General features: G+C 42.7%; 1 protein-coding gene across 1 annotated transcript; it reads right to left on the minus strand.

The window, feature by feature from the left end:
* Positions 1-32,851: 32,851 nt before the first annotated feature.
* On the minus strand, positions 32,852-34,469 carry LOC122042291 (berberine bridge enzyme-like 18). The gene has a single exon (XM_042602329.1). The coding sequence runs from the start codon at positions 34,467-34,469 to the stop codon at positions 32,856-32,858; it is 1,614 nt and encodes a 537-aa protein (XP_042458263.1). The 3' UTR covers positions 32,852-32,855.
* Between the last annotated feature and the right edge of the window lie 37,620 nt (positions 34,470-72,089).

The raw sequence follows: 72,089 nt of genomic DNA on the forward strand, positions 1-72,089 counted from the left end.
CTGAAGTCACCATGGTTCCCTACATAAGGAGTTATGTACTTTGGTTTCGTCAAACGTCACCCGTAACTGGGTGGACTATAAAGGCGACTACTGGGTATGTAACAAATTATGCAGAGGGATGTGAGTGATGTAGATGGGATCTATCCCTCCTATATGACGGGAGAGACATCGGTATTCCTGATAGAGTGAGACCACGAAGTGCATGGTCATGCCCAAATGAGTCAATATGAGATATTGAGCTCATTTGATTTAGTGAGTCTACTTGGAGTTCAGGATTTAGATTGATCAGAGGATGACATGGTCTATGCCTCATATTGATAAATCTAGATGTCTAGGATAGAAGGACACTTGTCATATATTGTGAGGAGTCACAATTAGTAGTCACAAGGTGATGTTGGATCTCAACATTCTTGTAACTTGGGTAGTAATGATGTATTGCTAGATACCGCTCATTACTTATGCTTCTAAATGAGTTTAGGGGTATTTCCAACGTTACAAGAACCTATTGGGTCACACACAAAGAACAAGTGGATGGAGATTAGGTTCATATGATGAACCAAGAGGATTAGATTCATGTGATGAATCAAATTGGATTAAGAGTAATCCTAATTGGGCTAATTGAGTTGGACTCAAGTTGATTCATGTGTTCAATGAGTCTAATTTAGATTATGACTCATTGAATCAATTTAATTAAATGAATTAGATTCATTATATTAAATTAGCTTGAATTAAATGGTTGGATTAGATCAACCATGAGAGAGATTAAGTCAAGTTTGACTTGACTTGAGAGGAAGAGGAAGAGTCAAGTTTGACTTGACTTTATGCCACATCATTTGTGACTTGGCATTAGGAGAACTAATGATGATGTGCCACATCATCACATGTGCCACCTCATGGAGGTTACAACTATTCTCTTTAATGGCCTCCACATTAATTATGATTAATGTGAAGGGGGTTACACCACTTGATGGAAAAAGAGAAGTTTTCTTTTGGTGAGTAACTCTCATTCAAGTGATCTTCCTCCTCCTAAGCTCTCTTCTTGCTCCTTCTCTTCTCTTGGTCGTGGGTTTCAAGCAAGGGAGAAGAAAGGAGAGTGAATCTAATCCAAGAAGAAAGGTTAGTGAAAGTCACATAGAGATTTTAGAGGAGTGTGTTCTCTTCTTTTCCTTTCTTCTTCTTCCAATCCCATCCGAGAGCATCAAAAAGTGCTAGCACACTTGTGGTATTGTAGGATCGAAAATAATTTAGATATCTCCATAATAGCATGATATTGTCCACTTTGGGCCTAAGCTCTCATGGTTTTGCTCTTGGGCTCTCCCCAAAAGGCCTCATTCCAATGGAGATATCTTTTTTCTTATAAACTCATGGTCTTTTCCATGTGTTTCCAATATGGGACTATGTTTGCAACCTTGCAACCCCAACATCCGATCCTCGACCCACCAGGTCTTCCTGCCCCTCGGTCCACCCGACCGACTAGGACTTCCTTGCCTAGTCGCAACTAGGACTTCCTGCCTGGTGTCTGGTCCTCTTGATCCGAACATAAGAGCCCCCACTTTCTTTGTTCGAGATCAATATTGTACCCACATGGCTCAATCAGACCATAGCTCTTGTGCACAGTCGGCGGTTAAACCTTCTGACAGTCCGAGCTCTGATACCAATTGTAGGATCGAAAAGAATTTAGATATCTCCACAATAGCATGATATTGTCCACTTTGGCTCTAAGCCCTCATGGTTTTGCTCTTGGGCTCTCCCCAAAAGGCCTCATTACAATGGAGATATCTTTTTTCTTATAAACCCATGGTCTTTTCCATGTGTTTCCAATATGGGACTATGTTTGCAACCTTGCAACCCCAACAAACATTGCCCTACAAGCCGAAAAGGACGATCTCGACTCCGAAGCATCGATCGACGAAACCGAAGCGACGTTATTGGTAAAACATTTCAGTAAATTTCTTAAAACTAATAAATTTAAATCGTAGTCGAGGAAGCATCAATACAACAGAAGGACAGTCCGATGCTATAATTGCAATGAGGAAGGGCACATTAAGGATGACTGCCCCAAACTGAAGAGAAAGAACAAGGAGAAACCTAAAAAATCGACGTCCTCTACGCGCAAGAGCCTGAAGGCTACATGGGACGATTCTTCATCCTCCGAGTTAGAAGCCGAAACTTTCTCGGGACTAGCACTGGTGGCCAACCATCTCTTTGAAGATAACTCAGACTCAGAGATGAGCATAGAAGAAGGGGGAGGATCATCAGAAGAGGAAAGCTACGATGAAGGGGGAGCCTCACTAAGTAAGGTAAGTGAGGTACGTGCACTAAATCCTAAACAATCGTTTCAATTTATTATAACTCTTTCTAAAGACTTAGCTAAATTAGAAAAAGAAAATACTGAATTGAAATTGAACTTAGCAAAAGCATGCCCACTAGAAATGTATGATAACTTAAAATTAGAAAATTAAAAATTAAAAGTTGAAATTGAGAAATTGAAAAATCATGATGAATGCTTAAATAAATTTTCAAAATCAAAATTAAGAATTTATGGAAAATTAAACTGGTATATTAGAAAATATCAGGGACAACTTAGGAAAGTTCCTAGAAATTATATTCCCCATAAATTTTTGAGTAACCCAGTAGGAAGGAATCTATATTGGATTTCAAAATCTTTGCTAAATTAGAACTATATAAGTTAGAGCTTACAGCAAGTAAATTAAACAATAAATTTCTTTACAAAGCTTTGTCTAAGGAAGTGGTTGTTGCTCCAATAACCAAGAAGGTCTAGTGCCTCACCATGACCTGGAAGCCGAAATATCGAAATAAAATGTTTAATTAACTTTCTGGTAAAAGCATTAAAATTAGAATAAAATAATGCTTTAAAAGGTTACTTAATTTTTTTAAAATATTGCACATGAATTTTGAAAAATACTTAGAAATTTTTTTCAAATAGTATTTTTATCTAAGTTTAAATCTATTCTGAAAAATGACTTAGTAATATTTTCAACTATGAAAACGTTTTGAAATTTTTTTTTGAAAATGCACTTAGCATTTTTTTTTCAAAATGACTTAGAAATTTTTTTTTGGAATTTTGAAATCTCTTAAAAAACTGCTTTTACCCCCGTTTTTGCTGTGATCAAGGGGGTTCTAAGTAACAAGTTTAGGGGGAGTTAAGATAAATAAAATTTTTTATCTTTTTTTCCTAACTTATGTTGCAAATTTTATTATTGCAATTTTTGCGCCAAAAATGTTAGTTTAGTAAATTACTATGTGTTTATTTTAACTCTAACTTAAACTTGGGTTGATGCATATTAAAAAGGGGGAGATTGTTGGACCCCGTGGTTGTTTTGATGTGATTAACCAAGTTTAGGTTAGGTCCTGTTTGTCTGATCCCTGTGTCTAAGTGTGCAGGAGTTTAGGAGCGCAGGAAGTCGAGCGGAAGACGCAGCTAGCGAGAAGGACGACACGGGAAGGGAGCTGACGGTCTCGGTGCGTCCGAATGATGAGAAAGCTGCGGAAGAGTACACTGGTGGGTGTGAAGAACGTGTGCGGCGTTCGAGGGACATAAAGCCGGGAAGGAAGACTACTCGAGGAGAAGGCCGGGAATTGGGTTCGGGTGAGCCCTATTCCGGTTGGCCGAGATCACCCAAGCAAACGGAGCCGGAGCAGAAGAGACCCGGACCGAGGCGAGCTGAAACGGAGCAGAAGGCCCGGACTAAAAGTCAACCTGGTTGACTTCACAGTCCGGGCGCCCGAAATGCCTTCTTATCTTGATCGCGGTCAAACCGCGATTTATTCGTTGGGGGATAAAATTTTATCCCCGTAGGGCGCCTGGAACTCTTCGGGGCACCCCGACCAAGGCTATAAATATAGCCTTGGTCCAGATCTAATGATTAACTCAAGCAATCAACAGTGTAGTCATTTCTAGCAATAGTTCTATGCTTCCAAAGTGTAAAAGGCTTCTCTGCCATCAGAGAAGGAGATCTTCTAGTGCGCTTTTCATCGCCTTGGATTAATAACCTTCTTAGTTGTAACCAGGTTAACTGCTGAGTCTCTTTTTCGTTTCTGCTTTTAATTCTATTATTTTAATATTGCACTATTTGAGTTGAAAAATTCGAGGAGGGTATAGTTTTTATTTTTCAGGCAATTCACCCCCCTCTTGTCGGCTCCCGCTGCACCAACAGTTATGTACAGTCAGTAGCTAGATAGCTACTTTTCATGTCTATCCACTCTACCACTAGAAGTTGTAGTAGCTGGAGTTGCATGCAATTTTGTTATGTCTGCGCACTCAGCCACTCAGAGTAGTGATAGTTGGAGTTACGTGCAATCAATAGCTAGATAGCTACTTTTCATGACTCCCCACTTGGAGTAGTAGTAGTTGGATGATGTGCATCAATTACATATACTTTTATGTATTAATTGATGCATATTTATGATGGTATAGGGATCGCCAGATAATCAAACCTGTGTTTTGATTATGCCAAAGGGTTTAAAGTTAAGGTTACTTGTTATCAAACAAGTGTGATTGAGATTGTAGAAAGTTCCTAAGTGTTCTTAGGCAAAAAAGTCCTAGCGGATTCTAGGTAAATAGAAAATCCTAGGGGGAGGTTACCCTAGGTCCTAGAGGGTGGTAACCCTAGATTATGGAAAGTCCTAACTGCGATTATGCAATGAAGTCTTAGCAGATCGTTACTTTGGGCGAAAACCTAGAGTCAGGGATTTTAGGTGAAAATCCTGATGGTCGCGAACTAGATGGAAGTCTGGACGGGTCGTGGAGCGGATATTTATCATGAAGTCCTGAAGTCTCGGATGCTGAGCAAAAATTCAGTCGGTCTAGAGAACAGGTCTGGTGAAAGGTAATTTCTCCTGAGAGGAGTAGGTGAGGACGTGTTCCTCATTAAGGGAACAGTAGACGTTGGTTCGACCTAGGGTTTTTGAGAAATCCGAAAGTCAGAACTAGACAGTCCAGATGTTGTCAAATAATTTATAATTCATATTTTATTGTGCTAACTTTACCTTCCAGGGTATACTTTGTATATAGACTAATATGTCTTATAGGAAGTAAGATGCACAATGAAAAACTCGGAAGAACAGTATCCGAGGCACCTCCAGGGCTGTTGGAGGGGCCTCGGTTGCTTTGGCCGAAGGCCCGCGTGGAAGTGGCGTGGAGGCACCTTTGAAGTGCCTGAAGGCGCCTTGGATACTAGATGGAAGGCGCCTTCCATGTGCTTAAAGGCGCCTTCAAAGAGATAACTTTCGCAGATCGCAAAAGTTATCAGCTCCGACATTGTAGGGATAAACTTCCGAGTTGGAGGTGCCTTCAAGGAGGTTGAAGGCGCCTTTAACAGCTTATAATATGTCTTCTTCAAGTAGTGCATCAGACATAACTCATTCTTATGATTCTTCTCTTGCGTGCTGCTTTAAGGATGCCCCTGCGACTCCGTGACGCGACTCTGACGATCAAAAACATGACTCTTTGAATTCCAAAGTCGTCAGTATAATTTTTACAACATTTAAAGTATATGTTATTGTCATCATCTTTGTAATTGTGATTTATGAAGTAATAGTGAATTTTCTAAAGTAAACATTCAACGAGTATGGGCCTTGGAGTAGAAGTCGTCACATACTTCGAACCAAGTAAAAACAAACTGTGTTAGTGCTTGCTTTTTGTTTTGTTTTTTTTATTCCGATGCGTCTTACTCCGAGATTATTTTTAAACGAAAATAAAAGTCACAAGTGCTATTCACCCCCTCTAGCACACATCGATGGTACAATTTACTTGCATTTCTTTAGCATGATATATTATTACACCCTATTTTATTATTGTATCAATATAATTACTCTTTTTATTGGAGTTCCATTTTTTTGTATTTTCATCGATAGGATGCATTTTGGATCAAAAATGGAGTAAAATTGAACATTAGAACATCTTTGGAGAAAAAACAGTAAACGTGGTCATGCCCCTTGGCACGACTGTATTTTTCTAGCCAACATGGCCATGTCTCATGAGACATGGTCGTGTCTGTTGGTTGCTACACCTGGATTCCGTTCTGTTCGCCAGTATAAAAATTTTGTACCAGCACAAAACTTTTCCTAGCTACCCATGTGCTCTACTAAAGTCAAACTTGGATTGCAAACGATGCTTAACATTATTAATCCAAGTTGTCCTTCAGAAGTTAAACTTGGATTGGAAACGAAACTTAACATTCTTACTCCAAGTTTAACCGATGTGTTCTTCATAAGTTAAATCATATTACAGAAGTTGATTAAATATTTATTTCAAAGATCGGCTTCCAGGTTAAACATAGCGAGACACTAGGCCTTCTTGGGTATGGGATCATCCACCACTTCCTAGACAAAGCCTTTCAAAGAAATCAGATATTTAAACTTCTTACAGTAAACTAGGTTTAACTACAGAGACCTCAATAGAAGCACAATATCGAAACATGAAATCGAAACACAAACTCGATAACAAAAATGATAGCCTAAAATCGATAGCCTCTTGTGTTTGGTTTTTCAAGATCTATACAAAGAAGATGAACTAGTTATGATGCGGAAACAAATAACTAGTTATACCTTTCTTAGTAGCTTATAGACCTCTTGATCTTCTGTTGTATTCCTCTCCTCCTCTTGGACGTCGTGTGAGCGACGATCTACCAAGATGAAATCCACCCAAGCTTCTTCCTTTGCCTCCAAGTTTCGGCCACCAACTAACCTCCAAGGGATGCTAGACAAGAGAGCTTCCTTCTCTTCTTCTTCTCCTTCAACCAACCGGCCACCAAGAGAGAACCTAGCTTGATGCTGCCGGCCTCCAAGAAAGAAAACAAAAGGAGAAGAGAGAAGGAAGAGGGCCGGCCACCAAGGAAAAAGAAAGAGGAACAAAGGATGTTATTGTTGTACCATGAAGGCACCCTCTACCTCTCTTTTATAATCCTTTGTGAATGTAAAAAAGGAAAGTTTTAAAATAAAAAATTAAAACTTCCTTTTATTCCTCTACATGGCCGGCCACCTCATGTCCTAACAAGGAAAGATTTTAAACAAAAATTAAAATCTCTTTTTTAAAATCTCTTTTGTGGATAGCTATAAAAGACATGTTTTATAAAATTAAAATCTTCTCTTTTAAATCCTTTTGTGGATATCTATAAAAGAAAAGTTTTAAAATAAAACTCCTTTTAAATCATGGTTTCAAAAAAGGAAAGTTTTATCAAAAATTAAAATCTTTCTTTTAAACATTATAGATAACTACAAATAAGGAAAGATTTCAAATCTCTCTTTTAAATCTTTGTAGTAAGCTATAAATGGAAAGATTTTAAAATTTAAAATTCTCTTTTAAAAAAACATGTGGATAGCATCAAAATTTTATTTTAAATAAAATTTTCCTTTTCTCTTCTTATATGGCCGACCCCTTGCTTGGGCACCAAGCAAGGCTTGGCCGACCCCTTGCTTGGGCTCCAAGCAAGAATGTGGCCGACCCCTAAGCTTGGTTAAGAAGCTTGGCTTTGGGTAGATATAAGGTTTTATAAATAAGAGGCTACAACAGGGACCGAGAGGAGGAATTGGTTTTGGTCTCTCGATGAGCTTGAGCTCCCCATGTTCACCTCGAACACCTAACTCAAGTTCATCAATAATAACTCATACCACTAAAGTGTTATTATTGCACTACCGCACCAATCCCATATTACAATAGGAGCTCCTTTTTATCATGAGTGCGCTAATCTCTCTGTGTTTAAGATATCGAATATCCATTAATTAAATGAGTTACTAACAACTCACTTAATTAATATCTAGCTCCAAGAGTAGTACCACTCAACCTTATTATCATGTCAGACTAAGTCCACCTGCAGGATTTACATGATAATCCTTATGAGCTCCTCAAGGGGACATCTTCAACCTAGATCACTAGGATACAATTTCATTCTATAATCAACAATACACCATATAAATAATATCATTTCCCAACTTATCGGGCTTTTTGATTCAATTGAATAAATCTCACCCATTGATAAATTAAAGAAATAAATACTAAGTATACGTGCTTGTTATTATATCATGATTAAGAGTATGCACATCCATAATAATTGAGGCATTGTCCTTTTATGTACTCAGTATAAAAAGAAATAACCTCAAATGGTTCTGCTCAATACACACATAGTGTACTAATGTAATTTTATAGTTAAGATAAACTAATACCAAATTACACTACAACCATTCCAATGGTTTGTCCCATTCCATCTTGGTTGTGAGCTACTATTTATGATTTATAAGGAACTGATAACATGATCTTCTATGTGACACCACACACCATGTTATCTACAATATAAATTAAATGGACATCTGTATTATATAAACACAGACATTTGACTAATGTGATTCTTATTTCATAATAAATGTTTACAAAAAGCTAGGCTTTTAGTATACATCCTAATAGTGTCTTCCTAGGAACTAGCCAGAGCAATTCCTGATGTGTACACCGCACAACTGTGCCTAAAGGCAAGGCATGACCATGCCCAAAGGCATAGCTGTGTCTTGCTTCAGTAGGGCCAACATCGGGGCCATGTCTTCTTACATGACTCATGCCTCATTTCCAGAACTTCACATGGGCAGGTTGTGCCTCATTTCCCAGACGTTCCACGGCCCGGTCGTGCCCTATTTCCTGTGGATTCAATGCCACGGTCATGCCTTCAAGCATAGTCATGTGGCATGAAAGGTAGGGGAAGTACCCCTTGTCTATAAAAAGGGGTCTTCTTCGCCTTTTGAAGGGAAGAAGGTTTTCCAATTAGGGAGGTCTTCTTCGCTTCAAGTGTGTCGGATCGGAAGATGCCGAGTACATCCTGAAGGAGGTGCACCATGGCTCTTGTGGAAGTCATCTGGGCGGCCGAGCATTAACCCGAAAGATACTTTGGCTGGATATTTCTGGCTGACCCTCTAGGAGGATGTCACTCGAACGGTGGCCACCTGCTTTTCCTGCAAGAAGTATCACAATATGCTACATCAACCGACCGAGGAAATGAAGGCATCCACTGTATCATGCCCGTTCGACCAATGGGGCATTGACATCGTCGGGCCCTTCCCCATGGCGACCGGTTAGCGGAAGTTTCTACTTGTGGTGGCGGACTACTTCTCAAAGTGCGTACAGGCCGAGCCGCTGGCAAGGATCACCGAGCAGATGGTCACCAAATTTATCTGGCAAAATATTATTTGTCGGTTTGGAATCTCACGCTGACTCATGTCTAACAACTGAAGATAATTCATCGGTCGGGAGCTTAGAGAATAGTGTGAAGGTTATGACATCCAACAAGCCTTCACATCGGTAGCCTACCCTCAAGGCAACGGGCAAGCCAAAGTCGCCAATCGGGAGATCCTCAGAGTCGTACGCGCTCGGCTCGACCATATGGGAGGCAGTTGGTTCGACGAGCTCTCCAGTGTGCTATGGGCTCTCCACACGACTCTGAAGGAGGTGACCGGTGTAACCCCATTCCATTTGGTCTACGGTAGTGAAGCAATGGTCCCCATGAAGGTTAGAATGGAGTCTGATCGGGTGCAACTCTACGATGAAGGGAATGCCGAACGGAGGCATATGGAGCTCGACTTGGTGGATGAAGCGTGGGAAAAAGACGTAGTTCAGCTAGCGGTATACCGACAATGAATGAAACAGAACTACAACCAGAGAGTGATCCCAAGGTCATTCCAGGTCGGTGATCTCGTCTGGAAGAAAGTGAAGCCAGTCGACGACGTCGCAAGCTTGAGGCACCATGGGCCAGATCGTTCAAGGTCATGCAGAAGCTCCATTCGGGCACCTACTATCTGGAGGACAAAGAGGGAAGGCAGCTCGAGAGGTCATGGAGCGCAAACCATCTTCAACCCTACAGGGCTGGATGAGAGGTGCGCAAGTAATACTATGTACTGCATTTCTTGTATGTCTCTCGAGCGTAGGGTAAAATTTGAATAAAAAGGCAAAAGCCTCTTGAAGTACATATTTTTAAACGGTTGAGCGGCGACCTTAAAAATGTGTGTATATCAAGTTCATATCAATGGTCAAGCGGAGACCTTAAACCCGAGATCATATCAAGTTGTTGAGTGGCGACGTTAAACGCGAGTCTCCATCAAACCATCTAGCGGCGATATTAAACGCGAGTCTCCATTAAACCGTCGAGCGGCGATGTTAAACTCTTGTCTCCACTAGCCGTCGAGCGACGACGTTAAACACGAGTCTCTATCAAACTGTCGAGCGGTGACGTTAAACTATTGTCTTCACCAGCGGTCGAGCGGCGACCTTAAACGCGTGTCTCCATTAGTGGTCGAGCAGCGACCTTAAAACCGAGTCTACCTAAAATCGTCCAGTGGTGACGTTAAACATGGGTCTACATTAAATCATCGAGTGGCGATGTTAAACGCGGGTCTACATCAACGGTCGAGCGGCGACCTTAAACTGAAGTCTTCACAAATTCTTCAACAGCGGTCGAGCGGTAACCTTAAACCCAGGTCTTTATCCACACTCGAACGACGACTATAAACCCTTGAGTTAGAGACTCCTAGGCCGATCGGTCGGGTTTGAGTTACAATTGAGCCATGGACTCAACGTTAGAAACTCTCGAGATGACCAGTTGAGATCAAGCCGTACGGGTACGATCGTGATGTCTACTCAAAAGCTAAAGTCTGTGTAATATAGCAAATGTTCAGCACTATTCTTTAAAACACTCCTAGGGTTGAGCGGGAGATCGCGAAATCACAGACTCTAAATACCAGAGGGTGGATCAGCTGGTAGAATAATCATGAACGAGGCCAGGAGCTTTTGCAAAAGAAGAAGAAGAAGAAGAAGAAGAAGCATTCAAGGAAACAAAGCTCGTCCGAATGGATGAGCATTCATTAAAACTTTAGGATTACTGTCTACAGGGCTCCGCCTCACTCAAGATAATCCAGGGCGTCGTTGGGCAGCGCAGTTGTAAGCTTGTCCCGATTGATGACGTTGTCGGTCAGAGCAGCTGGTAAATGGCCTCCTTCTTGGAGCTGGCTGATCATCCCATCGATTGCCAGATCGAACAGCCAGAGTGCCTGGTTGGAGACTTTGTCGTAGAAGGCGTCCGAGCGGATATAGGCTTGCTTCCTGACCTCAAACCTACCCGACTCGGCCTCCTGATAGGTCTTCAGGGCCTCCCGGGAGGCCTCTAGCTCATCCTTGGCGGTGGCAATTTAGCCGTGAAGGGCCGTCTCTTTGGCCGAGCGGCACAGTCGCTCGACGACCAGGAAGTTTTCAGCTTCCTTCAGCTTCTGGGCAAGGGCCTGGGCCTCTTTATTCTTATCGTCGAGGTCGGCGATGGCCCGGTTCTTCCGCGCGTTCGCTGACTTGATCTTATTATCGAAGGTGGTAACTTGTTTATTCATCCACTCCAGCATGGTAGCCTGTCCAGCGCTCTTGGCCCGTTCGGCCTCAAGTAATTTGTCGCTCTTCTCCAGAGCGGCTTGAAGTCTGGCCACCTCGGCGGTCGTTTGTTCCTGAGCTGCGTAGGGTTGGCCGCTTTACAACTTCAGCTGCTTTATCTCCTCTTCCAAGAAGGTGAGCCTCTGGCACAAAGCCAGGCTCTCCACCCATTACTGTGGACAACAAGCAAACATAAGCGCTAATCGGGAGCGAATTATGCAAATGTAAGATGAAACTTACCCTAGTGGATATCTGTGTGTGGCTCTTCGAGAGCGCCCCTGGGAGGATCATCGACGCGTGTGCTTGAGCGTCCTCCCAGATCTTTGCGAGCGGCCCTTGGATGTAAATTTGGTTCTCAGGGGCCCATGACTCAGTGCTTGACTCGCAGTATTCTTCGATCGGAAGATGGAGAATCGTCGTGATATGTCGCTATCCGCTCGGGGCTGATTGCGCCGAGGTTGTTTGACCGGATGTGCGGGACGCGGACGCCGGACGGATGCCGAACTTCTTAACCTTCGAGGGCTTCGAAGGTGGTGGCATAAAAGCCACTAGCGGAGCAGCAAAAGTCCCCTGCGGCAGCTCGGCTAAAGAGGGTGTTTGATCGGATGATGTAGTCACCGCAATCTCTGGGAGGGTAGTCAGAGTCAAAGTCTTGACCCGCTCGGCATACTAAGCCCCCGAGGTCGTAGATCGTGGGGAGGGCTCTGCTCGGCACCTCTTGTGTTGGATCGAGATGCACTAGAGGGGGGGGTGAATAGCGCTCGCGGCTATTTCGTTCGTATCGGAATCGTAAAAACTATCGGAGAAGTAACGCAGCGGAAAGTAAACAAACACACACAGAGAGACACGAGAGATTTTACTTCGTTCGGAGCCTAAGGTGACTCCTACTCGAAGGCCCGCGATCCTTGATCGCTTTCCGTGGGCAACAACTATAAGCTCGTAAAATGTACAATAAGATATTACAATTGTAAGAACTAAAACAAATTATACCGACAACAATAAAGTAGCAGAATTTGAAGCTCCGGGATGTCAGGGGACTTGTAACAACACTTCTGGGCGTTTCTAGAGCAGCTTGTAGCGTAAGGATTTCTTGGAGTTCGTTGGTTTGAAGTGCTGGTCGAAACCCCCTTATAAAGGGTGTTCAAGGCGCCTTGAAGGCTGTTCAAGGCGCCTCTATGCTGCCTGGTCTTCCGCGTGGATCAAAACTGACCTGGTCGAATTTCATCCATTCAAGGCGCCTTATATCCCTCTCAAGGCGCCTTCCAAGGCGCCTTCCTCTGCACAGCTGGCTTCGGCTTGCACCCGAGGCACCTCCAAGCTCCATGGAGGCGCCTCGCTCATCCGAGGTTTTAGGTTGCTCCTTTGCTCCGCAAGATGCGTTAGTCCCAAACACTATCCCGCAACACAAAGTTAGCACAATAAACATTATAAAGAAGTATAGTCGGACTGTTCGAGTCTGACTGGGTTTCCAACCGAAACCCTAGGTCGACCCGACGCCACTGCTCCTCTACGGGAACGCGCCCTCACCTACTCCACTGTGAGATTTACTGCCACCGATCCTCCGATCGATTGGACTTTGCTCAGACTGATGCTTCCGGACTTTCTGGACATCCGCTTCCGGCTAGTCCAGACTTTCACCGGTTCGACACGGGACTTTCCACCTAGGGTTACCACCCCCTAGGACTTTTGCCTGAAGCCATCGACCTGCCAAGACTTTCCGCATAGGGTTACCACCCCCTATGACCTAGGGTTACCACCCCCTAGGGTTTTCCCTTTGCCTAACCGCAGCTAGGACTTTTCTCCACCTAGGGTTACCACCCCCTAGGACCTAGGGTTACCACCCCCTAGGGTTTTCACCTGCCTAACCGCAGTTAGGACTTTCCTGAAACACTCATTCAACATGTTAGATGACAGAGAATCTTAACTTTGAATCCCTTTGCCATTATCAAAACTTAGGTTCGATCGTCGGATGCTTCCTGCACTAACATCTTGCGCCTGTTCAATGGCACATCGGAGGAGGTAGAGCTCGATGGCTCCTCAATCGGGATGAGTGGGCATCGCTCGGAGGGAGGTTGGGCCTCCCCACTCGGTGCATGGCTGCCCTCACCTCCGCTCACTAGGATGGGAGTCGCGTCACTCTCATCCTGGGGTTCTTCATGTGAGCCGACCGGTTGCAGGTCGTGGCTCGCCAGTTCCTCCATGGCCGCCGCATTGATCACGACGTCCTTAAGCTTTGCACTGTCGGCCATATGTGCTTGCATCATGACTTCAGCTACAAAAGAGAAAAAGAAATTAGTTAGCATCAAAGAAAAAGTTAAAAGAAGCTTCATACCTAGGCTGGTCGGCAGCCAGGTGCGGATCGGACTCAGGTTGAAGACATACAAGATGCCCTCCAGCAGCAGCTTATGAATTCTGACCGGCTAGCATGGAGGTTGTGTTCAGGTAGTCCGATTGGCTCTTGTAGCTTTTCATAGAAGGCTGAGGCGCCACTTCGAATTTCCAGCTGGTCGAGAAGTCTTGCCACTCGGGAAGACGCATAAAGAAAAAAAAAATACTCATTCCAGTGCTTGTTGGAGGTCGTCATCTTGTCGAAGAATACCAACCCAACTTGCGATTGGAAGAGGAAGCTCCCCAGATTGGACAGTTTAGGGTAATAAAAATAATGAAAGATCTGGGGGATAAGAGCAATGTCGTGCAGACAAAATAGGATGATGACTCCGCACAACAGCCGAAAGGAGTTCGGCACAAGTTGAGTAAGGGGAATGTGAAAATATTTATAAACTGCTGGAATAAAAGGATAAAGGGGAAACCACAGACCGATAACAAATTGGTCTCGGAAGAAACAAAGGCAGTCGATCGGTGGGGAATTGGGCTGATCGGACGAAGAAGGCAGAATGATCTGATGATCAGAAGGAATTTCAAAAGCATCGCGCAGGCTCTCAGCGTTGCTCCCATCAAACCTAAATTTCATGGATGTGTACTAGAGTCCAAGGACAGAGGCAGACGGCTGTGAAGAGCTTTCCATCACAAAAATAGACGAGAAGGGGAAGAAATGCGATCGAAAAGGGGAAGAGCTACTAGAAGGTCGTCAGAACAAGAATAAATACCGAAAAAGAGTGAAGGCAAAAGCGATGGGGAGAAGGCTTACAGGAAAAAGGGGGTCACCGTGAAAGCAGAAGTTATCGGAGAAGAGGCCCGGAGGATCGCTGGAGAGGAACGTACAGGAGCACTAAGAGACGACCGCTAGAGAACTCGAACGCGAAGTGTGCGAAGGCAGCAACGCAGCGGGCTTGTAAGGCCCGGGCTTGGTCGACCGGGGACGTCTGATCTAGGTCGTGAAAACCCAGGCCAAGATCTCACCGTTGAATTCAAACCGCCAAACATCACATCACGCCTGTCACGTCAGGCATACAGCGGCAGCGAGCGTGACACATGGTGCACCACCACGGGTCGGCATTTAATGATGGCATGGAAGTCCATTCAGCCTTAATGTTCAGGTATTTGCATGATTTCCAAGAAATCTGGGTGATGTTAGCCGAATCACACTCACCTAGTGAAGTCCCAGAAAATAAGCTCAAGTGCGAAGGCCGGTTAGGCCGATCGGCATAAGGGAACTCACCTACAACCGACGACAAACTGCAACATGCCGATTGGTGAGGATAGGTCTTATCCCGATCGGAGGTCGCACAATGACGAGGGCCGATTGGGAGGGAATCTATTCACATAATTGTCCAATCAGTCGGACTACAACCTCCTTTGACTAGACTTCGGGGGAGGCTTATGATGCAGTGTGTTGGTTTCCCAAGGTTATTTTGATATGATCAAACAAGTTAAGTTAGGTCCTGTTATGTTTAACCTTGTGTTTAAGTGTGCAGGAGCTTAGGATCATAGAAAGTCGAGCGAAAGACGCGGCTAGCTAGAAGGACGACACGGGAGAGAGCTGACGGGATCAGTGCGTCCGAGGGAAAAGGTGTCGTGGAAGAGTACACCGGCGGACGAGAAGAATGTATGTGACGTTCGACGGACGAGAAGCACCGAGGAGGAAGGCTGCTTAAGGAGAAGGCCAGAAATTGAGTTCGGGTGAGCCATATTTCAGATGGCCGAAATCACCCAAGCGAGCAGAGCCAGTGCGGAAGACCCAGACCGAGGTGAGCAGAACAAGAGCAGAGGGCCCAGACCAAAAAAGTCAATAGTGTTGACTTTGGTGGTCCGGGCACCCGGAGTCCGGGCGCCCAGAATCCTTCCGGGTGCCTGAAACCCAACTTTATCATCATCGATGTGGACATTGACCATTGCGTCGAGGATAGAAATCTATCCCACTCTAGGCACTTGGAACCCTTCCAAGCGCCCCGACCAAGGCTATAAATACAGCCTTGGTCCAGAAGCTTAACAACAACAAGCAATTTGAGTTCCAACACTTGTGCGCTTCACTTTATTAGTTTAGCTTCATCTTTCTGTGCTTTCATTGCTGTAAGAGGCTTCTCCGCCTGAAGGAGATAGTTAGTGCAATTCATTTCCTTTGATTAACAACCTCCCGGGTTATAACCAAGTAAAATTTGTGAGCCTCTTCTTTTAGTTTATTTCTTTATGTTATTTTATGCAAGTGTTATTTTAAGTCTGAGAAGGGTTGTTTATTTTACTTATACTGGGCTATTCAACCCCCCTTCTAACCGGCCAACGAACCCAATAAGTGGTATTAGAGCCAGGACGCTTCCGGAGGACTAATCGCCGATCGAAGCACCGAATCATTGACCAGACCGACTATATACCCACTGAAGTTCGAGGGGGAGTTCGCTAGCTGGAAGAAGTGAATGCATGTATTCTTTAAAATTGACTTTGAATTACTTTTAATATTGAAGTTCAGTTTTGTAGCACCCAAGGGTAAGGAAGAATACCAATGGACGAAGAAGGAGTAGGCCGACTATGTGGCAAACGGCAAAATAGAGTTTCATCTGTTGAGCGTACTTCCGCCACAAGAAGTCAACTGGATCGGAACCTACAACTCAGCAAAGAAGCTTTGGGAGAAGTTCCTTGAGCTATATGAAGGGATGTCTGAAGCCAAGCTCGTGAGACAGGACTTACTTCGCAACCAACTCACCAATCTACGATTTGAAGAAGACGAGACGATTGCATAACTTCACTCAAGGATTAAGGAGATCATCACCGAACTATCAAATCTCGGAGAAAAGGTAAGCAACCGAGATTCTCTAAGGCACGCTCTTAATGCCTTCCCTAGAAATACAAAATGGGCATCACTAGTAGATGTCTTCTATATATCTAAAGACTTAGAATCAATTACCTTTGAAGAATTATTTTTAACTTTTGAAGTGCATGAATCGAGATGTGCAGGTATGAAGGAGCCGACACACAACATCGCCTTCAAGGCAACGAGAGACGAACATGAGTCAGAATCCTCTCTCGACGATGAAGAAATGGTAATGATGGTAAGACGCTTTAAAAAATTATTTAAATCAAGAAAAACTAACCATCCGTAGGGTAGAAAGAAAAGGACAATCAGTTGCTACCGCCGTGAGATATCGAAAAAATTAATATATAGGGTTATTTCAGAAAATAGCCTTATAAAAATTTTTTGGAATTTTTAGGAATTTCTGGGAATTTTTCGGAACTCGTACGATAGGTTTTGAGGGGACGAAATTACGAGTCTGGATAAAGCCTATTTGGGATACCCATTTAAGTGAGGAAATGTGTTATTTATATAATTCCTTTATTTTTCTTCCCCAAACCCCATCGTCGATCCTTTCCCAGACCCGACCTCCTCCTTCCACTCTTCCCCGATCTTTTCTCCTCGCCATCGATTCTCTCTCGCGAACGACTTGGCGCCGGGACCGGAGGAGCACCTTCGGGGATTGTCGGTGTTGCCTGAGGAGGAAGTCACCGGAGCTCGACGGAATCCAAGCTGTATTCGATCGAGGGGTCGCTGCTTCGGTGATTCCTGTGGCCGAGTGTCGACGATCAGTGGCTAGGGCACGGTGAGAGCTAGATCTTGCATCGTCTCCTATCGGTAGACCTTCCCTCTCCTCCCTCGCGCCGACTGCCGACACCACTGGAATCGAGTCAGATTTGATCGCCGGCATGAAGGGGCGATTAGGGCTTCAAGGGTAAGCAATCCGAACCTTATTCCTTCTCCTTTCCTTGATGCTCTCCATCGATGTTCCCTAATGCAATGTCCGATCCTTCTTTCTGTTCATCGACAAGAATTTCACCGTGCCTAACTATGATCTTGAAGGTGAGGCATTGTATTATGTAAATGGCCATTGTTTGATCCATGATCTCCAATCTTGATCTCTGTTCTTGATCGGATCAGTGATCTTCCTGTTGATGTTGTCTTAATCCGATCAAGTGAGGAGGAATTCCAGTATCTTGCTTGATTGGTGATCTCCATCGCTTGACCTCCTGTTGATTCGATTGATATCGGTGGAGGTAAGGTTAGGTTACTAATTAGGTTGTTGTTTGGATTTGGGATCTTCAATCTTGATCTCACCTTGAACCGAACAGCAGGGTTGTGTGCTGTGGATCAAAAATCAAGGCTGTGAAGGTGATCTTGGTTTCCAGCAGTGTTCCTATTCTAGCAGCAACCCCTTCAAGCCTCAATAGTAGCTGGGAATTGAGGTATGGTGTAGGGATTTGATTACATGATCATGTGTAGATTTAAATTAGGATTATGTGTAGGTATTTGATCTTGGTTGTAGATCATAGTATAATTTTGATTTCATGATCATCTGTAGGTTTGACTAGAGGTTGTAATTAGTGGTTGATTGTGATTAGATTTGTTTGCTTAGATTAAACTAATGGAATGATTAGGGTTAAGACAATTAACCCTAGTCAACTATTGGATTTAATCTAAGTTTAGATTTCTAATCTAATTGGTGATTAGGGGTTAGGTAACTAACCTTAATTGACCGTTAGATTTAACTAGGTAGGGTGTGATTGTGGTGATTAGGGGTTTGCCCTAATTTACTTTAGTGATTTTGTTTAGCTATTCATTTGGATTTAGCTAAATAAAATATATATATTGTTTGACACAGGACTCTGATTCGAGACAGGCGTCTCGACGTTGGATTTGGCGTGATACTGCCTGCTATTTGAGGCGGGTACCCTTTGACTTATCTTTTTGATAATGTCTTATGATATGTGTAGTTTATATATAATTACTAGTGGTGGATGGTAGATTATCTCTTCCCTGGTCTTGTCTTAGTTGATACCTATCACATGCTTCTTCTGTTAGTTGCTTTACTTTAGAATTGGATGCCTTTATCTTTTGTCATGTGTATATATGTTCATAGAGATGGATATTTATAATGCTTATCTACACTTGATTAGTTGCTGGGGATACTTGTTATATGTTGTTGGATTTGCGTTGCTTATATCATTGTTATACACATGCATTTGTTTTATTGGCACCTACTCATGTGGAGGAGGATATGTTCAGGTATGACATATTGTAGCCGCACGCACCATATTGCATGATTGCATGCTGGGCGATTGACGACTCCATTGTTGTTGAGCTCGTCGGCCGGCTACATGAGGGCCTGCACACAGCGTAACCACTGCATGGGTAGTGGCACAGCACTCAGGGTGTGTATGGCAGGTTGCTCGGTGGTGCACCGCCGGGGTGCTCATGGGTAGCACGATGCAGCGGGGTAGCACGCCGGTGTCCCTCCCTGTCATTGCGTACCGGGAGATGAGAGTGTTACGCTCCCTCACTCTGATTTGAGGTAGGAGGATAGGTGTACTCCGACAGCATCCCGTCCACTCGGTTACTCTTCAGGGGTAGTGACGGCAGAGTGCACGGTGTCACAGCCCTACCCACTCGGTCTCACCATCGCGTGTGAGATGACTGACTGGCGTCAGGGGTGACCATGTCATATTGCATCATATGCACGGATTGCATTCTTTATGGTTGATGCATTTTGGTGATTGTATATGATTGACATGCATACAGGATACATGCTTTTGCTCTGACTATTTTTATTTGTGTATGTTCACAATCAGTTACATAAGCCTCGCAGGTGAGTACAGTTTATTTTAGTTATGCATTTTCTTATTATTATTGCTATAGACTGTACTTTATGCCTATTGTTGGTTATTACAGTTTATTTCAGCTATGCATATCTGTTATACTGTTAGGAGACTGTACCGTAGGTTGTATGGTTAGAAACTGTACTATAGATTCTATGGTTTAGGAGACTGTACCCTAGGATATTGCTGGTGGTTATATGTTGATGTACATATCTATTAGATTACCTGCTGAGTTCTTTGAACTCACCCCGTTGTTACTATTTTTTAGGTTGAGGCTGTCAGGAGAGATTCCAGTCGCTAGCCCCTTCGTTATGAGGATTTCTTATTTTAGATTTCTGTTATTGTTTCTATGCATATACTGATGATGTGGGTTTGTATTATGGACATTGAACATTCGGGTTTGCTACTTTTGTTTTCCGTTGCGGATTTTCTCATTACTTCGTGGAATTGTTTTCTTCGTTGTAGTGGAGTAGGATGTTTACATATATCTTTGAGGATTCTATATCGTCCTTCCTTATTAAACTGCGTGGATTGATTATATGTTGAACTGTGTGGAATGTTGATATAAACCGTGTGGGTCGATGTATAGATATATGTATTCTGGATTCATATTGTCACCCGAACAGGGGAGATGCTGCCGAAATTTCTTCGAACAGGGACTACCTGGGGCGTGACAACCACTACAATGAAGAAGGACACGTTAAGGACAACTGCCTTAAGCTAAGGAACAAGGATAAGGACAAAGGAAAGAAGCATGTCCAAACGAACAAGTACAAGACTTTAAAAGCGACATGGGATGAAACGTCGTCTGAATCGGAAGTTGAGGCTTTCTCCTGGCTTGCGTTGATGGCAAGTCATCAAGATGAATATGAAGAAAACTCTTCCGAAATGAGCATCGAGAGCATCGATGAAGGGGGAGCGACATCGGAAGAAAGCAGCAGTTCAGGGGAGTCACGGATAACAAGATTGACAAGGTAAGTCAGGTACGATCTCTTCCACCCGATAAAATGTTTAAATTCATAAAATTATTATCTAAAGATTGTTGTAAATTAAAAAAAAGAAATTAAAGAACTAAAAGTAATTCTAGCAAAATCCTAACTCTTAGAAGATTTTGATAAATTAAAGCTAGAAAACGATAATCTACAAAAAGAAATAAAAGACTTGTAAAATTATACATGCACATATAGTACAAATATTAGAAGATATAATTTAAAATGGTATTTAAATATCATAAAGGACAAATTACAAATATTTTAAAGAAATATGTCCCTAAGAAATTTCTAATTAACCCAGTTGGAAGGAACCTTTATTGAGTCCCAAAGTCTTGCCTTAATTAAAAGTTTAATTGGACTTAGGGCTTTTAGAGAGTACATTAAACGTCTAATTTCCTTATGTGGCATTGTCTAGAAGTGGTTGATGATCTAATAACCAAAAAGGCCTAGTGCCTCGCCATAACCTGGAAGCCAAATATTGAAATAAAATGTTTAATTGACTAACTGATAGAGTATTAAAATTGAAATTAGATAATGCTTTGAATAGTTATTCAATTTTTTTTAGAAAATTCTAAAAATTTTCTATGCAAATCTGTTTAATTTAAAAACAAAATTTTCTTATTTTTTTAACTTAAAGTTTTTTTAAGTTATTTTATAAACTTGTGCTTGAGCAAAATGTATTTTATATGTTGCACAAATTTTTTAAAAAAAACTTAGAATTTTTTTTTAATTCTTTCTTACTTAGAAATTTTTACTTAAAGTTTTTTTAAATATCAAATTTACTTTACCAAAATTTCTACAAAAATTAATTCTTGAAAATTTGTTTAGCTCAGGAAATCTTTTTACTTAGAAAATGTTTCAAAAATTATTGTATTATTAGCGCTATCAAAATTATTATCAATATTTCTAAAATCAGAGTTTACTTAGAAATTTTTTTTCTTACTTGAATTTTTTAAAATTTATTAGAAATTTAGGATTTTATAAAAGTTACCCTTAGATTTTTTCGGTACCCCATTTTTTATGTGATCAAAGGGGGAGAAGGAAGAATTAAGTCTCGGGGGAGGTAGCTTAATTTCTTCTTTTTACTTTTTGCACTTAATTGCAAAATTATTGCTTTTATTTTAAGTTGTTTACCCTACCTTAACTTGGGTTGCTCACATCAAAAAGAGGAAGATTGTTAGTACCCCAAGTTTGTTTTGATGTGATCAAACAAGTTAAATTAGGTCTTGTTATGTTTAACCTTGTGTCTAAGTGTGCAGGAACTTAGGAGCATAGGAAGTCGAGCAGAAGATGCGGCTAGCGAGAAGGACGACACGGGAGAGAGTCTACGGGCTCGGTGCGTCCGAGGAATGAGGTGCCACAGAAGAGTACACTGGTGGACAAGAAGAATGTACGCGACGTTTGAGGGACGAGAAGCCAGGGAGGAAGGTTGCTCGAGGAGAAGACCGGAAATTGGGTTCATGTAAGCCCTATTCCGGATGACCGAAATTAGTCAAGCGAGCAGAGCCGGAATGGAAGACCCAAACTGAGGCGAGCGGAACCAGAGCAGAGGGATCAGATCGGAAAAGTCAAAAGTGTTGACTTTGGTGGTCCGGGCACTTGGATCCATTTCGGGCGCTAGGAACCCTTCCGGGCGCTCGGAACCCAACTTTTATCATCATCAACATGGACGTTCACCGTTGCATCGAGGATAGAAATCTATCCCACTCCAGGTGCCTGGAACCCCTCCAGGTGCCCTGACCAAGATTATAAATACACCCTTGGTCCAAAAGCTTAACAACAACAAGCAATTTGAGTTCCAACACTTGTGTGCTTCACTTTATTAGTTTAGTTTTATCTTTCTGTGCTTTCACTGCTGTAAGAAGGTTCTCCGCCTGAAGGAGATACTTAGTGCGATTCATTTCTTGGATTAACAACCTCCCCGATTGTAACCAAGTAAAATCTATGAGCCTCGTCTTTTAGTTTATTTCTTTATGTTATTTTATGCAAGTGTTCTTTTAAGTCCGAGAAGGGTTGTTTATTTTACAAATACAAGGCTATACAACCCTCTCTTCTAGCCGGCCAACGGTCCCAACACGGTGATGATGAGGGACCCCACCCCACTGCCATGGTGGAGGTCAAGGTCAAGATGGTCAATGGGGGGGGGACAGTATTGACCGATCGGGCGAATCATACTCCAATCGGAGATTAAAGCACCAACCCACCGTCTTCGAAAAATAATCAAACCAACGCTCAAGGGACGACGTGCAGAAGTCGAGCCGAGCGGCTCCTTCGCTCGGCCGAGCAGCAGACTCAACATCAGCCGAGCATGTGGACAGTGGACTTCCAGCCGAGCGGCTATCCTGCTCGGCCCGACGACAAACCACACTCGGACAGTGGCCTTCCGGTCGAATGGCCATCCCACTCGGCACTGCAATAGACAACATGGGCAGTGGACATCTAGCCGAGCGGCCATTTCGCTCTGCTCGACAACAGATATCATGTGGACAGTCGAATTTTGGCCGAGCAGTTATTCCGCTCGGCCAAGCAGCAGACATAGCGGGATATCTTTGGACATCCTTTTGGGAGCTAGTGTCACTGACAGGCGGCATGGTCAGACAGAGGATCGTACGATGGAAGCTTCCACTGTCACTTCAGAGATATGCTCGACCCGTTAAGGTACTGCATCAGGGACACTTTACTAACATGTCTTTTCAGAAAAAACTTTGAGATGCGTGCCCATCTTGAGAAACGTGCACACGCGCTACAGGAGCTCTATATAAAGGGGGGTCCAAGCATTGGTGGAGGTATGCGTGACATGTGATATTTACTATGGCGCTATAGTTCTCGTTTCTTCTTCTTCTTGCTTCGCTGGAGACTGACTTAAGCGTCGGAGGGTCATCGTCAGGACCCCTTCCCTGGCTCGGCACTGACGCTGCTTGTGTTTCTGGACAGGAGTGAAGTCCGCAGGTGGTCAACAGGAGCGCCACATCCCCAGCATCCATCCCATCGACTTTCGGACAGGATCAATTAATATTTTAATTAATATTAAAGTTGAGGTTTTAATTAAAGATATAGTTAAACTTTAATTAGATTATAAGTTATGTTAATTGATAAAACAATTTGATTGAATTAAATTAAATTAAATAAGATTAAAGTTTTAATTAGGTTAAATTAAATTTCATTAAATTAAGGTATTAATTAAAGTTAAATTAAAATTTCAATTAATGCTAACCTAAATTTTTAATTAATGTTAGATTATTAATTAAAGTTAAATTTATTTTACATTTTAATTAAATTGAGGTGAATTTAGTTTAACATTGTCAATTGAGTTAATGTTATATTTTTAATTAAAGTAATGTTAAGAATTTAATTAATGTTAACAATAAAGTTGATTAGGTTAAATTTTAAAATTAAGTTTAATTAGGTTTAGTTAAGTTTAATTTATTTAATTTTAAAGTTAAGTTTAATCTATAAAATTTAAAGTTTAATTAATCCTTATTCATCTCACCTGATCTATGTTTTCAACCAAAGGTATCATATAATTTTATGAGATGATGAGTCATAAATTTTATTTTTTTAAGATCATTTGACTTTGTGTTATATTCAAGTTTAACTGTCATTAAATAAAATATACATTTTAAAATCGACTTCTAGGTTGTGGCGAGGCACATATGCCTTCTTGGGTATCAGAGCAATGACTACTTTTAGACAAAGCATTTTTAAGAAATTGGATATTTAATTTTCCTATTGTTAAACCTTGGTCTAAATAGTCTAGGATATGGCGAGGTAGCTTTAATTAGTTCCATTTGGCTAAGTAGACCAAGCATGATACACCTTACCCTACTTAACTCCCTAGACCAAGCTTTCCTAACATACTATTATCTCGCCCTACCCTAGTACCATGTTGGATAAAAGTCAAAATATCTTTTCAATCTAGTCCTAGCTAATTACCAGATAAGTAGACTATGTTTTTGAAGTGCTAACTAATTTGAAGCCTTCCCTGAATTACTAATATTATATTTAAGGTTTTTGTTTAAGTTTATATTGATTTATTTTGTAGTTAAAATATGCTTGATGGTAGCTTTGTTCATGAGATCTGTATATTTGACTTGACTTGGACTTGTAGCCCAAGTTTGGATTAATTGAATGTTTTGGTTTATTTAAGAAATTATCTTGTTTTGTTTTTATAAAGTGAATGTCATTTTTGGGTATATAGTATTTATTTGATCCGAGTTGCTTGATTAGACAAGCTTTCAGAATCCATACTTTAGTTGATTTTTTATTTTGAGTTATTAATGAAATAAACGTTTTGTTTGTCGAGTTTGACTTGTATCTGAGTTTGGATTTATTGTACATAGTTCGTTATGATCCAAGTATTATATCTAAATACTTGGATCTTGTTGTAAAGACCTCTAAAAGTTCTTTGAATTTCTTAATTTCACATTTCAAAATGGAATTTCTCTTCTTCAAGTTTTGCAATTTGATTTAAGTTTTCATCTTGATTTTGTTCAGTTGTAAAGGCTAAGTTAAGTTATTCCTTAAGATCTAGGTTTTCTTTAATAAGAGATTTAACTTGTTCGTTAGATTAAATTAACTTCTTATTCATGCATGCAATAATTTTAAAGATTTTAGCATTTAAATCAAAAGTTACCTCGTTGGAATCTTCGAAAACGAGTATAGACTCGTGGCTTGATACATATTTGGACTCATCTTCTGAGTCGCTTTCCATCTCGGGTCCGGTTGCCATCAGTGTGAGATAGTTCGATTGCTTTGGTTCTTTGGCGTCTGATTCTGTGGAGGAAGATTCATCCCAAGTCGCTTTAATGACCTTCTTCTTTTTTGACATTTTCGGTTTGTCTTCTTTGAGATTTGGGCACTTGTGCTTATAGTGCCCCTTTTTTTGTATCCAAATTAGGTAACGCTTGACTTGTTGGGTTTGACCATGTTCTAAAGGTTATTCTTGCTGAATTCTTTCTTCTTCCTAGTGAACATCTTTCTCACGATGTTCACGAGTTGATCTTCTTCATATGAGTCTAAGTCATACTCAGATTCTGGCTCAAGGTTAGTTTTGGTCTTTGCCTACTTTGTGGAACCTGCAAAGAAAGCTATACCCTTCTCAACCTGTTTGGCGTTAGTTTGTTCATGTAATTCTAGTTCAGAAAATAATTCGTCTAACTTTAACTTAAAGAGATTCTTCAAAATTTTAAAGGCATCTATTATAGATGCCTACAGTGCATTTCGAGGAAAGGAGTTGAGAGCATATCTTATCACATCATGGTTCTCAAGTTGATGCCTAAAGAGATGATGACTATTCAGGATGTTCTTTATTCTTGTGTGGAGCTGACTTGCATCTCACCATCTTGCATTTAATGTTAAATAAACTATTTAAAAGTAAGTCTCTCTTGGTTACATTTGAATCGGTCGTGCTCTCGTATATCGACCAGCTTGTCCCATAGCTCCTTTGCCGTGTCGAATGATCCGACCCGATTTAGCTCCTCCTTTGTCAGTCCACATTGAATGGTGTTCAAGGCCTTGTTGTCAGTCTGTGCCTTCTTCTTCATCTCTAGGTTCCAATCTTCTAAGAGGATGATTACATTGTTGTCGTCCTTAGGAGCCTTGTATCCTTATCGAATGCAGAACCACTACTCAATGTCGGTTTTCAAATAGACCTTCATCCTCTTCTTCCAATAGGGAAATCATCTCCATTAAATAGAGTTGGATGCACGGTGCTATAACCCTTGGTTTGTGCCATTAAGAAGATTCTTGCACACAAACAAAAACAACAAGAAAAATTCCAAGACTAGGTCTTGGATTAGTAGTGCGAAAAGAGAAAGAAAAATTAAAGCTCAAGTGGTGTTGCACTAATTTTGAAAAAAAAAAATAAATTAAAAAATAATGACAAACTTGTCAAAAGAGGTGATCGCACCAATTATGATTAATTGTAAAAATATAAATATGTCAAGTCAGAAAAATATACTATTTTATACTAAAAAATAGTGTGTGTGTGTATATGTATATATATATATATATATATTTCAAAAGAAACCCTTGTTCAATTGGTGGTTACACTAATTCAGAGCAAGACCGTTTTGATACCACTTGTTGGATCATGAGCACGTGAGGAGGGGAGGGGTGAATCACGTGATTTGAAAATATTTCTTTTCTTTTTGAAATCAAGTGTACAATGGAAATATATATAAAAAAAAAAGTGAGACAAAAAAAATAATCACTAACACAGGTTTATTTTACTTGGTTCGGAACCTTTGACGATTTCTACTTTAAGGCCTGCCTCATTGAGTGTTTTCATTGGGCAATCACTATAAGTTCGAAAAGATTACGAAAAGTTAAGTATAATGCAGGAATAATAAAAGAATATCGACAACAAAAGGAGAAGAATTTTGATTGCTAGTTGTCGGAGTAGTCTCTTGGTGTTGTAGGAGCCTTCTCGGAGCAGCGCACAAAAACGAAAGTCAGAGCGAATGTTGTGTTGAAGCTTCTAGTTGAAGACCTTTTTATAGGCCATTTTTGGGCACCCGGACCACCCCCGGGCGCCTCCAACAAGGTCTGGGACTTGGCTAACTTATCCACCTCCGGATGCCTTGACCATCCTGGGCGCCTGGATTGTTGACATGGTGACTCCTCGGCGAAACTCTATCTCTAAAACTTTATCCTTCTTCGGGCGCCCGGATCGATCTGGGCGCTCGAACTATGACATAGGCTGGCCAATCAGCATGCATCACCTCAGCCAAGCTAGTCGCCTGTTCGACCCCATTCTAGGTGTTTGCACTAACTCTGGGTGCTCGAACCTTCGAACGTCTGAACTGTGTCTAGACGCCTAGAGCATCTTTTTCAGCCACATGATTTCCTGCATAACAAGGTTAGCACAACAAACAATAATATGAAAAGAAGAGTAGTAATATTTGACAATCTTTGGACGATCTGGTCTTGACTTTAAGTTTCACTAAAACCCTAAGTCAGACTGACGCTTATTGTTCCCTCAACCAGGAATGTGTTCTCACTAGATCTCTCCTACGGTTACTTACCTTATTTCACCATTTGTGGACTTAATTGACCTTAATCTCTTGACCCATGAGGTCTTCTTGTTAGATGCCCCATTTGTACTTTCTACCAAATGGTCCTCGCTGATCCAATTGGACTTTCTACCAACTATCTAATCCTCTCTGACTCAGATGGACTTTCTGCCAATCGTCTGGTCCTTCTGACCCAATTGGACTTTATCCTGGCGTCTGATCCCTATCAAGTATTTCAGTCCTGCACACTTAGTAAGTAGGTTAGATAACACAACTGTAACGCCCGCCCTCCACCTGCTAGGTGGCGGGGTTACTTATGGGAAACATACATGCATATAAATCTATTTCTAAGCAGCGGAAGTATGTATTTGTATATTTTTAATTTCTTTTCTTTTAACCACAATAATTAATTATCTACACATTTATAGTCATGTGAGCATAATTTTCAACTTAAGAAGTCATGATATCAATTTCTAACATAAGCATGCATAAGTGCTAAGTAATCATGCAAAACATTAACATAAGTAAACATAGTTCATGTCAACATAAAATAACATAAGCAGGTTTCTTTTTTTTTTCTTAGCCGAGCCACCACCACACACATCTTTTGCCCCTTCTACTGCTCCTTTAGTTTATCCATCCTTTACCTTTATCTGTGGTACAAGGAAAGTAAGCTATAAGCACATAGGTTTAGTAAGATCCTTTCCTACTCACACAAAAATCATATATCATAGCATAATCACATAAGCATGTAGCATGGAGACATAATCATCTAAACATCATATCATGTAAAAGAGCAGCATAACATATCATTGACAAAAAAAAAAACATATATCATAGCATAATCACATAAGCATATAGCATGGAGACATAATCATCTAAACATCATATCATGTAAAAGAGCATCATAACATATCATATCATAAAATAAAAGAGTATCAGGTCATACCATATCATATCATAAAAGAGCATCATGTCATATCGTATCATAAAGGTATATGCAAATGTCTTTTGAAAACATGCGTCATGTCATGTGCAAGATGTCTTTTAAAAACATATCATATAATACTTAAACATAATCTCAACATGAGGAGGGCCCGGCTATGTACCACATAACATAAATGCGCGCAATCCCTAGGACGAGATAGCTAATCCCGAACCTACTAGGGATACTAGGTCCATACTACGTCCGTCGACCTAGGGGCGAACTAAGGAGCCCATCCCTTGGACACTAAGGTCCTGGAACAAGCCACATAAAAAGTAAAATAGCATGTCTTATTTACTTATCATATCATGAAGAGCGCTCTTAGTCCCAACAAGAAGGGAAGCAACTCTTAGACCTTTACTTGTCATATCATAAAGAGTGCTCTTAGTCCCAACTACTAGGGAAGCAACTCTTAGGCCTTTGCTTGTCATATCATAAAGCATGCATACTTGAGCATATAGCCCATCATAAGAGTCATTAGCATGCATGATTCATAAGCAAACATAAATGAGCATATTACTTGTCATATCATAAAGCATGCATACTTGAGCATATAACACATCATAAGGGTCATCATCATGCATGGTTCATAAGCATACATAAATGAGCATATTACTTGTCATATCATAAATCATGCATACTTGAGCATATAACACATCATAAGAGTCTTTATCATGCATGGTTTATAAGCATACATAAATGAGCATATAATATATCATAGGGAACATAATCATGCATGGAAAACATTAACTAGCATCTCCTAATTCATATCATAGCATGTGAGACACATAGTAAAATCATAATTGAGTCTCTAACCCTAATTCCATGGAGGGCTGAAACATACAAGATATTGTCCTAGGTTACAAGAAACATAAAATCATATGAATCCTAAACCAACTTCATAACACTTATCATAAAGGACCTCATGAGCATGTTTAGTTTATGTTCTAAGCTTCCTAGGTCTTTTAACCTTGTTATGGCCGAAACTTGCCTAGCATGTATCTAGGTTACAAGTAACATAAAAGCATATGAACCCTAAACTAATTCCATATCATATACCATAAAGAACATTATGAGCATATTTAGTTTAGGTTCTAAGCTTCCTAGGTCTTTTAACTTGGTTATGGCTGAAACTTGAGGAGCATGAAACTAAGTTCTAAACAACATACAAGCATAAAAATATCAAGCTAACTTCATATCATATCATAAGGAAAATCATGAGCATGTTAGACTTGATTTTAAGCTTTCTTAGACCCTAAAACTCATCATGGCCGAAACCCTTAAACCCTAAAGAGACATGTATCTAGATTACAAGCAACATTCAAGCATGAGAACCCTAAGTTAGCTTCATATCATATCATAAGGAAAGTCATGAGCATGTTAGACTAAGTTTTTAAGCTCTCCTAGGTCTTTAATCCCATCATGGCCGAAGCCCTAAGGTGGAATACATCTAGGTTCCAAGCAACATACAAGCATGAAACACTAAGAAATCTTCATACCATTTCATAAGGAAAGTCATGAGCATGATAGCTTAAATTTTAAACACTTCTAGGCCTTCATTTCTATCATGGCCGAAACCCTAATTCCCTAAGGTGGCATGCATTTAGGTTCCAATCAACATACAAGTATGAAAACACTAAGTACTCTTCGTACCATATCATAAAGCAAGTCATGAGCATGGTAGACTAAATTTTTAACCTCTCCTAGGCATTTATTTCCATCATGGCTGAAAGCTTTATGAACACAAATTTAAGTTCTAAGCAACATACAAGCATAAGAACACCAAACTAATCTCTTATCATAGGGTACATATCATAAGAACATAGTGAGCATGTTTAGGTTTGGTCTTAAACTTTCCTAGGTATTTTATTCATACCTTGGCCGAAAGTTCAATAACATGAATCTAAGTTTCAAGTAAGCATACAAGCATAAGAACATTAACTAACCTCCTATCCTAGGGTACATATCAAAAGAACATAGTGAGCATGCTTAGTTAGGTCGTAAACTTCTCTAAGTCTTTCATTCATGTCTTGGCCGAAAGTTTCAAAAAGTAACCCTAGGTTTTTAAGCAATCTAACCTCATGGAAGAACACATGAACTACTTGTACCACAGGTGAGGGGATACTTACAACTTCTTGCTTAGTTTTTCTTAAAAGCTAGTGCTCTTGTGAAGAGGAAGAAGAAGCTTCTCTTCCTAGTTCTCCCTTTTTCTTCTCTTGTTTGTAAGGAGTAGATCTTGGGGACTCCTTCTTGTGAATTAGTTTTCTTAGAAAGAAAACCTTAGCTTGGATTTCAGAAATGAGAGAGGGGAGAGCTTTAGGTCTCGGTGGAGGAAGAAGGAGGAGAAAGAAGGGGGATGAAGAAGAAGGAGGAAGAAGTAGCCAAACTTTCTTTCCCTTCTCTTCTCTCATTCCTATTTATTCTCAATGAGGATGAAAATATCCCAATTCATCCCCTTGACTCCTCTATTCTCTCACCCTCTTCATTCCCACGAAAATAGCAAGAAGGAAGGAGAAAAAGACAACTTGTCTTTGTCTTTTGCTTGCTTCTTCTCTTAACCAAGAGGAAGAGGAGGAAAGCTACTTGATTTTCTCTTGTTCCCTTGCTTAATCATACTCTTACTTTTATCTACAATTTCCATCCTTTGCTATTCATATATCATTCATGACTCTAGTGGTTATCATGCACCAATTTAGCTTTACCTATTATGAGGGGTTCATGGTTCAAGCCTTAACTTCTATTTCTTTTTATTTCTTTTTGGTTCTATTTCCATTTCCCTTTTATTCTAAAAAGAGAATACCCATATGTATAGCTTAAATATTTCGTGGGTGTTACAACAACATCTAACTTTAATCCATTTGTCCTTCATCAAAACCTAAGTTTGACCATTAATGTCAACTACACCAATAATGTTTACGCATGTGTGTTCTTATGTATGTGTATGATATATGCTGTAATAATTTAGAAAATTATTATTATGCTTCTGATGCATGTTTTATGAAAATAAAAATTTTAAAAAGCATATAGAGACACCCAATAGCAGTCGGGGGGTTGCGAGCAGCTTGGTCGGCCAACCAAGCTTGAGGCTAGGGGGCACGAGAAGCTTGGTCGTGGCCAGCTGAGATGGGATGGCAGAGGAGAAGGGATTACTTGGGTGTCGGAGAGAGAACACATTCATGCTGAAGAGTACGTTGGAAATCGGAGAAGATGCTGGAGAGCTGAGATCGGGAAGGGAAGAGAGGAAACTTGTTCACGTGGAGACCAAAATTAGGGTTTTGTTCTAATTTTGATCCCAATTTTAACGACAAAAACACACTTTCGTCATAAATAGCGATGACACAGGACTTCTGTCGCTAGTTCTTCCCCTGTTAATGATAGAAGAGTGTTTTCGTCACTAAGGGAGGAATCCTCTCTGCGTGAATGAATTTCCTCTTTACTTCCCGATTTTAGTGATTGAAACGTGTTTCTATCGTTAAGTGGCCAAGGAAGTCGTATTCCGTTGTTAATTTACTAAGCTGGAGAAGGATTAACGATATAAATCAAGCTTCCATTGTTAATCAGTGATGGAAAAGCATTTCTATCACTAATCCTTCCCGTTAACGATGAAATCACATGTTTGTCGTTAATTAATGACGGAAACTCGTTTCCATCGCAAAGCCCGTTGTTAATACTAGTTTTTTTAGTGTCTACGGGTGTCTCCACTTATGAAAGATCAAATATATACTCCGCGCAAGGGGGCTCAAGCTAACGGACACTTTCTTATTACTTTGATCTTTCTTTTATACTATCGGAGACACCCTAATGACTTAGACATTGGAGTGGTTTTGTTGGGAGAACTCTTGAAACCCCTTTGATGTTTGTTATTTTTCACAGGAATTGTCACATCATGAGAATAAAGCAAATAGAGCGCTTCGACGCCATCACTCTTGGGTGCGAGGTAGATTTCTATTGCCACATCACCGTGGTTAGATTTTCATACCACATCATATTTGATCTCGGACGGATCAAACATGATACTACTTTAACTTAAAAAATATGGAATTGTCACATCAGCGGTCCTCTAGAGCCGGTTTCACAGATGAGAATATTTTAACTTAGTTTATATTTAGTGTTGTTGTTGATATTATTATTGTTGTTGTTGTTATTTTCCTTGTAGAGATACTGAAGGGGGATTCCAGATGGAATTGCTTCCAACAGTTCTACTGGTGGTTAATTAATCAAGGAAGTTGATGATTTTAATGAAGAACTAAGCGCTGTATTAGTAATATGCAAAACTAAGCGATGTATTTCTTTGTGTACTCGTTGTTTGTCAGATTGCAACAGTCAATTCAGTTATTTGTAAATAGTACCTTTATTTAATGCATTCAAATACAAAGCAACCGTAATTATTTATCCTATATATCCTGTGAAATTCACCTAGCAGCAACAGCAAATGCAAAAGGAGGGATGCCTTGTTCATTCCAGAAGTAGTTCTCAGGGTCAACTCGAGCCTTGACTTTCGCAAGCTTCTCAAAGTTGTGCAGGAAGTATCTTCTTCCCCAAGCGCTTGCTTCCCTGTAACTCGTCCTCCCTTCCTCTGTGCTGCTACCCAAGTCGATATCCTTGAAGTTAAGATACGCAGCTCTCGGATTGCTGGACACGTGAGGTGCCATGTATTCGTAGAACTTTCTCATCCATGTCAAGTGCCTCTCCGTCACCGCCGCCTCTGTCTCGAACCACCTCATCCCGTATTGAATGATATATAAATTCCCCTTCCTGTGAGGGAAGGCAATGGCATCATCTTCTATCTCCCAAAGCCTTCCACCCCACGGCTCCATTGCCATTATCAGAGGCTCCTCCTCCCCCTCCATCATAGCCTCCCAAATCCCCTCCCATGTTTTCTCGGAGATGGGCTTCCTCACGAAGTCCGACTTGCTCTTGAAGGAGCTGTTGTACACCGGCCGCCGGTCCAACAGCACGCTGGTATCATTCAATGCATGGCCGTCGAGGGAGAGAGTCGTCTCCACCCAACTCAACTCGTTGCAGTCCTCGGCCCTCACGCCCAGCTCGGGGAAACTCTTATTGATGGCCGCGAGCATACCGCGACAGGGGCCCAGGAAGAGACCTCGGAATGTGACCTGGATCGTGCGGTTTAGCGGCGCCTCTCCCACAGCCAAAGCCACGGCCGCGATCCATAGGTCGTCGGCGAACCGCGGCGCTATGCTCTGCCATGAATGCAGCAACCTCGTCGCACCCTCCTCCAGCGTTCTGCTCACGGAGAACAGCGTCAGTTTGGGCGGCACCGGGACGAGTCGCAATTTGTAGGCCACGACGACGCCGAAGTTCGCCGCGCCGCCGCCTCTTATTGCCCAAAACAAGTCTTCCCCCATGGTCTCTCTGGTCAATAGCTCACCCTCGGCGTTGACCAACTCGGCATCCACGACATTGTCGGCGGAGACGCCGTACTTCCTCTGCAACGACCCGATGCCGCCGCCGCTGAACTGCCCTCCGACACCGGCAGTGGTGCAAACGCCGGCAGGGAACGCGGCTGTGGGGCTGGCTGCAGCCACTTGGTAGTACACCTCGCCGACGGTGGCTCCAGCGCCGACCCAGGCGGTGCGGGCTTCAGCGTCGACGTCGATGGTGCGGAGGCCAGAGAGGTCGAGGACGGCAAACGGACTGTCAGTACTGGAGAAGGAGACGTAGGAGAGGCCCTCGTAATCATGGCCGCCACTGCGGACGCGGAGGCGGACGCCGTGACGGCGGCCGCAGAGGACGGCTGCCTGCGCGTCGTGGGCGACGGAGGGGAGGATGAGGAAGGAGGGAGTCTCTGCGCCGGAGGAGAGGAAGCGGAGGTTTTGGATAGAGGAGCGGTAGAAGGTGGCGAAAGAGGTGTCGTTGGGAGTGTAAATCTTCGAAGAAAAAGAGGAAGATCCTCCAGTTTCTTCAAGAAAGCAACCGAGGAAGTTGGCATGCTGATGATATGCCGCGTGAGAAGTGCAGAGGAGGAAGAAGAGGAAACAGGAGAAAATGACGGCGGACGCCATTGCAAGGATGCACGTTGCACTGAGTAACGCGATCTAGGAGCCATGTGCCCATAAATAGATATCAAAACAGCTCCTTCAAGTTTCACAATTATTATTTTATCCCTTATTCTAGAAGTATTGACGACATGTGTGATACGGGTAGGTAAGTGTCCACGTGGCGAAGGAGATGGTGTTGAGAGTGTAAATCTTCAAGAGGAAGCTGCCTGAGAAGTGCAGAGGTGGAAGAGGAGTAAAAAGAAAATGACGGCCGACGCCATTGCAAAAAGACATCATATTTATCGTCATCTCCACGTAACTACTTTTTAAAAAAGCTCCTTCAAATTTCACAATTATTATTTTATCCCTTATTCTAGAAGTATTGTCGAAATGTTTTGATACGGGTTAAGGATCCCGCCCTTAATTGGGTCAATAATATAGAAGTCATTTGGGACCAAGTCAATATTCGGTCAATCTGGGAGTCATGTGGGAAGCTCAGCTTCGGTCAATGCCGAAGTCATATATCAAGGTCAGTTTTGGTCAACACAAGAGTCGCATGGTAGGTCTAGGACTCTTGACCCGCCAACATACCGGACCGACCGAGTTCCTGATTTTTCAAATTGTTGACCTCCCGACTTGCCGAGTTGATGACCTCCGGACCTATTGACCTCCCAACTTGAGCTCCCGGCTTGCCGACTTGCCAACCTCCGGACCTGCTGACATCCCGACATGCCAAACTCTCGGTACGTGATGATTACTAACATTAAAGGACACATTGAGGACATGACGATTGTAACATAACGTTTAATGATCATTTAATGAGGTGAGTCTTTTCACTTTTCATATGAAGGTAAAGGAGGGGAGACGGGGGAGGAGAAGATTATTGATGCAAGATCAATTATGATCTTTTAAATTTTAAAGGATTCAGAATCGAACTCTATTAGTGATCACTATATTTATTATAGGGAACTCATAATTATCAAATTTTATACCCAAAAAGTAACGTTTAGGTCTTCATCGGAGTCTTCGAATTTTTTTTTTGTTATTTTTAGTAATTTCTAATTTTAGAGTATTTAAGGTAATTTTGATCCTTTTGGTATTTATGGATTAGGGTTTATCTGTATTAGCGTCATGTTTTATTAATTTCAATTTATGTTAAGAATTTTTTTTTCTAAAATGATTTCTTTTTTATTTACAAGATAGGAATTGAAATCTATATATTGAGATTTCTTTTTATTTTTGTCTTGGGATCTAGGGTCTATATAAATACATATTTAGTTGTATAAGAATTCATCCCTCAAGGTTATTAATGTGATCTACACCTAGGTCATGATCGACATCGTGGCACGATCTCATACATTCAATATTCTATACTGTCATCTATTTTACTACTGATATAGTTTTACTACTGATATAGTGATAAAGATAGACTCCTCGAAAAGCGAGTCAAAGTATTGAGAACTAGCTTACATAGAGGTTGATCCTGTCCGAACGCTGAGTCGATGGACACTGGGCACGTGGCGCTCTTCCAGATGATGACGTGGATCTCTGACCGGCCGTATGGATCTCCGGCGAACCTGCAAAGAAGTCGGGCCGGGAAGGGGTTCCCGACGACGACCCTCCGACGCTCAAGTCAGGCAAGAAGAAAACGATGAAGTGGCTCCGAATATGAGAGATTACGTACCTCCGGCGAAGTCTGAAGGCTCTTATATAGAGCTGTGGGGAGGCTTATGCATACCTACCGAGGTGTACATGTGTCCTTTACCATACCTTAGTATGGACTTGCCAGAGGAGCATGCCTGACATCATACTGCTACAGTCTGAGCACCTCCCTGATGGGACGACAGAACCTTCTGTCGTAAGATTCTGCGCATGGCTTGGTCGTTGAACATACCTGTTGTCAAAAAATGTTCCCCAATGTCCCCTTGTCCTTTTGCCTCTTCTCCCCCCGAGCCGAGCGTCCAGCCGCTCGGAAGGCACCTCTCCGTCCGACCGGGAAAATTCCCGGTCGCGTGTTCGGCTGAGTTTGTTCTTTCACAGCATTACTGCTTTATACCTTGGCCGTGTGGACTGCCCGCTCGGCCCGGCGACCCTGTTCACTATGAGCATCGGAGACCCGACTCCCCGTCGGGTTGTCTTTGATTCCGATCGGACTTGTTCGGCCGGTCGACCCACCCCTTATCCGATCGGCCGGACCTCATGCTGACCCTTTTGACTTTTAACCTCCACGTGGCGTTGACTCCCCTCAAAGGGGGTCCTCCGTCCTTGCCGCCGGATCACTTGCCTCCCCTTCAAGTCTAGTCGAAGGAGGCAATCAGTCCGACTGACTGGACCGCCAGTCACGCCGAGCGGCGTCTCTGTGAAACTATCCTCAGCTCGACCCCCACGGGGGTAGCTATAACATCAGTCAACGCCAACATTCCTTGGATCTCTTCGAGATTTGCGCCAATCTCCGTTATTAAGGCCGAGCACGCGCTCATTAAATGCACTCCAGTGGCCGAATGCAACGTGTCACAGCTGCCGTCATCGTACGGCGGCGGCGTCGTGGGCGACGAGACCGAGGCGGTTTGAAATGGACGGCCCGATGCGTGCTTCGGTTCCTGTGACCTGCATCCGACGGTGGAGGCCGCTCGGGCTCTACCCTATAAAGCCTTCGCCTTCTCCCCCTACTCGCCGCATTTGCATCTTCGCGTGTCCCGTAACCTCCTTTGGTGCTTTAGTGCTCCGGCAGCTTCGGTTCTCCTTTTTCCGGCGATTCCGTGTTCCTCGTCGATCTTCATTCTTCTCTGTAAAGTTCTTCTTCTTTTCTATCTATGGTCCTTGTGTTTTCTTTGCGTTTCTTTCCCGAGTTTTGGTCCTCTGGGCACTGTTTCGTCTGTCATCTTCTTCCTTCTATCATCCGCCTTTCTTCGCCGTTTGTGGTTTCGCCCGTTCGGACAATGGCCAATTCCTCTCAACCTCAAGACCCAGCCCTCGGCCCGTGGTATACCACTATGGAGTCACGCTTCGATCGGCGCGACGCCGATATTCTGATGGACAATTTTGACATGCCCTCTGATTTTGAAATTATCCTACCCTCCCCGTCCGTTGGCCACACAAGCCGCCGCGCGGAGCTTTCTGTGTTTTCCGCGACTAGTTCATAGCCGGTCTGCGCTTTCCAATCCATCCCTTCATCGTAGAAGTTTATAATTTTTTCGACATTCCGCTCGGAAGCTTAGTCCCTAACACTTTCCTCCTTCTATGCGGCGTCGTCGTCTTGTTCAAAATCCACAACATTCCCCTCCGACCGGAGGTCTTCTATTATTTTTATTATCCTAAACAGTCCGAGCTGGGTACTTACATGTTCCAGGCTCGACCCAGTTTAGTCTTCTTTAATAAACTGTCCAATTGCAATAAACATTGGAAAGAGTTCTACTTTTATCTTCGTCTTCCCGAACGGGCCTCCTTCCGAACCCAGTGGCAGGTCGGACCGCCAATCTCCCCTGAGTTAAAAAGGTTCAAGACCCGATCGGACTATCTTCATGCTGCCAACATGCTAGCCGGTCTGAAGTTCGACATCAACAAATTCTTACCCGAAGGGGTGATGTACATATTTGGCTTGAGTCCGATCCGGACTCCCCTCCTGAGCGGCTTCGGTAAGAATTTTACTTGTACATTTGCCTTGATTGCTAACTGATTTTCTCCTTTTTCCTTTACAGCGGACATTGTCATGGAGTCCGTGATGGCCGGAATTTTGAAGAGGAAAGCGGTAGCGCTCGAGGCCGTAGCTGCCAAGGAGATGGAGGCGCTTGGCATTGAGCCGATCGGCTCACACGAAGGGGAGAGCGGGACTCACGAGGAGTCGGCTGCTCAAGCCTCCACCCTGGATGTGGCCAGAGGCGCCACCCCTAGCAGGGGGCAAACTGTCCAGGAGGAAGGCTCCGCTCAGGAGGAAGAGCACCCTCTCCTACAAAAGAGGCGCCGAACGGAGACACCACTTCGATCGACCACTTCCGCGGTCTAGCCGTCCGAACGGACCACCGCCGATTCTCGCGGCAAAGCCCCAGTGGTGGAGGCAATCTCGTCCGATCGGACCCCATCCCAGCTGGATGCGTCCGCGGACCCCCTCGAGGCCATTCCTGTCAGCGCCCTTCCGCCTGCTCCCCGCCAAGTCCAACGTTTGGCCCTTTTGTCCCAGTTTTCTGCGCTGGCCTCCGATCCTTCCCCAGCCTCCGCTCAGACGACTCCCAGTCGGCACCGTACCATCAGGGTCTCACTACATCTCCCCACCGAAGAGTTGATGCCCGAGTCCGATCGGCCAACCGCGCCCGAGCACATGATCACAATGAAGGGGCCTCTAGCCGAAATGTGGGTCGACGCTCGGGCACGCGCCACTATGATTCCACTCAGCAATCTGGCCAACAACCACATGCAGTAGGCCACTGGGGTAAGCGTATTTTCTCAAGTCCTTTACGCATTCTTTCCGATCAGCCATTAACAATCTTGCTTATGCCAGAGATGGGTGGAGGAGATCGTTGTCTCCAACCGCTTGGCCATGGTGGACGAGGAGCTAAAGCGGCTCAGGAGTTCGGGCGGCGCGCCTTCCCAGGGTCCATCATATGCCGAGCTGCAGAAAGAGCTCAAGAAGACCCAAGACCTGTTGGCGCCTGAGCAAAAGAAGATGGTCGGCCAGGCCCATACTCTGGCCGAACTTGAACGACAGGTCAAATCACTGGACCGCAAAATAAGCCTGGCAACTGAGCGGAAGAAAACGGCTATCTCCGATCTGGAGAAGAAGATCGTCGAGGCTCGGGGCCTGGAGCAAAGGGTCAAAGAGCTGATGGAGCAGCTGGACGATGAGAAGGCTAGACACTCGGCCGAGGCGATTAAACAGAAGGATGACCTGAAGACTTTGTAGGAGTCTCTCGAAGTTTCTCAAGTTGCCTTCAGGGAATATCAAGAGGCGGAACCTGGCCGAGTCGCAGCCCTGAGGATGAAGCACATCCGCTCGACCGAATTTTCAGAAAAAGTGTGCGAGCGGATGTATAATGCTTTTGAGCTTGCCATCACCGCTACGACGGACTACCTGAAGTCCAAGGGTCAGTTCCCTGACTCCGCCAGCAACCCGGCCCAAGACTACGCGACGCTCCTCAGCACCATCCCTAAGGACCTTTATGATTTTCTAGAATAGAAGTCTTTATGTAATTCGGCCATTTGGCCAAAAAACTTCTCTTTTTGTAATTCGGCCGCTCGACCTTGATTCGTCTAACTTCAAATGAAAAATTTATCTTTGTGCAAATTCGTTTTTACTTTGCATGCTTGTGGTTGATTGGTCGGGGCCTATGACACACAACTCGACCAACTAGGCCTCCTGAGCGGGCGTGGGTGGCATACGACTTGCCCCTACTTTCCTTTGCCGCTTATCTTAAAGCGTCTTTCGTTCTGGCAGGAGGGTTTATAGTCGCCGGTTCGACTCTCGATATTTAACGTCGAAGCTCGACGGTCTTCCGGCCGGAGGGTTTATAGTCGCCGGTTTGATTCTCGATATTTAACTTCGGAGCTCGACGGTCTTCCGGCCGGAAGGTTTATAGTCGCTGGTTCGACTCTCGATATTTAACGTCGGAGCTCGACGGTCTTCTAGCCGGAGGGTTTATAGTCGCCGGTTCGATTCTCGATTTTTAATGTCGGAGCTTGACGGTCTTCCGGCCGGAGGGTTTATAGTCGCCGGTACGACTCTCGATTTTTAACGTCGGAGCTCGACGGTATTCTGGCTGGAGGGTTTATAGTCGCCGGTTCGACTCTCGATATTTAACGTCGGAGCTCGACGGTCTTCCGACCGGAGGGTTTATAGTCGCCGGTTCGACTCTCGATATTTAACGTCGGAGCTCGACGGTCTTCCGGCCGGAGGGTTTATAGTCGCCGGTTTGACTCTCGATATTTAACGTCGGAGCTTGACGGTCTTCAGACCGGAGGGTTTATAGTCGCGGTTCGACTCTCGATATTTAACGTCGGAGCTCGACGGTCTTCCGACCGGAGGGTTTATAGTCGCCGGTTCGACTCTCGATATTTAACGTCGGAGCTCGACGGTCTTCCGGCCGAAGGGTTTATAGTCGCCGGTACGACTCTCGATATTTAATGTCGGAGCTCGACGGTCTTCCGACCGGAGGGTTTATAGTCGCCGGTACGACTATAAATTTTTAACGTCGGAGCTCGACGGTATTCCGGCCGGAGGGTTTATAGTCGTCGGTTCGACTCTCGATATTTAACGTCGGAGCTTGACGGTCTTCCTGCCGGAGGGTTTATAGTCGCCAATTCGACTCTCGATATTTAACGTCGGAGCTCGATGGTCTTCCGGCCGGAGGGTTTATAGTCGCCGGTACGACTCTCGATTTTTAATGTCAGAGCTCGACGGTATTCCGGCCGGAGGGTTTATAGTCGCCGGTTCGACTCTCGATATTTAACGTCGGAGCTCGACGGTCTTCCGGCCGGAGGGTTTATAGTCACCGGTTTGACTCTCGATTTTTAACGTCGGAGCCCGACAGTCTTCCGGCCGGAGGGTTTATAGTCGCCGGTACGACTCTCGATTTTTAATGTCGGAGCTCGACAGTATTCAAGGCTAATTTCAAGACGGACGATATACGCCCCGCCGGGCGGCGTTCGGCGAATAATGCCAAATGTGTTTTATCACTTTGCTTCCTGCATTAAAAGGACACAGGCGACCAAAACATACATAAAATGAATTACATCGGCGCACCTCTCACCCATCTCGGTACGACTGGAGATGATTTGCGCTCCACGGTCGATCCAGCTGCCGCCCGTCTTCATCCTCCAAGTAATAGGCACCCGAGTAGAGCTTTTCAATGACTTTAAAGGGGCCCGTCCAAGGAGCCTCCAGCTTGCCAACGTCCCCGACCGACTTTACTTTCTTCCATACTAGGTCCCCGACCTGGAACGCTCTAGGGATCACGCGCCGATTGTAGTTCTGCTTTATTCTCTGCCGGTACGCCATCAGCCGGACGAATGCCTTGGCTCGCTCTTCGTCGATCAAGTCCAACTCAATCTTCCTCCACTCGGCATTGTCGTCATCATAGCTCTGGATCCGGACGGACTCTACACCGACTTCCACTGGGATAACTGCTTTGTCGCCGTACACTAAATGGAACGACGTGACGCCCGTTCCCTCCTTTGGGGTCGTGCGGATAGCCCATAGGACGCCCGACAGCTCGTCCACCCAGCTTCCTCCCATATGGTCTAGCCGAGCCCGAAGAATGCGAAGAATCTCCCGATTGGCTACTTCGGCTTGACCATTGCTCTGGGGATACGCCACGGAAGTAAAATGTTGTTCAATGCCATAACTTTTGCACCATTCTTCGAGCTACTTCCCGACGAACTGTCGCCCGTTATCAGATATGAGCCGACGAGGAATGCCGAACCGACAGATTATATGTTGCCAGATAAACCTCTTGGTCATCTACTTGGTGATCTTGGCCAGTGGCTCGGCCTCCACCCATTTGGAAAAGTAGTCGATCGCCACTAGAAGAAACTTCCGTTGACCGGTCGCCATAGGGAACGGACCTACGATATCCATTCCCCACTGATCGAATGGACAAGACACTGTAGATGCTTTCATCACCTCCGCCGGTCGGTGGGAGAAGTTGTGGTACTTTTGGCAGGAGAGGCACGTCGCGACGGTCCGAGCGGCGTCTGCTTGCAGGGTTGGCTAGAAGTATCCGGCAAGCAAGATCTTCCTAGCCAACGATCGGCCGCCCGGATGTCCTCCACACGATCCTTGGTGCACTTCCTGGAGGATGTACTCCGCGTCCTCCGAGCTCACACACTTCAATAGTGGGCGGGAGAAAGCCTTCTTGTAGAGTTGGTCTCCAACGAGTGTAAACCGGCCGGCTCTCCTCCTCAATAGCTGGGCTTGCTCCCGATCGGACGGTGTCGCACCCGAGCGCAGAAACTCCATGATGGCTGTCCTCCAATCGCTCAGGAATGCGAGGCCCTCCATCCGGTCAATGTGCGCCACCAAAGATACTTGCTCAATTGGCTGCTGGATGACGACCGATGATATTGAACTTGCGAGCTTGGCTAACTCATCCGCTGCCTGGTTCTCGGCTCGGGGTATCTTCTGGATAATAACTTTTCTGAAGTGGGTTTTGAGTTTTTTGAAGGCCTCAGCATAGAGCTTGAGTCGAGCGTTGTTAATCTCAAAAGTGCCCGAGAGCTGCTAGGCGGCCAGCTGGGAGTCTGAATGGAGTGTCACCCGACCGGCTCCTACATGCCGGGCTGCCTGCAAGCCGGCTATGAGGGTCTCATACTCCTCTTCATTATTTGTGGCTTTGTAGTCTAGCCGGACGGATAGGTGCATCCGTTCTTCTTGGGGAGAGAGTAATAGCACACCAATCCCACTCCCGAGCCGAGTGGACGATCCATCCACAAATATTTTTCACATTGCTTCGGGCTCAGGCTTTTGCACTTCGGTAACAAAATCTGCTAAGGACTGCACCTTTATCGCCGAACGGGGTTGATACTGAATGTCAAATTCACTTAACTCCGTTGTCCATTTGATGAGCCATCCGGACGCTTCTGGATTCAGCAGCACTCTTCCCAATGGGCTATTCGTTCGGACGATGATTGTATGTGCCAGGAAATAAGGACGAAGTCTCCGAGCGGCGAGGACCAAAGCAAAAGCCAGCTTCTCGAGCCCAGTGTAGCGAGATTCAGTATCTTTTAGAATATGGCTCAAGAAGTACACGGGTTGTTCTTCACCGCTCGTCCTCACTAATGTCGAGCCTACTGCCCGCTCGGTTGAAGATAAATAAATACAGAGCGGCTCACCTACAGCTGGCTTGGCTAACACGGGCAAGGAGTTCAGGTATGTCTTCAGCTCCTCAAACGCCCGATCGCATTCCTCGTCCCAATGAAACTTAGTAGCTTTGCGTAGGATCTTGAAAAATGGGAGACTCTGGTCGGCAGTCTTAGAGATGAATCTTAACGATGCAGTTATCCGACCGGTCAAGTGTTGTACTTCCCTCAGATTTCTTGGGGGTGGCATATCTTGCAGCGCTTTTACCTTGCTGGGATTTGCCTCTATGCCCCGCTCGGTCACTATATAGCCCAAGAAACGCCCACCTTTTGCTCCGAATAACATTTCTGAGGGTTCAGCTTAACTCCATATTTCCTCAGCGTTTGGAAGGTCTCCTTCATGTCTGTAAAAAGATCAGCCGCTTGGACGGACTTGATGAGAATATCATCCACGTACACTTCTAAATTGCGTCCGATCTGCTCCTTGAATACTTTGTTCATCAAGCGCTGGTAGGTTGCTCGTGCGTTCTTCAGCCCGAACGGCATTACATTGTAATAGTAAGTGTCGTCGACTGTGACGAAGCTGACCTTCTCTTGATCTTCTCGGGCGAGCGGCACCTGATGGTAGCCCTGATAAGCATCCAGCATGCATATCAGCTCGCACCCGGCCGTGGAGTCCACCAGTTGATCAATCCAGGGCAGAGGGTAGAAATCTTTTGGGCATGATTTGTTGAGATTCCGGAAATCGATGCAAACCCTCCACTTGTTGCCCGGCTTGGAGACTAGCTCCACGTTCGTCAGCCAGCTCGGAAATTGCACTTCACGTATGTGGCCGGCCTCCAGGAGCTTCTCGACCTCCGCTCGGATGATGACGTTTTGTTCGGCACTAAAGTCCCTCTTCCTTTGCTTTATCGGCCGAGCGTCCAGTCGGACATGAAGCTCATGCTGTGTTATACTTGGCGAAATTCCCGGCAGCTCATGCGTCGACCAAACGAAGACGTCACAATTTCTCTGGAGACATTTGATCACCTCTTTTTTCTGGCTTGCCTCCAGATCGGCCACAATAAATGTGGTGGCCTCCGATCGGGTCGGGTGGATCTGCACCTCCTCTTTCTCTTCATAAACCAAAGAGGGTGGTTTTTCGGTTATGGCGTTCACCTCGATCCTTGGCATCTTCCGCGCGGCATTAGCTTCAGCTCGGACCATATCGATGTAGCATCGCCGAGCCGCTAGCTAGTCTCCCCGCACTTCTCCAACTTTATCTTCAACCGGGAACTTAGTTTTCTGGTAGAAGGTGGAGACGGCCGCTCGGAACTCACTGAGCGCTGGTCGCCCCAAGATAACATTGTATGCTGAGGAAGAGTCGACCACGACGAAGTTGGCAGTCCACATCCTTCTGAGCGGCTCTTCTCCCAGCGAAATAGCCAGTCAGACCTGTCCGACCGGTAGAACTTCATTGCCTGTAAACCCGTAGAGGGGGGTTGCCATGGGCAGCAACTCAGCCCGATCAATTTACAGTTGGTCGAAAGCCTTTTTAAATATGATGTTGACCGAGCTGCCTGTATCGATGAAAATGCGGTGAATAGTATAGTTAGCTATTACCGCTTTGATGATGAGGGCGTCGTCATGTGGCACTTCTACTCCCTCAAGGTCCCTGGGCCGGAAGCTAATTTCGGGTTCGCTCGCCCGTTCTTGACTGCAGCCGACCACATGGATCTCGAGTTGCCTGACACTCGCTTTTCTTGCTCTGTTGGATTCACCTCCGGTCGGTCCGCCTACGATGATGTTGATTTCGCCCCGGGACATGTTGCTTCTATTTTCTTCCTCCCGTGCGGATGGCCTAGGCCGCTCCTTAGATACCCGAGGATTGTCCTTGTGCTCCTGAAGATGATACCGCTCGGGAGACTTTCTGGATATACACCGACCGACTTCATGGTGTCACTGTCACCTGTCGGATGATGGCGATCGACGGCGGCCACTTCGAGGAGCGGGGTGGGAGATCAGGGGAAGGCTTCGGCAATCTCGTGTGTTATGCATGTCGGTCCAGTGGAACGAGCAAAACATGGGGGTCCATACCTTCTTTTTTGGTTTGGGCCGCTCGGCGGCTACCTCTTGGATGGCGTAGGACCTTGCGTGGTGAGGGCGGATCGCTTCGGCTCGCGGTCCTCTGGGCGGCTGGTGGCCAGTGAGCGGCTTCCGCTCAGCAGGGGCTAGCCGCTCAGTTGGAGCTTCTTTTCTTTGGGCCACCTGGGCTTCCTCCACATTAATGTACTCATTGGCCCGGTGTAACATATGATCATAGTCTCGGGGCGGTTTCCGAATAAGTGAACGGAAGAAGTCACCGTCCACGAGGCCTTGCGTGAACGCATTCATCATTGTTTCTGAGGTGGCCGTTGGAATATCCATGGCCACCCGGTTGAATCGTTGGATGTAAGCTCGGAGCGATTCTCTGGGCTCTTGTTTGATGGCGAATAGACTGACACTTGTCTTCTGGTAACACCGACTGCTTGCAAAATGGTGGAGAAAGGTCGTGCGGAACTCCTTGAAGCTAGTAATGGATTCGTTCGGTAGCCTCCGAAACCACCGTTGCGCCGATCCCGAGAGGGTGGTAAGGAACACCCGACATTTCACTCCATCTGTGTATTGATGTAGGGTATCTGTGTTGTTGAACTTACCCAGATGGTCGTCAGAGTCGGTGGTTCCGTTGTATTCTCCGATCGCCGGGGGCACATAATGCTTTGGCAGAGGGTCCCGCAGGATGACCTCTGAAAACTGCCGGTTGATCCGCTCCGGGGAGGCGTCCGTTCGGGGAGCCTTGTCATTTCTATTGTCTTGCCTGGGCGCCTCGTCGGATGAAGATCCTCGATCACGGTTAACTGTTGCGACTTCAGGAGGCGTACGGAATAGGGCCCGATGAAATGAAACCGTGGCAGTCGGTACTTCCGCTCGGCCTCTTGACGCTGACGTCGCTTGTTGCTCCAGTCGCTCGGCTTGCGCCTTCTGTTTCTGTTGTTCCACGAGCATAGCTGCTCTTACCTTGATTAGAGCGTCGAGCTCCTCCTGGGAGAGCATCACGGTGTGCGGTCGTCCAGCTTCGTCCATCTCTTCTGCGCGGATGCAGGTGCGTTCCCATAGACGGCGCGCCAATTTGATCCTGTCCGAACGCTGAGTCGATGGACACTGGGCACGTGGCGCTCTTCCAGATAATGACGTGGATCTCTGACCGACCGTATGTATCTCCGGCGAACCTGCAAAGAAGTCGGGCCGGGAAGGGGTTCCCGGCGACAACCCTCCGACGCTCAAGTCAGGCAAGAAGAAAACGATGAAGTGGCTCCGAATATGACAGATTGCGTACCTCCGGCGAAGCCTGAAGGCTCTTATATAGAGCTGTGGGGAGGCTTATGCACACCTACCGAGGTGTACACGTGTCCTTTACCATACCTTAGTATGGGCTTGCCAGAGGAGCATGCTTGACACCATACTGCTACAGTCCGAGCACCTCTCTGATGGGACGGCAGAACCTTCTGTCGTAAGATTCTGCGCATGGCTTGGTCGTTGAACATACCTGTTGTCAGAAGATGTCCCCCAATGTCCCCTTGTCCTTTTGCCTCTTCTCCCCCCGAGCCGAGCGTCTAGCCGCTCGGAAGGCACCTCTCCGTCCGACCGGGAAGATTCCCGGTCGCATGCTCGGCTGAGATTGTTCCTTCACAGCATTACTGCTTTATACCTTGGCCATGTGGACTGCCCGCTCGGCCCGGCGACCGTGTTCACTATGAGCATCGGAGACCCGACTCCCCGTCGGGTTGTCTTTGATTCCGATCGGACCTGTTCGGTCGGTCGACCCACCCCTTATCCGATCGGCCGGACCTCATGCTGACCCTTTTGACTTTTGACCTCCACGTGGCGTTGACTTCCCTCAAAGGGGGTCCACCGTCCTTGCCGCCGGATCAGAGGTCAAAGTCACAGAGTCGGACGGACCTGGAGAATGCTGACAGGGCAGGGTTGGCTGAGCAGGCTCGCACCACCAGTCAGACGTGAAGGGCCGCCTAGACCGTCCAAATAGCATTCCTCCACAACTTGCAGATGAGGTTTGGAGCTAAGCACTAATTTATCCTGCCCACCGTCTTTGTCGATCCGTCCTATGGGCCGTTCGGACACAACGTGCATGTCCGACAACATGAAGGTCGAGTGAAGAATAGGTCGGTAGCTGATAATATATTGGCTGAGCGGTTGGTATATCGCCTACGATGGGACCCAACTACCTGTCATATCGTACTCTTTTGAAAATTTGTGCTAGAAAGTACAAAGAATATCCCATCGACAAATCATCCTTTAGAAGCTTCCAGCCTGTCAAGTCACAGATATTGGAGGGCTCGTTTAAGGAAAGGTGTCAGGAGCACTTTATGGCTCCTCCTTTTTTTACGAAAGGTTTGGGAAACATGCTAATTCTTTGAGATACGTGCATAATGCAACAATGGTGGCAAAAGGCGAATACGCTTACCCTCAGTGCCCCCGCCAATCCGTCCCAGGGCCAACACGGAGGAGGTAAATTAGGGTGGTTACTAGCCTTTGGAATAGTGGCTAGCACATAAGGGAGGTATTTACCTCGACTTTGCCGAGATTCGAACCCCAAACCTCATGGTGGCAACACCTCATGTGCTAGCCACTGGACCCATTCGAGGGGACATGCATAATGCAATAGTGACATTATAAAAGGGGGTCTTCATCTACAGATAGAGGTATGCGATGCTTCTTATTTGCACATGCTATTTGCTACAGTTCATAACTACTACTTTATTCTCCAAAATCGAGCACTAACTTGAGCGTCGGAGGGCAAATGTCAAGGACTCCTTCCCTAGCATGACACTAACGCTCCCTATGTTGGAAAAGAACGCAGAGTCTTCATCAAGTTAACAACAGAGCCACACGTCTAGCTCACCGCCTTCATCGATTTCGAACAGGATCATATTTGGCACCGTCTGTGGGAATCTCACCTACATTCGAGACGTGAAGATAGAAGACACTAGATGACTCACCATAATGATGTTAACCCCAGAAGAGTTAGGGATGCTGATAAATGCTCGAGCTACAAAGATGGTGTAACAATAATTAGAAATATCAGCTGAGTGTCAAACGCTAAACAACTCGGATGTGTCCGTTACTGGGCAATACACTGAACGTGGGACCCGAGTGGAGGGTCACGTCGGGCGCTAGCTGAACCACCAGCCGATGGCCGCTTTCCACTAGGCACCCATCCCGACGATTAGCTTACCGCCAGCACCCAATGCCCTGATCCTGTACTATAGAGCGTTATTCAGAACACCTTTAGAAGAGCATGGCCGGGCGAAAAGAACACAAGGATCATCCTCTGAGGACACGCCTGCTCAAGATGCTCGTAAGGGTAAAGCACCTCGAATTGATGATTCTCTTGAGCGGGTAAATCTACAGTTTTTCCAAAAAATCCTAGATGACCAGCTGCCAGCTCACTTCCAGCCTTTATCAATCGAAGAGTATGGAGGGTTGACTGATCTCGAAGATCACCTACTAAAATTTGAAAATATCGTTACATTCCACCAGTACATTGATGGAGTCAAATCCCAAGTGTTTCTCACTACATTGTCTGGCTCGACGCAGAGATGGTTCAAAAGACTGCCGATCAGATTCATCTGTAGTTTCAAGGATTTTCGAGCAGCATTCCTCCAACATTTCGCTAGTAGCCGTCGTTATCAGAAGTTGACTGTAAATTTGTTCTTACTCAAGCAAGGACCCAAGGAGACATTATAATCCTTCATCAAAAGATTCAACCAAGTGGCCATGTGTTGGGACACTCTAGAGCTAGAAGGAGGTGAATATCTTGCTCGCTTCGTCAATGATGATCTTTTGCAGCGGATAACCTCGAAGTGAACTCCTCCAATGTTAATACAAGGATTTACTTGGTATCCACTATAAGAAGAGGTGACTAATCCAAGGGTCCACACACAAGCACACTCTCCACTATCAAAAACACTCCTTCTCGGAACAATTCGGAGGTAGAGAAATATCGTACAACACAAGAAAGAGAATACAACTCTAAACAAGAAGTAAATGTAAGAATACAACTCAAAACCTCTTCTTGGTTGATCTCTTAGCTTATTGCTTGTAGATACCTCCTATAATCTTGGGAATATAGCAGCACTTTAACCCTAAGCTCCCAAGAATCTGGTGGTGAAGAGTGAAGAGAACACTTGTCGCAAGAGCTCTAAGTGAAATAGTCATGAAAAACCTTTTCTAGGGTTACCGTTGGTGCCTTAATCGCTTTAGGTTTTACCTTAAGCACTTACATCTCTACGACATGCTCAGAATGGCTATATTTTCAACTTTAAGAGATTACTCTAATCACTTAAGTGTTCTTAATCGATTAGTCGAATCGATTAAGAACCCTTTTGTTTGATCGTGAGAAACCCCATAAGTGATTAAGTCTCCTTGCTTAATCGCTTACCGTAGCTTTTGTTTCTCACAGAAACAGAATTAATCGATTAGCCTAATCGATTAAGGATTTCTGAATCGATTACCCTAATCGATTCAGGTTCATTTTTTTTCTCACAACTTTAATCTTAAGCGATTAAGCTATAAGCTTAATAGCCTAAAACATGGTATAATCGATTACTAAACCCTAACTTCCAAAACTAAGTCTCCTCTACGTAACATTCGATCAATCGTGACCTATTGGGACTCCTCATTGCCTAGCATCTGGTCAACCTTGACCTATTGGGACTTCTTCACTAAGTGTCTCATTAATCCTTTGACCGGTTTAGACTTTTCTCCTCGTGCCAAGTGTTTAGTCAACCTTGACCTATTTGGACTTACAATCTCGTGCTAAGTGTCTAGTCAACCTTGACCTACTTGGACTTTTCTCCTCATGCCAAGTGTCTGGTAAACCTTGACCCACTTGGACATACCATGTCATGCCAAATGTCCGGTCAGCCTTCACCCACTTAGACTTCCAATCACCAGGTGTCCAGTTAACGTTTGACCCACTTAGATTTTCTACTGCTTAGCTTCACTTACCAGGACTTCCTCACTGCCTAACTTCACTCACTATGGATTTTCACCTGGCCTCACTCATTAGGACTTTTCATCACCAAGTGTACGATCAATATCAATCCACTTAGATTTTCTTCTTCTACCAACCTACCCGTTGGTCTTGCACTTGTCTAACCTCCAGTTAGGATTTTCTAGTTAAGTATTTAGTCAACCTTGACCTACTTGACTTTTCTTCACATCAAACCAGTTAAACCTTGACCAAAGGGGGAATTACACCAACAATCTCCTCAAATGAATAATTGTACCTGTAATCTCCATATATTGTCAAACATCAAAACTCAAACATCAAGATTCAATCTTGAGCCAATAAGTTTAGTCAGAATGGTCAACCTTGACCTATTGCACCAACAATCTCACCCTTTTTGATGTTTGACAATACATTTAAGTTAGACCCATTCACAAGCCCCAACTTCTTCTTCATGCCAAAGAATGAATGAGGGTTTCCTACATTCTCCCCATTAACATAAGGGTTTCACAATCTCCCCTGTGAACATGGAGAATTTCCTAACTTAAACCCTATATTCTCCTCCTTTGGCACACATCAAAAAACTCTTCTCTTTAAGAGTTATCTCATGTTGTTCATAACCTCACTTGTTGTTCACAACATCACCATGAATGTCCCATACCCTTAATTGTGGCTAATGCTCACCCTTGAGCATTAATCATTCATGACAATGAAGATTTTCCATCTTCCATTGTCTTCCATACTCAACCTTGAGCATTCATAACAATGAAGGTTTTCAATTTTCAATTGTTTCAATGTAAAAAAAATCTAAGTCATGTCTTTAAGGAGTAGATCCCCCTAAAAACATGCTCTAAACTTTTTGTCATTGTACCAACAATGACTTGGAGTTTCTAAACCTTTAGAAAATCTAAAATTAAAAGTTTTGAGATTTAAAATTCAACTTTGAAACTAAACCTCATCCTAAACTCCAATTTAGTCTTCTTTTAACCAATCATTTCTTATTTTAATAAGAAAACTACCCTTAAATGCTTATCTAAGCACTTTCTAGGGTTAGGAATGGTTAACATGACTAAACATTAATTAATGGACTGAGATAAGACCATTTAAATCAAAAATAACATTCTTAATAGATTGGTGTTAGCTACCAGTCAATTACAATCTCTCTTAATCGATTAAAGTTGAGAATTAATCGATTATTGAGTGTTAATCGATTGCTATAATCAATTAGAACCCTTAATCGATCACATTGATTGATTTCGTGAGCTATTGTCACTTGCAACTCAAATTAGTAGTAAAAAAATAAACAGAATAAATAAACAACTAAAAAAAATGAGGCCAAAAGAGTTACTTGATTACAACCGGGGAGATTGTTAATCCAAGGCAAGTAAACATACTAAAGATCTCCTTCTTTGAAGGCGGATGTTGGGACCTTAATGTCCGCTAGAGAGGGAGTTGAATAGCGTCTCACCCAAATTGTTGCTTCCTACGTTTGTTAGTGCACAGCGGAAATACAAAACAAATCTAACAAATAGAAAGCTAAACCGAAAGGCAATAACCAAGACAATTAAACCTCTAACACGTTTATGTAACGTGGTTTGGAGATCACTTACTCCTACTTCAGGGCTGTCCGTAAGGTGGACGATCCCGATCCGTCGATGGATGATTCCTCGGAGAACTTCTGTCTAGCTCGCGTAGCACCTTGTGGGTGGAGAAATCTCGCCACAACCTCGTACAAGCACACTAGATCACTTGGGCACTTGGAGACTCTAATTAGGGTTAACCACCACTAATTTCATCAACCTTAATCAAGCTTCCAATGCTTGGTTATATAGGCCACCAGTTGGAAAATCCCGCCTGCCAGTCGACTGCAAAAACCATCAATTGGCTGCCTTCTGCGGATATTCGACCGTTACAACCCAACGACTCGATACTAGTTGATTGATACTTCCATCAATCGACTGCTCCATACTAACCGAACGAACAGAAGCATTCTGTTCGCTCCTAGTCGACTGCCCGGTCGACCGCACCAGTCGACTTATGAAAACACCAGTCGACTGCTACAGTACTGCTACATTACCACTATAGTAACGCTACTATAAAACCCTAATTTTAGGATTTAACCCCTGAGTACATTCACTCAGCACTCATCCTTACCCGACCAACCAAGACCTAGCCTTCTAGCCTCCTTCATCAGCCTTGCGTCCCTTGGATGCCTCCCCATCCTTCACGTCTTGCCTTCTGGAGGTTCCATCAGCCTTGTCATTGTTGTCAGGTCTTCCTTTGCCAAGAGGTCGCGCCTCTGGGACTTCATCCATTGCCAAGTCACACTTGGACTTACGTTACCAAGACTACATGCTTGGATTATACTGCTAAGACTCATCCTTAGACTTTCCTCCTTTGCTAAGATTACCCTTGTGTTGGAATGTATACTAAAAGCCTAGCTTTTGTAAACATTTATTTTTGAAATAAAAAAATCACATTGGTCAATATCTGTATATATTTGTTAAATGCAATTGTTCAATTAATTTATATAGTAGATAACATGGTGTGTGGTATCACACTCAGAAGATCATGTTGTCGGTTCTTTATAAATTATAAACAGTTACTCGCGACTAAGATGGAAAGGAACAAACCATTAGAGTAGTCGCAGTGTAATTAAGTATTAGTTTATCTTGCCGAATAAATTACACTGGTACACTCTAAGTGTATTGAGTAGGACCATTTTAGGTAAGTTCTTTTTATACTGACTTAATAAAAGAACTAGACCTTAGTTATTATGGAAGTGTGTACTCTTAATCCTAATATAATAACAAGCACATATATTTAGTATTTATTTCTTTAACTTATCAAAGGGTGAGATTTAGCTTGATAAATCAATAGACCCGATAAGTTGGGAAATGATATTACTTATAGTGTGTGTTGTTGATTATAGAAGGAAACTGTGTCCTAGTTATCTAGGTTGAGAATGTCCCCAAGATAAGCTCATAAGGATTGCCATGTTAAACTCTGCAGGTGGACTTAGTCCGACATGACAATGAAGTTGAGTAGTACTACTTTTGGAGCTAGATATTAATTAAGTGAGTTGTCAGTAACTTACTTAATTTGTGGACATTCATTATCTTAAACACAGGAAGACTACCACACTCATGATAAGAAGGAGCCCATAATGTAATCTGGGATTGGTGCGGTAGTGCGATAATAACTCTCTAGTGGAATGAGTTATTATCGATGAACTTGAGTTGTGTGTTCGGGGCGAACACGGGATACTCAAGCTCATCGGAAGGCCAAAACCAATTTCTCCTCTAGGTCCCTGTAGTAGCCTCATTAAAGCCTCAAATCCATCCAAATATAAGTCCATCTTGGTGTCCAAGAAGGGGGCCGGTCCAATGCTTGGTGACCAAGCAAGGGCCAGCCACATCCTCTTCTATAGGGGTCGACCCTATTGCTTGTGACCAAACAAGTAGAGGCCGGCCATATTAATCAAACAAGGAGGGTTGTTTTAAATTTTTAAAATTTTCTCTTTGTAGAAAACTATGAGTTTTAAAAGAGAGATTTTAATTTTAAAAACTTTCCTTATTTGAATTAGGTCATATGGTTTAATAGAGAGTTTTAAAACTTTCATTTTTTAACCATCCTCATGGTTTTAGAAAAAAAGAAGAGAAGTTTTAAAAATTAAAATTTTCTATTCATGTTAAAAAAGGAAATTTTTTGAAGAGAAGTTTTAAATTTTAAAACATGGTTTTAATTTTTAAAATTTTCCTTTTTAACATCCACTTTAGGAATGAGAGCTTGTAAAATTTTATAAGAGGATTTCTTCTTGTAAAATTTTATTTTTGAATTTTTATTCCTTCCTATAATTGGCCGGCCACCCTTGCTTGGTGTCCAAGCAAGGGGTTAGCCAAGATTAAATGAAGCCAATCATTGATTTGGTGATTGATTCAATCAAGAGGAAAGAAAAGGAAAAATAAAAGGGAAAAGGAAAAACTAGAGGAAGATTTTAATTTTTGTAAAAATTCTTCCCTTATTTGCCTTGGGCAAGTAATATAAAAGAAGGGGTGAGGAGGCTTCATGGGAGACAATTCTTATTCTCTTGCTTGGAGATTTTCTTGGTGTGGTCGGCCCTCTCTCTTCTCCCTTTCCCTTTGCTCTCTTCTCCTTGGTGGTGGTGGTGGCCGGATTTTAGAGGAAGAGGAAGAGGAAGAAAGCTTTTGGGTGGTGTTCATCTTGGAGGATCGTCGCCCACACGACGTCTAAGGCGAGACGAGGAATACGGCAGAAGATCTTGAGGCCTTTAGCATACAAAGAGAAGGTATAATTAGCAATTATTTTCCGCATCATACTAGTTATTTCTTTTTGTAAGAATTCCAAACACAAGAGGCATTAGATCTAGTTTTTCGAATTTATTTTTCGAGTTTGTGTTTTCTTTGTTTTTCAAATTTGTGATTCAATTGTTCCTTTTGGTTAACCTAGAGTTATTTTAAGAAATTAAATATTAGCTTTCCTTAAAAGGATTTATCTAGGCGGTGGTGGTTGCTCCCATATCCAAGAAGGCCATGTTCCTCGTCATGCAGTCCTGGAAGCCAATTTTGGAAATTAATATTTAATGGAATTAATAACATAGATGGATTTGAATCAATAGTGTAAAGTTTCGCTTGCGATTCAAATCTAAACCATTAAGAATAGATAAGTTAAATTTGGAATCAATGATGTTAAGTTCCATCTGCGATTCCTAATTTAACTTCTAAATAACACAATAGGTTATTTAAGGAAAGGTTCGACACTTGTACAAAATTTTTGTATAGTGGAACCTGAACAATTTTCCTAGGACTAACCAACAATTAGTATCAGAGCTAGGGTTTGCCTCTGTGTGTTTTGGTTTTCAAATTAATTATGCACATGTCATACATAATTTAGGCAGCATAATAGTAGGATGTGCTAACTTTGTGGTTGCAGACTCCAACTATTATGACATTTAGATATTGTGTGTGATTGGACCCTTGGACATGTCAAGGGCATTATTTTATGTGCATGATTATATGTATTAAATATAGCATGAGCTGAATTATTTTTAGAATTTTATTTTTGTTCGATCTAGAATACATGTACATTCCTTTATGGAATATAGGATTGATATATGTAAAATTCTATATTTGTTGTGGATCGTATCTTTGTGAGGCGTGGTGCTTTTGAAGGACCAGAGGCACAGCGGAATAAGAAGCAAGATAGAAGCGACAACTCAACTTGATGGCGGTGGCTAAAGATGGCAGCAGCTAGGGTTGGAGCATACTGAAGACAGTGATGGAAAAGACCATATTAGTTGGAATATTAATTTCCAAATTTATTGCTTTTATTTACTGTGATGTTTATGTGCATGTGATGTATGCTAGCATAGGTTAAAATCCTCAATTTTAAATAACTAAGTGGGAGAGGGATTTTAATAAATTCCACGGTCTCCATTACTGGTTTGTAAGTGATGCAACAAGCTTGTGTGTTGGCTCTGAGTGCCTCCCTCCACAACGGATGGGTTTGTTGCGGATCACTAGATCAAACTTCCTTTATGGATGGTTATAGGAAATTATTTAGGAGCATGTAATATTCTCCAACTGAAGGGGCACAATTCTATTTAATAGACTAAGTATCAAGTAATGGTATACACTTAGACGCATTCAATAGTATCCTCCCCAATGGAGTCACTGCTATTGTTTTGTGTGACCAAAGGAAAATCAACTATTAATTTTATTTGTCATAAAGTTAGGAGGACAAGATAATAAAATTAATGGGTTACTCCCTCCTCTTACAAATGTTGAATTTGTATACGTCCACACTAACGTGGCATGCAATATTCACGGTGTTTTGAGATGTTGGTAAATTTAAATAGTATTGTTTGAGAAATCAATATTATTCTAAATTTAGAGTCTTGACCAAAATTTATTTTGTGATTCTTAGGATAACTTTCAACCCACTAGCCATTATACTGAAAGAGAACAAACTTACTGGTCCCAACTATATAGATTGGAAAAGGAACCTGGACATTGTTCTTACTATCGAGAGTTATAAGTTTATACTGACTGAGGCTTGCCCTGATGCACCTAACGGTGACTCTACTCCAGAGGAGATTGAGTATCATAGGAAATGGGTAAAAGCAGATGAGATGGCGCGGTGTTACATTTTGGCTTCAATGTCAAATGTATTGCAACATCAGCATCAAGATTTACCAACAACTTATGATATAATGAACAATCTCAAAGAACTCTTTGGGCACTAGAGTCGGACTGCTAGGCATGAGGTAATGAGAAAATTAATGACAGCCACCATGTCTGAGGGGACACCCGTAAGGGATCATATCCTCAAAATGATGGCTTATCTGAACGAAATACAAGTCCTTGGAGGAGAAATCGATGGGGAAACCCAGGTCGATATAATTCTCCAAACGCTACCCAGAAGTTTTGAGCAGTTTCGCCCGAATTATAACATGAACAAAAGAGAGTATACGTTGGCGGAACTTCTGACAGAAGTACAGGCAGCAGAAGGTATATTTCGTCACAGTTCTCAAATTCACTATGCTGAAAATGGTTCTACTTCTAAGTCAAAAGGAAAGAAGAAAAAGAAACAGGTCTTTTCAGCAAAGAGAGTGAATAAACCTCAGGGTACAGGACAAAAAGCTGGAATGAAGAAGCCGAAGGGCAAGTGCTTCATCTGCAAGCAGTTAGGACATTGGAAGGCGGACTGTCCTCGTAGGAATCAGAACAATAAAGGTATATCTCATACTCTAGTAGTTGAAACATATTTAGCGGTGTTATCTACTAGCACCTGGTGTGTAGATACGGGAGCCACTGATCATATCTGTAATTCTTTGTAGGGGTTCCAGGAAACCCAACGACTATTTGAAGGAGAGATAATCGTCTACATGGACAATGCTACTAAGGTGGTGGCTGTTATAGTGGGAGACGTCTAATATCTTTTGATAGGAATAGAAGTTTGATTTTAAGAAATTGCCTTTATGTACCCATTTTCAGAAAGAATTTAATTTCAGCTTCTAAACTATATTTGGATGGATATTTTGTTTCCTTTAGTAACAATGTCGTTATAAAGAGAAATAAGGTGATTATCTGTTTTGGTGCATTGGTTGGCAATTTATATACTTTAAATCTAATTTCTCACACAAAGCAAAATATGAAAATTAATAACACATCTTCTAACTCTAATAAGAGAAAAGAACCTTCAGAAATGAACCAAACGTATCTTTGGCATCTAAGGCTTGGCCATATTAACTTAAGTAGGATTCAAAGGCTTGTAGCCGATGGACTCTTGGGTTCATTAGAGTTGGAAAACTTTCCAACATGTGAATCCTGCTTGGAAGGTAAAATGACCAAGAGACCTTTTAAGGCCAAGGGGTATAGAGCCAAAGATGCGTTAGAACTGGTTCATTCTGATTTGTGTGGTCCTATGTCTATCCAGGCAAGAGGTGATTATGAATACTTCGTCTCCTTTATAGACGATTATTCAAGATATGGATACATTTACCTGATGCACCGCAAGTCTGAATGCTTTGACAAGTTCAAAGAATATAGGGCTGATATGGAGAAACGTCTTGGTAAAAGTATCAAGACACTATGGTCTGACCGTGGTGGCGAATACCTCTTTGGAGAGTTTAGGAATTATTTATCGGAAGTCGGGATTCAATCCTAATTGTCTGCACCTGGTACACCCCCAACAGAATGGTGTGGTAGAACGAAGGAATAGGACTCTTATGGATGTAAATGGATCTACAAAAGGAAAAGAGAGACAGACGGGAAGGTAGAAACCTTCAAAGCAAGGCTTGTTGCGAAAGGGTATACTCAGAAAGAGGGAATCGATTATGAGGAGACTTTTTCGCCGGTAGCTATGCTAAAGTCTATTCGGATACTCTTATCCATTACTGCTCATATAGATTATAAGTTTGGTAAATGGATGTCAAGACAGCTTTCCTTAACGGAAGTCTTGAAGAAAACATCCATATGAAACAACCAGAAGGGTTCATTGAAAAAGGCAAAGAGCATCTAGTGTGCAAGCTCAATCGGTCAATTTATAGACTGAAGCAAGCTTCAAGATCTTGGAACATCCGGTTTAATGAAGTAATCCAGTCATATGGATTTATTTAGTGTCCGGATGAGTCTTGTGTATACAAGAAGTGTAACGGAAACGTGGTGATATTTCTTGTACTATACGTAGATGATATTTTGTTAATTGGCAACAATGTCAAGGTATTATCGGGCGTAAGGGTATGATTGTCCAAACAATTTGATATGAAGGACTTAGGAGAATATGCACACATTCTTGGGATCAAAGTTATAAGGGATCGCAAGAAAAGAATGTTGTACCTATCCCAAGCTTTATATATAGATACAATCCTTGCTCGTTTTAGCATGCAGAACTCCAAGAAAGGTTTCTTATCTTTTAGGCATGGAGTAGCCTTATCTAAAGAGATGTCTCCAAAGACATCAAAGGAGATAGAGGACATGAAGGCAGTTCCTTATGCTTCGGCTGTAGGAAGCCTTATGTATGCAATGTTGTATACGAGACCTGATATCTGTTTTGCCGTGGGCATGGTTAGCAGATATCAAGGTAACCCTGGACAAGGAAATTGGACTGCTGTAAAGCATATATTGAAGTACCTGAGAAGGACTAGAGATTATATGCTAGTTTACCAAGCAGACGATTTGCTCCCTGTGGGTTACACAGATTCGGATTTCTAATCAGATAGGGACAACAGTAAGTCTACATCAGGCTATGTGTTTACTCTGGGAGGTGGAGCCATTGCATGGAGGAGTGTTAAGTAGAAATATGTTTCAGACTCAACCATGGAAGCTGAGTATGTGGCAGCCTCTGAGGCAGCCAAAGAAGCAGTATAGCTCAGGAATTTCCTAATGGACTTAGATGTGATTCCTGGTTTGCCCAAAATCATCACAATTTATCGTGATAATAGCGGTGCAGTTGCAAACTCAAAGGAACCACGAGCCCATAAGACAAGCAAACATATAGAGCGCAAGTACCACCTGTTACGAGACATCGTCAAGCGAGGAGAAGTTGTCGTCGCCAAGATTGCATCGACAGATAACCTGACAGATCCTTTCACTAAGGCCCTTCCGACGAAAGCTTTTGATAGGCATGTGGGAGGGATGGGAATCAGATATATGGCAACAGATATGACAACTTAGTCTTTTAGTATAAGTGGGAGATTGTTGGAATGTATACTAAAAGCCTAGCTTTTGTAAATATTTATTTTTGAAATAAAAGAATCATATTGGTCAATATCTGCATTTATTTGTTAAATGTAATTATTCAATTAATTTATATAGTATATAACATGGTGTGTGGTGTCACACTCAGAAGATCATGTTATCGGTTCTTTATAAATTATAAACAGTTGCTCGCGACTAAGATGGAAAGGAACAAACCATTAGAGTAGTCATAGTGTAATTAAGTATTAGTTTATCTTGACTAATAAATTACACTGGTACACTCTAAGTGTATTGAGTAGGACCATTTAGGTAAGTTCTTTTTATACTGACTTAATAAAAGAACTAGACCTTAGTTATTATGGAAGTGTGTACTCTTAATCCTAATATAATAACAAGCACATATATTTAGTATTTATTTCTTTAACTTATCAAAGGGTTTGATTTAGCTTGATAAATCAATAGGCCCAATAAGTTGGGAAATGATATTACTTTTAGTGTGTGTTATTGATTATAGAAGGAAGCTGTGTCCTAGTTATCTAGGTTGAGAATGCCCCCAAGAGGAGCTCATAAGGATTGTCATGTTAAACCCTGCAGGTGGACTTAGTCCGACATGACAATGAAGTTGAGTGGTACTACTTTTGGAACTAGATATTAATTAAGTGAGTTGTCAGTAACTTACTTAATTAGTGGGCATTCGTTATCTTAAACACAGGGAGACTAACACACTCATGATAAGAAGGAACTCATAATGTAATCTGGGATTGGTGCAGTAGTGCGATAATAACTCTATAGTGGAATGAGTTATTATCGATGAACTTGAGTTGAGTGTTCGTGGCGAACACGGGATACTCAAGCTCATCGGAAGGCCAAAACCAATTTCTCCTCTAGGTCCCTGTCGTAGCCTCATTAAAGCCTCAAGTCCATTCAAATATAAGCTCATCTTGGTGTCCAAGAAGGGGGTCGGTCCAATGCTTGGTGACCAAGCAAGGGCCGCCCATATCCTCTTCTATGGGGGCCGGCCCTATTGCTTGGTTGCCAAACAAGTAGGGGCCGACCACATTAATCAAATATGGAGGGTTGTTTTGAATTTTTAAACTCTTCTCTTTGTAGAAAACTATAAGTTTTAAAAGAGATATTTTAATTTTAAAAACTTTCCTTATTTGAATTAGGCCACATGGTTTAATAGAGAGTTTAAAAGTTTTAAAACTTTCCTTTTTTAACCATCCTCATGGTTTTATAAAAAAGGAAGAGAAATTTTAAAAATTTAAATTTTCTATTCATGTTAAAAAAGGAAATTTTTTGAAGAGAAGTTTTAAATTTTAAAACAAGGTTTTAATTTTTAAAATTTTCCTTTTTAACATCCACTTTAGGAATGAGAGCTTGTAAAATTTTATAAGAGGATTTCTTCTTGTAAAATTTTATTTTTAAATTTTTATTCTTTCCTATAAGTGGCCGGCCACCCTTGCTTGGTGTCCAAGCAAGGGGTCGGCCAAGATTAAATGAAGTCAATCATTGATTTGGTGATTGATTCAATCAAGAGGAAAGAAAAGAAAAAATAAAAGGGAAAAAGAAAAACTAGAGAAGATTTTAATTTTTGTAAAAATTCTTCCCTTATTTGCCTTGGGCAAGTAATATAAAAGAAGGGGTGAGGAGGCTTCATGGGAGACAATTCTTATTCTCTTGCTTGGAGATTTTCTTGGTGTGGCCGACCCTCTCTCTTCTCCCTTTCCCTTTGCTCTCTTCTCCTTGGTGGTGGTGGTGGCCGGATTTTAGAGAAAGAGAAAGAAAGCTTTTGGGTGGTATTCATCTTGGAGGATCATCGCTCACACGGCGTCCAAGGTGAGGCGAGGAATACGGCAGAAGATTTCGAGGTCATTAGCATACAAAGAGAAGGTATAATTAGCAATTGTTTTCTGCATCATGTTAGTTATTTCTTTTTGTAAGAATTCCAAACACAAGAGGCATTAGTTCTAGTTTTTCGAATTTATTTTTTGAGTTTATGTTTTCTTTGTTTTTCGAATTTTTGATTCGATTGTTCCTTTTGGTTAACCTAGAGTTATTTAAGAAAATTAAATATTAGCTTTCCTTAAAAGGCTTTGTCTAGGCGGTGGTGGTTGCTCCCATATCCAAGAAGACCATGTGCCTCGCCATGCAGTCCTGGAAGCCAATTTTGGAAATTAATATTTAATGGAATTAATAACATAGGTGGATTTGAATCAATAGTGTTAAGTTCTGCTTGCGATTCAAATCTAAACCATTAAGAACAGATAAGTTAAATTTGGAATTAATGATGTTAAGTTCTGTCTGTGATTCCTAATTTAACTTCTAAAGAACACAATAGGTTATTTAAGGAAAGGTTCGACACTTGTACAAAATTTTTGTACAGTGGAACCTGAATGATTTTCCTAGGACTAACCAACACCTTGGACTTTCCTTGTTGTACCTGTATCCTGCACACTCACAACACATATCAAATACAATAATAAACCTAACTTAAACCTTTGTCCAAACATCAAAACCTAGGGTACTCAGATTGCTTCAACAATCTCCCTCTTTTTGATATTTAGCAATCCGTTTAAGTTAGGGAAATAATATAACAATAAATATGCAAATAAATATGCAAATCAATTCATGCATAAATAATGGAACCTAAATCCCTAGGCTCTCCCTTTACCTAAGCTCCCCCTTGAGCTAGGATTTCTTGCAAAGGTAAACTTCTCGCCCTTTGCTAATAAATGAGCAATCGCTCCCCCTTCACCTAAGCTCCCCCTTAAGCTAGGATTTCTTGCAAAGGTATGTAGGTTTCCAACTTAAACCTAAACTTCTCTCCCTTTTTCATACATCAAAAAAGAGCTCCAACAATATCTCAATTATTGGACTCTTTGACCTCTAATGACCATAAACATCATGTATTCATCCCCCATAAGATTATATACATGTTCACCACTCTTTTGGTCATTTTCTAATGTTGAAAAATATTTCCAGACCGTATCAGTCTACTGCTATAAGTCTCAGTTGGCTGCCATCATCAAAATAAGCTTACAGAGATATTCTATACTAAAAAATACTGTTACCAGTCGACTGGTAACTGTAACAGTCGACTAGTACTCTATTTCTGAAAAATTCAACCTTTTCTTACCAACTTCAGAAATGCACCAGAAATTCTAAAAACCTCCAAAATTTTCCAAATTTTATGGAGAAATCTATTTTAACCTTGTCTACTTGGAAAAAATATATATATAAATATATTTATCACAGATCCCAAGGATGACATAAAATTTAAAACTATCTAAATAGTTCAATTGAACCTTGACCTAAAGTCCTAGTTTTGGCTTCCTCTTGATGTATTTGCCCATACTAAATCATAATACTTCCCTAGCATGGGTTTAGATGGCATCTATACATCAAAAACTAATTTTCATGTAATATGACCCCAATGTCATATTTTCATGCATGATACCATCCTAATTGTGCCAACCCACTAGGTTAGAGACTCAAGTCCGTCTCCTAACCACTTGGCACATTTGATAACCCATCTACCATGGGTCCCAAAGGCTCTTCTTAACTTTAGGAATCTTAACCTTAGTCACCTCCCTTGGTGACTCATCCACTATGGCTATACCCATATGGTGCCCCATAGGTGACACTTGGCCTATAAACTTGACTTTCTTAACCTTAGACACCTTGTCTTTGGTTAATTTCTTTTTGTCCATAATCTTAGACACCTTATTCTTGCCATAATTATATGTCACCCTAGCATATTCCTTCTTATTGGCCTTGGATGACTCTTCCTTTCCATTATCATTTGCCACTCTAGCATATGATTTCTTCTTGGCTTGGAGAGACTAGATTGGTATCTCAAACCCAATCTATCACTTTTGGGTCTTAGGCAACCCTCAAAATTATCAAGTCCTTGAGATCCAACAATGAATCTACCTAGGACTTTTTCCATTTCTTCAAGCCTTGCCTTCAAAACTTGATTTTCCAATTCTAGGGTTCTAACCCTAGAATCAACATGTCCATCATGGACATTCCTAGACCTACCCTTCCTAGGCATATGCCTCCCCTTCTTGGGATTAACGCCTAGGTTTTCAACCACCTTATTCTCCTTAGGCAAGATAGGTTGTTTCCTTTTAGGTCTATCGTTTGAAAATGATTTTCTAGGGTTATCACCTATATTAACCCTATTCCTATCATTGTACCTAAATACATGATTATGTTTGGGTAAATAATCTACATTATTTCTAACAAGCATATAAGAATTAGAGCTTAGATTAAACTTTAAAATAGGGATTACCTTCTCTTTTACTTTTGAAGCTCCTCCTTGACTTGAGCTCCTCTTTTTTTCCCATTCTTCAAGTGCACCAATTTCTTGAGATCTCCTCTCCTTGGGCACTTTATGTGATAGTGTCCCCACTCACTACACGTGAAATACCTAATGTGCTTCTTCTCCTTCCTACAACTCACATTAGTTAAATCAACCTTGCTGAGTTTAGGCTTTACCTCCCTTACCTTTTGGAGCATTGGACACCTACTCTTGTAGTGTCCCATCTTATCACACTCAAAGCATTTGATGTGGTCTTTTGTGCTCTTCTTGGTAGTTGCGGTGGAGGTTTTAGCTTCCAAGATATCCTCTTCCTTGGATTGCTCTTCTTCCTCTTCACTTGAAGATGTAGATGGTTCCACTTCTTCCTCTCTTGAAGATGTAGATGATACCTCCTCATCTTCCTTCTCCTCCTCAGATGTTGAACCCGTGTCAACATCCGATTGGTCCTTCTCTTCTTGGACTAATGAGCCTTTCTCCTTGGGATCCTCCTCTTCTTGGATTGTGTAGGACTCTCATGAAGCGTAATTACCTTTTTCCAAAGGTCGGTTGCATTCTCATATTCACCTATATTCAATACCGCATTAGGAGGTAATAAATTAATTAAAATTCTAGTTACCTCCTTGTCCGTCTCTAATTGCACCCTTTGCTCCTCGGTCCAATATCGAGGTCGGAGACACTTTCCCTTCTTATCCGTTGGAGCTTTATATGGTTCTTCCAATGCAATCCATTGGTTCCAATTCATTTGGAACCACATCTCCATGTGCTTCCTCCAATAGTCGAAGTCCTCGCACTTGTGTGGGATTCGGATGTCCCATCCGAGAGTTCCCTCAGACTCCATCTTCTTCCTCTAGCCGCTCTCTTGGCGATTAGTCCAGCAAGAGGTAACCTCGCTCTGATACCAATTGTTGGGATCTTGATACCCGCTAGAGGGGGGAGGGGGTGAATAGCGTCTCACCCAAATCGTCGCTTCCTACGCTTGTTAGAGCATAGCAGAAATATAAAATAAATCTAACAAATAGAAAGTTAAACTAGAGGCAATAACCAAGACAATGAAACCTCTAACATATTTATGTAACGTAGTTCAGGGATCACTTACTCCTACTCCACGGCTATACGTAAGGTGAACGATCCCGATCCGTTGGTGGATGATTCCCCGGAGAACTTCCAGCTAGCTCACGTAGCTCCTTGTGGATGGAGAAATCTCGCCACAACCTCGTACAAGTACGCTAGATCACCTGGGCACTTGGAGACTCTAATTAGGGTTAACCACCACTAATTTTGTCAACCTTAACCAAACTTCCAATGCTTGGTTATATAGGCCACGAGTTGGAAAACCTCGCCTGCCAGTCGACTGCAAAAAACATCAGTCGACTGCCCTTTGTGGAGATTCGATCTTTACAACCCAATGGCTCGATACCAATCGACTAATACTTCCATCAGTCGACTGCTCTATACTAACCGAATGAATAGAAGCATTCTGTTCACTCCCAGTCGACTGCTCTATTGACTGCACTAGTTGACTGATGAAAACACCAGTCGACTACTACAGTAATGCTATAGTACTGTTGTAGTAATGCTACAGTAAAACCCTAATCGACTGCTCCATACTAACCGAACGAACAAAAGCATTCTATTCGCTCCTAGTCGACTACCCGGTCGACCGCACCAGTCGACTTATGAAAACACCAGTCGACTGATGAAAACATCAGTCGAATGCTACAGTACTGCTACATTACCGCTACAGTAACGCTACTGTAAAACCCTAATTCTAGGATTTAACCCCTGAGTACATTCACTCAACACTCGTCCTCGCCCGACCAACCTAGACCTAGCCTTCTAGCCTCCTCCATCAGCCTTGTGTCCCTCGGATGCCTCCACATCCTTCACGTCTGGCCTTCTGGAGCTTCCATCGCCCTTGTTATTATTGTCGGGTCTTCCTTTGCCAAGAGGTCGCGTCTCCGGGACTTTATCCATTGCCAAGTCATACTTGGACTTACATTGCCAAAACTACATGCTTGGACTTACACCACCAAGACTCATCCTTGGACTTTCCTCTTTTTCCAAGATCACCCTTGGACTTTCCTTATTGTACATGTATCCTGCGCACTCACAATGCATATCAAATACAATAATAAACCTAACTTAAACCTTTGTTCAAATATCAAAACCTAGGATACTTAGATTACTTCAACAGCGGAGAAGCCTCTTACACTCATTGGAAGCTTAGAAACTAGTTAGGAAATGAATACAGAAGTTGTTACATATTTCCTAGGCCCAGGGGTCTTTTGTAGCCACTGAAAAATCTTATCCGTGGCTTGAAGGCACCTTCCATAGGGCTGAAAGGCGCCTCCAGCGAGGCGCCAAAGGATAAAGTTTTATCTTTTGGCAACGACAAGAATTCCTAGTCGAAGGCGCCTTCCATGGGGTTGGAAGGCACCTTCCATGGTTGGTTGAAGGAGCCTTCAGCCTGAAGGTCGCGGAGGCACCTTCAACTCTTGTTGAAAGCGTCTCCAGCAACTCCATAGCTCCATTCTTTGGGAAATATATATATATATAAATATATTTATCACAAATTTCAAGATTGACACAAAACCCAAAACTAGCTAAATGATTTAATTGAACCTTGACCTAAAGTCCTAGTTTTAGCTTTCTCTTGATGTATTTGCTCATACAAACCCAAAATGCATCCCTAGAATTGGTGTATATGACATCTATACATCTAAAATCAATTATCATGCAATATGACCCCAATGTCATATTTCCTTGCATGAAACATAACCCAATTGTGCCAATTCCCTAAGGTTGAGACTCAAATGTAACACCCCACCCTCCACTCTACTAGTCTATGAGGGTGGGACGTTACTATACTATTAACTTTACTTAACTAGTGTTGCTCACATGTTGATAATTATACTTATAACTCTTTACAAACTCGAAACATGCAATAAGTAACAGCTGGAAACATTAATAACTCATCTAATACATTCTACTCAATTATTTGTTCTCAACTAAAACTATATATATTAATCTGAACATGCTAAAACTATATATTAATCTGAACATGCATGCAACAATAATACAACTCAGATAGCGGAACTAATGTGCATAGCAAATAAAAGGAAGAATTCTAAAACTTAAAATATTCAATGAACAAATCCAGCAACATGAAAGAATAATCCCAATAGTCTAAATACAAAATCTTAATGAATTCTTAAGCAAAATCCCAAGGCTTCCATAGTCTAGACATCACACATCCATCCACACCTCCTTGTCGCCTTCCTTCACTATAGCTTTCCTTTTCCTTTATCTGCAGTAACAGGAAATGCAACTATAAGCAGATGCTTAGTAAGCGCTATCTAACTCACAAAACTCGAAAATGCATGTGAACAAGAAGGAGTTTAAAAACTGAATACTTTAAAAGAAATACTACTCATGCTCATCTAATAGCAAGGAAATCAAAATAGACTGAAATGCTAAACATGTAAAGCTGCTCATGCTCATCTAACAGCAATAAGAAAGTCTAAATATGTAAGAATAAAAGAGCTAAGCTTGCTGATTTTTAAACTTATGGGAAGCTTATTCCATTTGTTCAAAACTTATACTTTTATACTTCAAAATAATAATCTCTTGGGCCCAGACTTAGTACCATTGCACGCTCACTAATAGAAACTGAGGTAGCGAGCCACCAGTCCTACGAGGGTAAAGACCTTGGTCTTACCAGGGTCGAGACCTCGGAACCGGTTACCTGGATTTGTTTAATGACAACCTCGGAAGTCGGGTACTAGCCTCTTCAAATAAAATACTTGTTACTTGTTAATACTTCTAATAAAAGAATACCTCATAAATTAAACAATAAACTTAAAAAAATATACTGTTCATACTCATTGCATAGCACAATCCAAACCCAAACAACAAGGTTGTTCGTGCCCTTTCTTGGCACAATTCTAAATTGCACATCAGCTCCAAAAGGGTTGTTCATGCTCAATGATTCAACACAAAAACTAAATTTGTTTAAGGTCACAGCAAACCTAAAAACTAGAAACTGTTTCATAATTTAAAAATCTAAAAACTAAGGCTATTTGTTCATGATACATGCACCCAAAACGAAGGCATAAAAACCCACGGCATGCTCACCAAAACACATAGTAGTGTATACACATTGCAACTAGAAAGGAATTTGCTACTGGAAACCACTCAAGCATAACCATTCTTCATGCTAAACAAACAAATCCATACTATCTCATGTTCATTGCCTAATAGCCCAGAATGACCGGATTGCATAGCAAACCCCAAAGGGAGCTGCTCGTGCCCTTTTCATTGCTCAAACCAAACTGCCCATTAAAATCCAAAACAGAACAATCTAACTAAAAATCTGAAACACTGCTCACAGAGCCTGAAGAAATACAAACCATATGCCTAACTATACAATTACTTTCTTCCTTTGAGATCCACGGTAGAAACTTCAAAAGCACTTCTCCTTATAACATGCTTCGAAAAAAAAATAAGAAGCTAACATGAATCCGAAACTACTCTTACTGCAGGTGAGAAAGCACTTACCCTTGATCTTGAACTTACAACCGAATTAGACTTCTAGGGTTTCGGAGAAGCTTGAGATTCCAGCAACTTCTTCACATCTACACGTTCTCCTCGACGAGGTGATCGCGGTGATGTGAAGAACCCTCGGATTGACCCTTGGCCGGCCGCCGGAGACGAAACCCTATCTTCGGCTTCGTTTCCGCCCAAGTAGAGACCGACGCCGCGCATGAGAGGAGAGGAAATTTAGGTCACGAGGAAAAATAATCCCTAAGTTCTCTCTTTATCTCCCTTTATAACTAGAGTACTCTGTTATCTACTATTGCTTAAATTAATTTCACTATCTATTTTATCAGCATGGCCCTGCTGGGTTCCTGGTCATCCGAGACAACTTAAGGCTTTGCTTAACTAGAGGTCTCCGGTTCGATCCTCGGCCCAACCTCTTTTTGCCTTAAATTCGTTTCTTTTGGTAAAAATATTAAACGAACTCCAAAAATTACATAAAAATACTCTAAAAATTTCTAAAAATATCTAGAATATTTCTAAAACATCTCTAAATATTTTTAAGTACTATTAGGACTCCAAATAATAAAATTTGAGTTGTTACAATTCTCCGTACCTTATAAAAAGTTCGTCTTCGAACTTAAAATAATTCTGGATATTTCTGTCTCATGCTGTCCTCACGCTCCCAAGTAACTTCCTCGTGCTTCTGGTTCTGCCAGATGACCTTCACTAGTGGTACTTCTTTGTTCCTTAGTCTCTTAACTTCTCTGTCCACTATCTGTATAGGTCTGCTCTCATAGCTAAGATCCTCCTGGATCTGCATTGATTGAGGCTGAATCACTTGGCTAGGGTCGTGGAGGCACTTCTTTAGCATGGAGACATGAAATACGTTATGTATTGCTGACATGTCTTGTGGTAAGTATAATTTATAAGCTACTTTCCCAATCCTCTTTGTGATCGGATAAGGTCCTACGTAGCGAGGACTTAACTTGCCCTTTTTGCCAAATCTCATCACTCCTTTCATAGGAGCAACTTTGAGAAAAATTGAATCCCCTACTTGAAATTCAAGTGGCCTACAGCGTGTGTCTGCATAACTTTTCTGTCTGCTCTGGGCAGTCTCAATTCTCTGTCTGATCTTCTGGATAGCCTGAGTGGTCTCATTTATCATCTCTGTCTGAATGCCCAGCTCCACTTCCATTTCTTTCCTTTCACCTGCTTCTTGCCAGCAAATGGGTGATCTGCACTTTCGGCCATACAGTGCCTCGTAAGGCGCCATCTTGATAGTGACCTGATAGCTATTGTTGTAGGCGAATTCAGCTAAATACAGATACTTGCACCAACTGCCCTTAAAATCTAATGCACAAGCCCTGAGCATGTCTTCTAAAATCTGATTTACTCGTTCTGTCTGCCCATCAGTCTGGGGATGGAAGGCTGTGCTGAACTTGAGTTTGGTGTCTAATGCATTCTAGACACACTCCCAAAAATGGGAGGTGAAGCGCCCATCCCTATCAGAAACAATCGACTTTGGAACTCCATGAAGTCTGATCACTTCCTTAACATATAGCTGTGCCAACTGCTTTATAGAGTGGGACACCTTGATGGCTAGAAAATGGGCAGACTTGGTCATTCTGTCCACTATCACCCATATCGCATCATATCCATTAGTAGTTCTTGGAAGACCTGTTATAAAGTCCATGGATATTTCTTCCCACTTCCACTCTGGTATTGGGAGGGGTTGTAGGACTCCTCCTGGTCTCTGGTGCTCTGCTTTAACCCTCTGGCATGTCAGGCAGGTACCGACATATCTTGCAACATCTCTCTTGAGTCTAGACCACTAGAATCTCTGCTTCAAATCTTGATACATCTTGGTGGAACCAGGGTGCATGGAGTACAGTGTACTATGAGCTTCTTCTAGAATCTTATTTCTCAATTCCTCATCATTGGGGACACAAAGGCAGCTCCCCTGATAAAGGATTCCACTGTCTGATACCCGAAACTCTGAATTTTCTTCTTTTTGTATCCCCTGCTTGATCTTCTGGATATCTGGATCTTCACTTTGCTTTATCTGTATATCCTCAAGCAGGGTTGACTCTAAGGTCAATGCAGAGAGTTGCCCATAAATAATTTCAACTCCAAAGTCTGACAATTCCTTCTGCAGTGGCAGTGCTAATGATGACAAGGGCATCAGGGTTGCACTGGATTTTCGGCTTAGTGCATCCGCCACTTTGTTAGCTTTACCTGGGTGGTAGAGGATTTCACAGTCATAATCTTTAACCAACTCTAGCCACCTACGCTGTCTCATGTTTAGGTCTTTCTAGGTAAAGAAATACTTCAAGCTCTGATGGTCTGTGAAGATTCTGCACTGGACTCCATACAAATAATGTAGCCAGAGTTTTAGCGCAAAGACCACAACTGCCAACTCAAGGTCATGAGTGGGGTAGTTCTTCTCATAATCCTTGAGTTGTCTGGAAGCATAAGCTATAACTTTCCCTTCTTGCATGAGAACAGCTCCAAGGCCCATCTTGGAAGCATCACTGTATATGTCAAAACTCTTGTCACTCTCTAGAACAGTCAGAATGGGAGCACTAGTCAGTCTTTTCTTCAGTGCTTGGAAACTTTGCTCACATTTGTCTGACCATTCAAACTTCTTGTTCTTCCTAGTTAGGGCTATTAGTGGAGAGGCTATCTTGGAAAATTCCTCCACGAACTTTCTGTAATATCCAGCTAAACCAAGGAAGCTTCTGATTTCCCTGGCGTTCTTGGGTCTACACCAGTTGTTAACCGCTTCTATTTTGGCAGGATCCACCTGGATACCTTCTTTAGAAATGATGTGACCTAGAAACGCCACCTGCTCTAACCAGAACTCGCACTTTGAGAATTTGGCATAAAGTTGCTTTTGCTGAAGGGTCTGCAGTACTATTCTCAAGTGCGTGTCATGCTCCTCTGGGGTTCTTGAATAGATCAGAATGTTGTCGATGAACACGATGATAAACTTGTCAAGGTATTCTCTGAACACTCTGTTCATTAAGTCCATGAAGACCGCACGTGCATTAGTCACTCCAAAAGGCATGACTACAAACTCGTAGTGTCCATATCTAGTCCTGAAAGCTGTTCTAGGTATATCACCTTCTTTCACTTTCAACTGATGGTATCCAGAGCACAGGTCTATCTTAGAGAACACTGTTGCCCCCTTTAACTGATCAAATAGATCATCTATTCTGGGAAGAAGGTACTTGTTCTTAATTGTCACTTTGTTCAGCGCTCTATAATCGATGCACATCCGCATAGATCCGTCTTTCTTCTTAACGAACAACACTGGAGCTCCCCATGGTGAATGACTAGGGCGAATGAAACCTTTGTCAAGCAGCTCCTGGAGTTGTTCTTGTAGCTCTTTCAGCTCTGCTGGAGACATCCGGTACAGAGCTTTTGAAATTGGACCAGTGCCAAGAACCAACTCAATTTCAAACTCTACTTCTCGGTTGGGAGGTAGTCCAGGTAGCTATTCTGGAAATACCTCCGGATACTCACAGACTACCCGAACATCTTCCTGCTTGGGTCCTTTTTGTTCTTCTGTATTCACAATGTGTGCAAGAAAACCAGCACACCCTTTAGCTAACATTTGCTGAGCTGTTAGGGAAGAGAGGAATTTCTAGGTCTTCCTCTTCGACACTCCCGTAAACTCAAAGGATGGTTCACCTTCTGGGCTGAAAATCACTTTCCTTCTG

Source organism: Zingiber officinale, chromosome 1B (assembly GCF_018446385.1).
Source record: "Zingiber officinale cultivar Zhangliang chromosome 1B, Zo_v1.1, whole genome shotgun sequence".
NCBI lineage: Eukaryota > Viridiplantae > Streptophyta > Magnoliopsida > Zingiberales > Zingiberaceae > Zingiber > Zingiber officinale.

What these genes read in the sequence shown, in the direction of transcription:
- LOC122042291 (XM_042602329.1), bottom strand. Translation starts at nt 34,469, where the DNA reads ATGGCGTCCGCCGTCATTTTCTCCTGTTTCCTCTTCTTCCTCCTCTGC.